This window comes from Anguilla rostrata, chromosome 5, assembly GCF_018555375.3.
Source record: "Anguilla rostrata isolate EN2019 chromosome 5, ASM1855537v3, whole genome shotgun sequence".
NCBI classification, from domain to species: Eukaryota; Metazoa; Chordata; class Actinopteri; order Anguilliformes; family Anguillidae; genus Anguilla; species Anguilla rostrata.
In genome coordinates, this window is record NC_057937.1 from 18,992,777 (window position 1) to 19,056,765 (window position 63,989).

The 63,989-nt window shown below is 42.4% G+C and overlaps 2 protein-coding genes across 3 annotated transcripts; one reads left to right on the top strand and one right to left on the bottom strand.

The window, feature by feature from the left end:
* Positions 1 to 15,626: 15,626 nt before the first annotated feature.
* Positions 15,627 to 32,967, top strand: wfdc1 (WAP four-disulfide core domain 1). 2 transcript variants are annotated; one of them, XM_064335496.1, is made up of 7 exons: positions 15,627 to 16,140; positions 28,070 to 28,259; positions 29,018 to 29,101; positions 29,668 to 29,808; positions 30,230 to 30,280; positions 30,445 to 30,516; positions 31,020 to 32,967. In XM_064335496.1, exons 1-6 carry the CDS (start codon positions 16,012 to 16,014, stop codon positions 30,501 to 30,503), a joined length of 654 nt encoding a protein of 217 aa, XP_064191566.1. In that variant the 5' UTR covers positions 15,627 to 16,011; the 3' UTR covers positions 30,504 to 30,516; positions 31,020 to 32,967. The 2 variants fall into 2 exon arrangements, with proteins under 2 accessions (XP_064191566.1, XP_064191567.1); XM_064335497.1 differs by having other exon boundaries at positions 15,628 to 16,122.
* Positions 32,968 to 33,435: 468 nt separating this feature from the next.
* tango6 (transport and golgi organization 6 homolog (Drosophila)) lies at positions 33,436 to 51,336 on the bottom strand. Its single transcript, XM_064335495.1, has 18 exons — positions 51,200 to 51,336; positions 49,094 to 49,743; positions 48,365 to 48,481; positions 46,222 to 46,378; positions 44,733 to 44,860; positions 43,500 to 43,662; positions 42,568 to 42,635; positions 42,081 to 42,193; positions 41,440 to 41,616; positions 41,195 to 41,321; positions 40,646 to 40,843; positions 40,223 to 40,357; positions 38,316 to 39,089; positions 37,876 to 37,933; positions 36,943 to 37,098; positions 36,458 to 36,609; positions 36,139 to 36,252; positions 33,436 to 34,396 (listed from the first exon to the last, which is right to left on the bottom strand). The coding sequence occupies exons 1-18, from the start codon at positions 51,249 to 51,251 to the stop codon at positions 34,220 to 34,222; spliced, it is 3,516 nt and encodes a 1,171-aa protein (XP_064191565.1). The 5' UTR covers positions 51,252 to 51,336; the 3' UTR covers positions 33,436 to 34,219.
* Positions 51,337 to 63,989: the final 12,653 nt, after the last annotated feature.

Here is a 63,989-nt window from a genome sequence, read left to right on the forward strand (position 1 = left end):
CAACACAGGGGTACAATAAAAGCAGCATAAAAGGGAAGAATAAACAGTAAATAAAAAAGCAATATAGAATATAGATGAAAAGGGCAATATTAAAACGCAAAAAATTAAACAAAGAAGAACTAAGCAAATAAAAGGAAATGGTAAAACAGTAGCTTTAAAAAAATTAGAAGGAAAAAGTTCTGCAGCTAGCTATCAGTCATTACAGAAGAAGGTTTTGTCAAAAAAAAAAAAAGAAGGTTTGAAGGTTTTTAGGCTAGTTTTAAATGCAGAGTCTGTGTCAGCAGAACTAATATTGTATGGAAGGCAGTTCCAGAGCCTAGGGGCCATAACGGCAAAGGCTCAATCAGCTCTTGACTAGACTGTGGAACAGCCAGAAGCCTAAGGCTGGCAGATCTGAGGGGCCTCTGGGGACAATAGGGAGTTCAAAATATAATGGGGTGCCAAACCATGTAAGGCCTTGTAAGTAATTAATAAAACTTTAAAACTGATTCTAAAACCAACAGGCAACCCGTGCAGAGAAGCCAGAACTGGGGTGGTATGGGAAAAACGCCACAACACAGCAGCAACATGGGGCTCCTGGGGCATCCCTTGCAGATGCTCCACCCTTACATTAGCATAATATAGTGTAGCATTGTCAAGGTGTTATTTAATGTTACTAGACTGTTATCCAAGCTGGATTGTGCGACATTGCTGCAACATTACCGAATGTGACTAGGCAGACAACCGAGATTTAAGGCAGGGCTGTCAACCCGAAGCCCTGGAGGGCCACAGCGTCTGTATGTTCTTCCTAATTTCCTTTTAATCGGTAGCCAGCTAATCAATTAATTATTGAAAAGAATCTCTGCTTCTCTTCTTAAACAGTTTGTAAAGGAACATCATTTGTGGGCCCCCAGGCCTGGAGTCTGACACCGCTGATTGAAGAGGTACGGGGGGGAGTGAGCGAGCCTATCCCAAATTAGGTTTTGTCAAACACTTAGCAAACCTCTCACTCCCAATATCCCTACTATTATAAGCATAGCAGTATTACTTTACATGCATGTACATTTCAATACCATGTGAACTCCATATGATGGCAACATCAGCAGTGTGCATTTTTCCATTGACGTCAAAGGGACAAAAAAGTCATCCAAACAGTGCATATGCGTGCTTCGAGAATTTTGGTTCTGCTGTCTGAGGGTCTTGTTCATGTAGTGGTGAACGTGGAGACAACCGCAAGGATGTATAAATGTTTATCCAAATGTAAGTGCATCCTATCTGCAGCCGAAGACCTCTCACAGAAACGCAGAGACGCCGAGCTATCCCAAAAATGCAAGTCACGAAAGGCCAGTTCATCATCACAACGAGCGGGCTTGTAAAAGAGCAGCGACAGCCTGCAAAACCTCAGCTCCTCTCGTTTGTAACACGAGATTCAGCTCGGCTTGTAAAAGCTTATGACTCAGGAGAACGTGAGCCCGTGACCTGCCAGAAAGGGGCCTCAGAAGAACACAAAGCCCTCTCTTTCTGGCACGGTCTTCCCAAAAAGGACATTGTGCTTTGCAGATTTTACGACCTTGTTTGTTCTTGTTTCACAATCAGAATGCGTCCGTGGTTCTTGTTTTGAGGATTGAAGAGAGCCTTCGAACTGTTAAATTACCTTTCGCGGTCTCAAGAAGACCCAGCATGCCCCTGGCAGACCGACCTCAAAGCTTGTGCGCGGTCCGCTAGCGGGAGGACCATTGACCAGCTATTTTGCATTCTTTTAACAGCTGAACCTCATCTAAGCTGTCATGCCTCAACTCTCCATTAGCAGTCCGCTGCAGTCTGGGAAAGTTGGCCTGAGCTAAAGAGTCATTAAGAAAATTATTGCTGAAACGTACTCAGATTCCACGATGTCATGGTAATTGGAACAGGTTGTTTTTCTGCTAATGTTCAAAGACCTAATGATATTACCACAGTATAAGTGATTTGGAAAAATATACTTTTTAACTGTATAGTCAAAAGATGATAATCCAGCAATTTATTAGAAACACGCAAAGAAAGGTCCTAGTGACTGTTATGATATTGGCTGGATTGGATACTAATGGTAATAAATTACTCAGTAAACTACTATTGCAAAATCACTACTTAATAAAACTGTGTTATTGAATTGGCAGCATATGAATCATAAGGGTTCAATTTTCAGCTGTTCTATATCTTGAAGGTCTATATCTTGAATACCTTGTGGAATAACAATGTTACGTTAGCCTAGTCCAGGTAAGTACTGTCTTCCTTTTTAAAGGGGAAAATCTTGCCCTCTTTTAGCTTTCTAAATAGTCTCCACATGTCTTAAATTGTATTCAAAGAGCATTTCACTTGATCACTTAAACTACAAAGAAAACCTATGAAAAGTCTCTCACTCTCTCTCTCTCTCTCCTCCCTTTCCCTGAAGTAAGTCATAACTGAATACACTAATTTGTGACTGGGTGCAGTTTTGTGGCGTTGAGAATCGTGACAGAACATTCCTATGATGGGGTAGCTGGTCAGTGAAATGTTATGATTTGTATTGTTTTTTGTTTTTGTTCTTTTTGATTTGTTTTGGTTTGATATGTTGTTTCATCTTTTGGTTTTTTATTTTCATTTTATTCCAGGGTAATGAATTGACTGTGATGTTCTAATTAAGGCAATCTCTCTCTCTCTCTCTCCACCTTCTGGCCATACACATGAAAATATAACAAAAGTTTTTTTCAGCCAGGAATGTCAACTAAAATCGTGCAAGGACCCCTGATAGTGAAAACCAAGAGGGTCTGCAAGGGACACGTGACATTGAACATCAGGGTATTTGCACATGGGTGTACCATTTGATTTTTTTTCAATCGAGAAAACCAAAAAAAAATAATAATAATAATAGGCGTAACAAATTGAAGTAAAAAAATTTGGCTTATCCACCGAGACCATTATTTCAGTGTGGTTTTGGTCAATTATACATTACCCCGTGGGATTGCTGGCCCTCTGCCAGAACCCCGCAAGGTCATTGGATTTTACTCGCCTGTGGAGACGACTGCCCCCTCAGTGACCGATCAACACGGGTTCCTGCAGCAGCTTGGTTTCCCCCGCATTCTCGTCCAAAAACAAATCAACTCCAGCTCTCTGTTTTGGCCCGACGAGAGAACCGTGTAAAATGTCTGCTGGCATCTGCAGTTCTCTGTCAGCCATTACACTCCAATTACGCCGTAATTAGGTTCAGGCTGGTTGACGCGGTTCATTTGTCGTCCGTTGCAATAAACCTCACGCTGCAGGTTGGGGGTCTCTCTGTCTAAAAGTCCCTCTTGTGTTACACAATCTTAGAACTGTGTTAGGTTCTGCAGAAACGGTCAACTTTATTATCCTGAGCTGGACCACACAGTATGTAAACAAAGGTTAGACAGTCTTTATTTCTCTTTTTCTTTGCTTCGTTTCACTTTTTATTTTACCATTATCTCTCTCTCGCTGTCTCTTTTTTCTTGCTCCTTTTTTGTCTTTACTCTCCCCCCTCTCTCTGGCTTGGATTCAAATTCAAATGAGCTTTATTGGCTCAGCAAACAAAATGTAATATATTGCCTGCCAAACCGGATAAATCACAAAAACCTCTGTCTCCTCAGAGATCTTCATAGACAATGTGAGTGGCTACAGGGCAAGCTTCTTGAAGTTCTGCCACTCATTTTCTCCTCTCATTTCCTGCTGTCACTGGCCCAGATGAACAGGAAGGAAGAGCCAACGCCCAAACTGGGAAAACCATTCCTGGGCTACAAGAAAGGGGGCAGAGGCCTCATAAAAGGGGTACAGAGAGCTGGGGAAGGTAAGGGCAGAAAAGAGGAATGGAGGCTGGACCAGGGAGGAAAGTGAAGACATGGAGGACGTGGGTGCTGTTGTACACAGGGGCTGTTGCTCTAGGGCAGGCCTGTCCAATTTTATCCGTAAAGGTCTGGTGTGGGTGCAGGTTTTAGTTTTAGACCAGCACTAAAACGCCATGATTCTACTTATCAAGTTAATGACTGGAGACCATGATTAGTTGTTTATTGGAATCATGTGTCATAATGCCCCCGCCCAGGCAATGCTCAGTGGCAGGCCCCCCTGTCAGTTTCCCTCATTTGGGCTCACATTAGCATCCCATTATGCCAGTCCCTCCAAAACTCCTCTAATCCTGAGAAGCACATACGGAAACTGCTCATACCAATAAACCTTAGATATGTGGCATTAAAAAGGTTTATTATTCACCCAGATTAGTTGCCCCCATGCTGTGCTGACGTATTCTGTCTCCCAATACGAGACAAAGCTAGGGGCTTGAATTTAAATTAAGCTTTCTATTTTTTCTGCATTGTAGATAGTGGCAAGTGATAAAATGAAATGTATTTCTGATGCAACTGAATATTCCTCCAGCTTCTGTCTTTTTGCTGGTCTGTGGTATGAAACACCAGATACTTTATTTGAAATATGTTAACTGTTTATACTGCTTATACGCCAGTAAAATTCCTGCAAATTTCTGACATTTGTAAGACAAAAATCTGTTTTCACCAATATTCAGAGTATTCTGAAAAATCCTTGTTTTATATGATTGTTTTTATTTGTAAGCTTCAGCTGAATATTCTTTGCAGGGGCACTAAAGAGTTAATTTGTTTCAAATAGGTATTTGACCCAGGTCTTTTAGGGATGGTCTACATCCCCTAATACTGATTTATGATAGAATTCCAAGGGCCTCGGTGTTGCTTTAGACAGACCTTAGCACTCATGGGAAGGTGTTGAAGCAAGTGAGGCGGAGAGAGACAGGGAGTGAGAGGAAGACAGAGGAGGAGGGGGAGAACAGAGGGAGTTGAGAGAGGAGGGAGAAGGAATGGTTGATCGCGGCAATAAATGTGCTGAAAGAAAATAGCTGTCTATTCTATGCACAAGCTATATTCGGTAAAACTTAAAATTGCAATGAAAATTTTGCCCAGAATGTGTAAATTAACCATCCTGTATGTTTGTATAACACTGTAACATAGGGCTTGCTTCCAATTCTGACTTCAAAAATTGATTCAGTAATCTTTCATTTGGAATTTTTCTGGCTAAGCAGATTGCTACAGCAGCATAGTCTGTTCGTTGTCATATCTATACAACTCCCTGTGAATATGAATTGAGAGGGAGAGAGAGGATGGCAGAAAGAGAAGGAGTGAGAGATCCTGCTAAAAACCCCTGTTTTGTTCATTAATCAGTTCATAGCAAATTGTTTTCAGCTGTGGAATCCATCGCACAATGCTGTTGGGTATCCCAGCCAAGTCATAAACAAAAACAAGCATGAACAATCCTACAAGAAAAAGGAAAATGCATGAAAGCACCACTCTTGAATATTTATCACCGATGATAAATGTCAGCTGAAGATAAATTGAGTTGGGCTGGGTTACAACTGAGCTGGGAAAACTTGGGCAAATGTAGTTGGGAACTTGTGTAAGTCAGACTGCTGGCAGTGGTATTTCTGGGCCAGGAGGGGGCACTCTTTCCACAGACCTTAGTAATTAATCAAACTCTCATTGCAGTGATGGGGGCACTGTGCTGTAGGAGGTGCCAGGTCCTTCAGGTGAGAGGTCAAACAAAGATCCTGGCCCATGGTGGTATTTAAAGATCTGATCGCACTTTGGTTGGTCACATGCCTGCTTTGGCCAAATCTAGTGCAACATAACTTATATTCATGTGTGCATGTTTAACATATAACAAATATAACATAAAAGGGGTGCTAGTACACCAGACAGAAAGGTATGGCTTGGATAAATAATGACTTCTGATTGGTTGACACAACATGCATCATATTATAGGGTTTTAATCAGTGATGCTAACTTAGCAATTTTGTTGCTAGATTTAGTATCGGGCGATATAGCTCAGGAGGTAAGACCGATTGTCTGGCAGTCGGAGGGTTGCCGGTTCAAACCCTGCCCTGGGCATGTCGAAGTGTCATTGAGCAAGACACCTAACCCCTAACCTCTAACTGCTCTGGCGAATGAGAGGCATCAATTGTAAAGCGCTTTGGATAAAAGCGCTATATAAATGCAGTCCATTTACCATTTAGTAACTTTTCAGACTATCCAGGCAACTTTTTTTTCAAAAAGCACCTAGCAACATATTTAGCTACTTTTAAAATTTATTTGAAACTTTTAGCAACTTTTGAAAAGTGACTCAAACGCTAAAATGCATGCATTTTCCCTCTAAATGACACAAAACAATTTTCTCTGTCACACACTCAGTCACAACACACGTTCTGTCTGCCTGGATGCAAAAATGCATTGTAAGTGCCGTCAACAGTAGTGACGGCTCAGCTCAATAGCCAGGCACAGGCAGCCGCAGCAATCATTACTGGCTGACTGCAGCAGCAGTTCCTCCATCTGTTTTGTGTTGAACTACAAAATCTCTTTGACTCTGTTTCTAAGATAATAACTACCAAGAAAGCTATTAAGACCTCTCAGATAATCTGAAAAATACTCTGTAAAAAAATATAAATGCGTTGTGTGTATAATCTATATTTCCCTTGTACAGTTTGATGTTGCCCTTATTGTTTTTTGTTTTCTTCTTTTGTTATGTCTGATATTGTTTCATGTATGAATATAAGATGTTATAATGATCTTTCAATGTGATCAACTGTAATATATATTTTTCTATACAATGTATTGTAGCATTGAAATAGAATCAATAAAAAAGTAGCATGCGTTCGACGAGACAAACTTAATTTTATTTTTGTTTATTACTTTTACGAATAAAAATATGTGATAATAAACAAACAAATCTAAACTAACAAATTTCAAATCATATTTTTCTCCGAGATGGCCAGTCAATTTGAGTAACGTCATTGTGTATTCTACGCAATGATGCCGTTTTACGTCATTACGTAATGACGTCATCACGCAATGACATCGTCATTTAGCAACTTTTAGCAACAAATCGACCTGTCTGTAGCAACTTCCCCTGAAAATTAGTTGGCAACACTGCTGTTAATGTCCCACCCACTATAAGAAAATGACTGGACCTAAGAAGTGGTATGAAAAGACTGGTTTCGCACAAACATTTTAAAAATCCTATGTTTCCTCTTTCCCCAAATGACGTGTCTCATGATCAAACTCTCCATGGCATTATCCATTTTATCTAGCAAGAGCTCAATAATGTTAATGTCTGTGTAGTATTAACAATATCATAAATCTGGGCATAAAATTGTAAAAATATTCCTCGGTCCAGTCACTTTTTTTTTTGGCGGGAAGGACTTTAACTCTATTGGCACGATAATCTGGGTATTTGTCACTTACATTTCTGAATCACAATGTGAAAATGTTCTAATTGTTGACTTAGAAATCCTGAAATAAAAGGAAACAACACCATAGCAACAGATTATAACAATTGATTTACAAAACTAATAGCTAAGGTTAAATATGCAGACAAAAAGGGTTTTAATCCAGCTACTATCTTAGTTGCAACAAATTACATCTTGCTAAGATGTCATTTTTGTGGTGAGAGGTGAAGTATTTATTAAATTGAAAATTTTAACGTAGCCTAACATAGTTATGTAGAGTAGGCTTAAGTGATCCAGCTGACAGTCTGCTCATGATACCGGTAAATGCATCACACCAGTAATTTATGCTACTTTGTTTTCCACTGATAATGTTTTTTCTCCTTTCTTAAGTTTTTGATTGCTGATTTTTTGAGCCAAGTGTTCAAGCATTTATTATCAACCAGTTTTGTGCGAAAACAGCAAACTGTAAACACATTTGCAGCCGTTAAATATAAAAATAAATTTTTAGCCTATAAAAATATTTGTCCTACATATTGGCCCTGTAGAAAAAAGTCTGTGTTATCTTCTGGAGGCTTTTTTTAGTAGGCTACTTTCACAATTTTTTCATGTGCTGGAAAATATGTCGGAATTCACCCAGCTGTAGGCTACCATTGGCCATTAAGGGTAAGGAGGTTGAATGTTCTGCCTGCAATGTAATCACAATGGATGTTCCACACACAAACATGGAAACAAAATTGGCATCTGGTCTCACTTTAACAGGTAATTAAATTTAATATACAAAACCTGAGTAGATAAAGCTATTAAATTGTTTCAAAAGTGCACTGACAGTTCAGCGATGTTACGTTTTTACTTTTATTTTGCTAATTTGACTGTTTACGAGCATTTGTGCCTGCACTTAACGCTTATTACACATGTTATCACAAGAAAAACTTACTGTGAAATGTTTTAGTTGTTAATTGGTTATTATTTCTTCATACGTTTGTATTTAGGTGTCGTAAAAATGTTTCAACTGCCAGCGTTCTGAGGGACTTCTACAGCGAAATGGCACCGGAAGTAAAATTGCTCACTATCCTATTCAACATAACTTGAGAAGGGATTTCGTATTGGTGAAGTGAAATTTTATTCAAATTGTAGCCAACCCCTGTCTTGACATCATCCTGATTGTTCAATTTCGATACATCGAAATTATGCTGGGAAATATATAGGCCCTATAAAATGTTTTCTGACTTTTCTAGACAGCTAAACCTAGATTGAACAATGATATGTTTACATGTATATCTTCACCAAGATCTTGTCTACATTGTGGTAGAAAGTATTTTAGTTTAACAAATGGGTGTTTTTTGTATTACGGTGAAAAATGGGACTTGAGCCTGGTCGATTTGAGTCCCCAACTGCAATGTAATTTTGAAGCTATGGAGTCGCTAGGTTAGAAATTGCATGTTTTGGCATGTGTAGCATTTCGAGAGTACATATTTCATTAAATATATTAGTTTTACTGTAGCCTATCACTAAATTGGTTCATGCAGTTGAAGAAAACAAGATAACCCCACCCTAAAAGTCACACAGGCAATGATGCATTTCTCTCAACAATAGTGATCACATGCTGAGGAAAGCAGTGATTTATATGTTGTTATTTGATTATACTGTAGTATTTATGACATTATACATTAAAAATAAACTGTCAAAATATATTTTCTGAAAGGTCGCCAAAAGACCTCCCTATTAAGGGGACGTGTATAGACCACCTGTCGGGATTAGTGCAGTGGTCTTTCTTTTTCTACAATTGTGAATCCACTTTAAACCATAATTGTAGCATTCATTCAACTCTGTGGTAGTTTAGCTTTCAAAAATTGGTCAATGATCCCATCGACTCATCAATTGATTTTCTTCGCCTGTGCCTTGTGGAACAACCTGAAGCTGACTATACATAGGACCTTTGCTTGACTAAATATTTCTGACAACACTCAACCCATTGTTTCTTCTCATCCACCTTAATGAAATGGGTTGAAAATGAATAGACATGTTAAAAATAGATATCCTTTAATCATTGCATTAATTGCATTTCAGCGTTATAATGAAGGTAGTATGATCATTATACCAGGACTTGTCTTTACTTGAGATAAATTTCTAGAAGTGCACATCACACATTACTGGCAGATGTGTACATAATGGTTTAAGTTTTGTACTTGAATAAAAGTTTTTAAAATACCATTTATATATATATATATATATATATATATATGTGTGTGTGTGTGTATATATATATATATATATATATATATATATATTTATATATTTGTGAATGGTGAATGTAGTCACACATGCACACAGCTAAGAGCTGTGGGAGAGTTCTGTTAGCCTTCCCATGGGAAGAGCCCGTTTGTTATCTGATCTGGTGAAATATGCGATTAAAGGCTGCAAATTACCACCGTGTCTCTATCGCACGGAACTTAAGCCCCCATCCTGTTCAAAGAGTTTCCGTCGAGAAACCACTATCCAATATCCTTTAAACTTTTCTACTCCCTTCCCCCCTCTCTCTCTCACTCAATCTATCTCTCTCTATTTCTCTTAGTATGATGCAAAAATTGCTACATCCTCTTATCCAGCAAGAACTGGTGCTGGAAGCGAGCAACAGCTTTATAGCTTTCCTTCTACCCCAGTGGGTTGTCACTTGTAGAACGTTCCGGAACATTTTGGCAGTCTCGTGTCATTCTAGGAGTTTTACCATGAGGAAATTGAATTGAATCTAATATCTTTATTTTAATTCCAAGATTATGTTGAGTATTCACATACAGAAGAAACAAACAACATTTAATATTTCAAATCTCACTATTGAGACATTTAACATTTACAAGCTAAATAGTTTTAAAAATGAAACAGTAAACCAGTAAAAAATAATTCCTCCCCATCTTTCTGTAAGCACAGGGATTCCATTACAACTCCAGTTCCACTGTCATTACACAGGCACAAGGCATGAGTTGCTCCCTTTGAAACCTAAATGTGTGTTTTTTCACTCTTCCATATTTCCTGTCAGATGTCTCTGTAGGTGGGCCGAGAGAGGGCATCACTGAGTGTCAGCTGTCTTGACTCAGTCTGGTGTCCAAAAAAACATTAAAACATGAGGAATTCTCTTTTCACTTTCACGTAATGAATCAACAATCAACCATAAAACAATTATGTAAAAATAATAAAAAACAAATAAAGGCCCCGACTGTTGGAAAAGTTATAATCCAAAGCCTAAGAAGGAACAAACCACATCAAATGACTGAATAGATGCTTCTTTATTTAACGACCGAAGAGTTAACAAGGTGGATGGAGGCTCTTTTGAAGCTTCTACGCAGAAACAGTTGATTGACTAAAGGGCCCATCTTCCCTCATCAGCCCCCCCGGCCCATCCCCCCCCAGCCCCCACCCTCCCCAATCCCCCAACAGCCCTAGCGCCGCCCCCCCTCCCCAGCTTGCCCTACTTTAACAGGGATCTTAACTGGTAGACTGTCGCTATAGTGAGAGAATGTTGAAATGTTTTCTGTTTGACCTTCCTACTTGAGGGGTCAAGCTCTGGAATTTCGCGCAACTACCTGAGTTCAAAGAATCCTGAGTTTGTGCCGGTTAGCAAGGAATGAGGGAGACACAAAAAGGTGGGGGAAGGAAAGAGTTTAGAGGATCAGGGAGAGGGAGGAGGAGGTGTAATCTTCTCTGGATCTTTCCCTGAAGGTGGCGGGTTGGCAGTGACAGGGGGAGGATCATGGGAAACGGACGCAAGTGAGCTGTGATTGGACCATGTACAGGAGGCAGAGGAGTTAACGAGCTGCTGGAGTCACAGACCGTAATAAATTACCTGTATGTGAGCAGGGTGATAAATGTGTGCATGTGTGTGCGTGCATGCCAGAGAGAAAGACATGGTGTGTGTTTGTGTGTGTGTGTGTGGGCGGCAGAGAGAGAGAGAGACAGAGAGAGACGGAGCAGTGGGATATTTGCACTTGTGAGCATGTGCGTAAGAGAGAAAGACGTGGTGTATGTGGGTCTACAGTTTTCTTTCTCCATCTTTGAGACAGGCATACAGACTAATGTACACACATGCAGACTCTCTCCCCTCTGATATGCACATGTTTCTAAAGCAATGAAAAGCACAGTAAAACATCTAGTCTACCCCTATGCCAACAGAATAAAGAGCATGTGTAAATGGAGAAAACTTTAGATGTCTTTGTGTGCAAGAGACAGAGAGACGCAGAGTTTACAGCTGATTACAGTGTTTCAGGACACAAACAGATGTGTTTAGTCTGTGGCAGAACACCCACACCCAGCCCACAGGCCTGTTCTATTGTCCCCACCCAGCTCTACCCACTCTCCATCTTGGGTAATCTACACTCTCCATCAAAACTACTCCTGACACCACCGCAAACTACGCATTCGCTCACATGCACACAAACAGTCTACATACGCACCCACATATCCACCTACGCACATACTCACTGATGCACGTACAGCCACTCACACACACGCACACACACGCACAACTACTCACACTAACATAGCGCTGAGAGAAGGGGCGATGCCATTCATTTGAACTTCGATCCATCCATCAATCCATCCATTATCCAACCCACTTATCCGGGTCAGAGTTGCAGGGGGTGCTGGACCCTATTCCATCATGTATTTGGTGAGAGGCAGGAATAGCCCCTGGACAGGTCGCCAGTTCGTCACGGTCACTTGTACATGCTTTTCATGATGTATTTTTACTGGTACATTTTCACCTTGTTTGCTCTATTTCTGTGATATTCCAATGTATATTCTCAGGGCGCCATTGTAAAATAGTGCTTTTCTCTCAATTTCTCTCTGTTTAAATAATGGTCTCTATCTGTCATTCCATTGCAAGCCACAGCCAGTTACATTGCTACGGTGACCATGGTTGCTGACTTGCTTATATTGCTGCTGACCACAGATTGAATCATCAAGCTAACTTTTGCTTTTCAGTGACCACTATTGTACGTCTTCAATGGGGCCTCTCACCCCCCCCCCCCCCCCCCCCCCAAAAAAAGAAACCACGTGGTCCTCTTTCAACCCTCTTTCATTCCCCTTCCCTCTCCCTCTCTTTCTGCTGTTTGCGCACCTTTTTGTTCTCCGTTGACAGGCTGTGCAAGACTCAAGAAGGCTCGCTGTGGGGTTCAGGTCTATGCTCAGAAGAAAGATGGGGCACTAGCTAAGGGTCAAAGGGGAGGGGCTCTCCAGAGTGACCCTCCTCACCACCAACTTCAATAGGGCAGCAGTATAGTGTAATAGCTGGGGAACTGCTCTCCTAACCTAGTGGAACTTCATTCCCAAGTGGAACAGCAGATGTACTATTCCGGAAATGTCCACCTGTATAAATACATTGCTTGTTATGTAAAAAAAAGACATGCAAGCTGTGCAAGTCACACTGGATAAAAATGTATGCTAAGTGTATAAATGTAAATTCACCACCAACACCTCACTCACAGACCAGGAGAGCCTCATTGCCCCAGTTGCTGCTTTCAAGGGAGGTGTGTGATGCGTATATGAAGTTTAGGAAAGAAATTCTAGTTGTGCATTTATTTTTTTAAAATGGCCTGAAAAAAAAGTATTTAACAAATATACAAAGAACACACACTTAAAGGCTGAATTCGGCAGGCAGAGCATAAAAGGAAGATGATGGGATTTGAAGTCCAAACATTGTGGTTGCAGAGTTGTTTGACTGTTACAGGACTTCACCACCCACAATGGTGAAGTGTAATAACGCAGTTTTTTCTGTAGTGTTTTCACATAGAAGGAAGGTAGAGCATCTGCGACCACACCTTTCTGCCGTGCTCATCATCATCCTCATCCTCAACCTCTCCTCCCTCCTGGTCTTTATCAGGCTGTTTTTCCATTCCGTCCTACCCATCCCATCTGCATGGAATTAGAGCAGGCGCAGATTAGAGAACGTCGGTCCCCCTCTGCTGCAGCCACAGCTCGGCTGAAAGAGACAGTCGGCTCAGATCAGAGGAACTCGCGTTTCTCTGAAGCCCACGTAAGCGCAGACACATGTTTGAGGGACCTGTTTGGGGAGTGCAAACAGTGCAAGCAGACCCCTGCGCAATCTGTGTAGGATTTCTATGGGCTCCAAAGCAGACTTGAGGTTCTCACATGCTCTCTCTCTCTGTCTCTCTCTCTCTCTCTTTCTCTCTATCTCTGTGTAGTCTGGAGAGATGAGAATTAATATTAATAATATTAATATTTAACAACATATTAAGATGATGATGTGGCAAATGGTTATGTTTATATCTCTAAAAGCCTGCGTTCTATTGCTTTGCTCGAATTCTTTTTCTCTTTTTCCTTTCTCCTCTTTTATTTGTTTGTTTTTCTTGTGTCTTGCTATTGTTCATTTTGATTTGGTGGTATATTTTTGCTGCTTTTGCGGTTGCAGAATGGCTCTATGTATTGTATAGTAAAGGTTTGTTAAAATGCGAGCTCTCCCTCCCTCTCTCACACAAGCAAACACGCACGCATACACTCTCACACACACATAAATTATCAGGGACAGGCAGGGACAAACACACAAACATTAACTCACATAAGTACAGCAGCAGAGCCTTGCAATGTAGAGCATTCATAACGCTGGCCATTTTGAAGCATCATCTTTATAGCTCAGAGTTACGGAGTTCATACAAAACATCGTAGCAAATACGCTTCACAGATAACAAAGTAACACTGAGGAAGTCAAAACACCGTGAGAAACGAAGAGCAATAACACACGCAATAGATGAAAAGAAGTATGAATAATAACTGAATGAAAATAAAATCCACAATAAAATGTACAGTGCTCTTTTACACTCTACTTTTAATTAGTTAAATTAGTTAATTAGTTTAAAAAAAACTATACGGATAAATAAAAAAGTATTTAAACTTTTACAAAAATGTTTTTCAAAAAATGTGTATGTTCATAATATGTTTAGAAAATTAAAGCAAGTTTTCCAAGTTTTGAGGTGGAGGTGGGGGTGGGGGGGTTTTGTAACACTTGAGCAGGGATCCAAGCTGCCGTGTCTCGGCACAGAAAGAAAGGGGTGTTGGGGAAGGGGGGAGCCGGGAGGGCTGGGTTTAACGGTCTCCTGCAGCTGTCATTCCTGCCTGCGCGAGAGGGTGGGGCGATGCCGCAGCTGTCATTCTGCAGTGGGAAAAAAAACGGGCATTTGTGGGGGGAAGGGGAAGGGTTACTCTGGGAACCCCGGTTGAGTGATGTCCACAAAGGTCTGCCCCCAATAGACAAAAACGCCCTCGGACCCAATTAGGAGCCCAGTCAGTCCAATTGATTGTTCAATCAGAACAGTGGACGTATTACATTCCACAACTAATTGAACACAACAACAAACACGACAACCATTTACATGTCCTGCTTTGTGCTCTTGGCATAATTAATTTATATCTAGTGCTTTAGAAGGTGTAAAAAACAGCACAAATTGCTGCCTTGAGAATGTTGTTAGCCAGGTCTGGTTCATTTAACTCTCAAAAGCCGGATACGATTAGGTTCTCTTATATTGTAAGTCGCTCCGTGAAAGAGTTACTGCTTCATGAATGTGATGTAATGCAATGGCGATAGCGGGGTGCAATTGATAGCAGAAGGGAGTGTAACGGTGGCTGTGGTTCAGACAGTCGGCTCTCCTGCTGAGTTTCCATAGTCTGAGAATCCCACAGTGATGTCCTCTTCCTCACTCAGAGAGCTTTTATGGGGGTGCTTTTTATTCTTTGGGCAGTAAAATTGGATAGAACACACAGCCACCAAATTCACAACATGCCCTTTCTTTACTTAGCACCTACACTGAACAAACACCATATATGCACACACACACACTCATACACACACAAACATGCATGTATGCACACACAAGAGCACACACACACACTCATACTCACACAAACATGCATGTATGCACACACAAGAGCACACACTCATACACACACAAACATGCATGTATGCGCACACAACAGCACATACACACACTCATACACACACAAATATGCATGTATGCGCACACAAGAGCACACACACACACTCATACACACACAAACATGCATGTATGCGCACACAAGAGCACACACACACACTCATACACACACAAACATGCATGTATGCGCACACAAGAGCACACACACACACACTCATACACACACAAACATGCATGTATGCGCACACAAGAGCACATACACACACAGACACACACACACACATATTCTCAGTGGTCATTTGGTCTCTGTGTTTTAAGTATAGTCAACAGGTCTAAAAATATATTTTATATTCGTCCTATTTTCTGCCTCTCTCTCTCTCCCCCCTCTCTCTCCTTCTCCCTCCCCTTCTCTTTGCCCCTTTCTCTCTCTCTCTCTCTCTCCCCCTCTCTCACTCACACTTTCTGCGAGAGGCAAGCACGTGCTTCCGCGGTAAGCACTCAGCAGACAGCGGTCTCATCTTGCCGCCCGGTATTCCATTCTGTTTTTTGCCCTCCTCTTCCCTCACCTTTTTTGGTTTTTCACTCCCTTCTTCTCATCTCTCTTTCCTGCCACCGCCCCCTCAGAGAGAGAGAGAGAGAGAGAGAGAGAGAGCGCAGTTCTGTTGGAGAACCGAGGCACTATCTGCACGCCCAGGAGAGAAGTGAGCATTTCTGTTGGACTAACATTACTGCAGACAGAGTAAGCAAGATAACCCTTTGAAGCAGGAGAGAAGGACACGCAGAAAAGGAGGGAAAAAAAGAGGAGAAAGGAGAGGGCTGGACGGCAGAGCCATGCAGGGCAGGACCACGAGGACCTCCGTGGCCCTGGCGCTTTGCGCGCTGGTTCTGATATCTGGATCAGGAAGTGCCCGTCGGCTCAGGAAGAGGGGGCTCAGCCAAAAGGTGGGGGACAGAGCGGATGTGAGTAGAGTACACCCACTGTTAAAGAGCCGGGATGGGTGTGCACGTGCCTGTGTGTTAAGAGGGGAAGACTGGATGTATGTTTGTAGGGTTCTGAAATGTTATAAAGTTAGGGCATGTGTTTTGGGGTATAGTGTAATAGATTTTGGTTGCATAGGAAGGCTGAGTGCTATATAGTTAGGGTACGTAAAAGCGTACAGTGTTACAGACTTACAGTGCATAAGGGTGCAGTGTTATAGAGTTAGGGTACATTAAAGCATATAGTGTTACAGACTTACAGTGCATAAGGGTACAGTGTTATAGAGTTAGGGTACATTAAAGCATACAGTGTTACAGCTTTATGGTGCATAAGGGTACAGTGTTATAGAGTTAGGGTATATTAAAGCATACAGTGTTACAGACTTACAGTGCATAAGGGTACAGTGTTATAGAGTTAGGGTACATTAAAGCATACAGTGTTACAGACTTACAGTGCATAAGGGTACAGTGTTATAGAGTTAGGGTACATTAAAGCATACAGTGTTACAGACTTACAGTGCATAAGGGTACAGTGTTATAGAGTTAGGGTACATTAAAGCATACAGTGTGACAGATTTATGGTGCATCCATAAGGGTACAGTGTTATAGAGTTAGGGTACATTAAATCATACAGTGTTACAGACTTACAGTGCATAAGGGTGCAGTGTTATAGAGTTAGGGTACATTAAAGCAGTATTACAGATTTACGGTTCATGAGAGGGTACAGTACTTTGGATTTAGGGTGCATGAGAAGGGTACAGTGTTGGAGTTAGGGTGCATGAGAGAAGTGTTATGCAGTGTTATAGACCTATTGCTAATAAAATAATGCAGCATTTGTAGAGTTTATAACAGGATGTAGTGTTACAGAGTTGCAGTGGATAATAGGGTAATGACAGCACACTGTTACAGATTTAGGGTTCAGAACAGGGTACAGTGTTACAGATTTAGGGTTCAGAACAGGGTACAGTGTTACAGATTTAGGATTCAGAACAGGGTGCAGTGTTACAGAGTTTGGGCTCAGAACAGGGTACTGTGTTGCAGAGTTTGGGCTCAGAACAGGGTACTGTGTTGCAGAGTTTGGGCTCAGAACAGGGTGCAGTGTTACAGATTTAGGGTTCAGAACAGGGTGCAGTATTACATATTTAGGGTTCAGAACAGGGTACAGTGTTACAGATTTAGGGTTCAGCACAGGGTGCAGTGTTACAGATTTAGGGTTCAGAACAGGGTACTGTGTTGCAGATTTAGGGTTCAGAACAGGGTACAGTGTTACAGATTTAGGGTTCAGAACAGGGTGCAGTGGTACAGAGTTTGGATTTAGAACAGGGTGCTGTCTTGCATCGTTAAAGTGTGTCTGGCGAGGTAGACTATCATGTAGAGCATGATATTGTGCAAGAGTGCTATTGAACTGATGACAGCAGCATCTTTACAGGGCTCTGCGATGAGGGAGGTTTCTTTAGTATAGCAGGGTACATAGCTGCAACAGATCGAGCTGGTAAAAATCTGACAAGCATTGCAGGTTGCATGTTTAAATGCCTGTGGACAGGAGGCGGGAGGGGGGGGGGTGTCCGAGAGGGTGGGAACTCCACTCTTTTCCGCCCTGACACCACCACCCCCCACCCCGCCCCAGCTCGTTAACTCCTCTCAGCGCTGAACTGATTGATCAAAGTTAGCGCGACTCAGTGTGGTGCCCTTCTTTGCCCGTCGGACTGCAGAACGGACATTCCTCCTGGACACGGCTTCAAAGCCACTGTAATTGGAACATGCTGGACATCCTCAACAGTTATAAAGCCACCCCCCCACCCACCTCTCTCCTCTCTCACTCAGTCTCTCTCTTGCTCTCTCTCTCTCTCTCTCTCTCTCTCTCACTCTCACTTTCACTCGGATTAAAACATCTTTAATTAGCATATTTTATTTTAGGTATCTGTCCCTTCCTCCTGTACCAACAGTTCTCATTCTCCCTCCATTTCCTTTAATTATCACATCCATCTCTTTTACTTCCACTTTTCCTTTACCCACTACCCAATTCAGAAATACCACTGGAAAATCGCAATCAAATAAAATCGACTTCTGATTTGGAATGAGATCACCGATCAGTGAGCAAAGGAGTTAACTGCGGTTCTGAGATAGTACAGAGATTTATTGGAGGGGACCTTTCGCTTTCTGGCCAACAGAACCCCTCCCTCCCTCAACCTAGTTCTGATGCAGCCTGGTCCAGGTCCTGGCCAGGATCTGATCCAGTTGGGTCTGATTGCAACCAGGATCTGGTCCAATTGGGTCTGATTACAGCCAGGATCTGGTCCAGTTGGGTCTAATTACAGCCATGATCTGGTCCAGTTGGGTCTGTCTCAGATCATCGTCTTAACTGGCTGAGCGTGCTCAGTTCTGCAGAGACTTGTGGGATGTTTTCCAGACCGAATTCTCCCTTTATCATAGCTGCTGTAGATTTAAAGTGGAATCACATCAGTATGCTACTGAGTGACAGAAACAGGTGGCACGCAGATACTGTAGTGGTCACCTGCTCTCAGTATGAAGAGCATTACTAACTGACAAATCAATCATCTCAGCATTCCCTTTACAGTTGAAATTTTACATGGCAGGTACAATTAATCAACACAAGCGACCCATGCTGAGAATTGACACCTGTGAGTTTAAGGCATGCCTTTCGCGCCAGCTTACCCACAATCCTCAGCATCTGAGCATGCTCAGACTCCACCCTCAGCACCTTGAATGAGAACACTTTGCCAAGACCTACCTTTCCAACTCAGAGGGGCATACTGCTGTGTGGAAGTAAAAGGTGACGTGCTCCTGTGCAGTATTGTCTGCATATTTGGGGTCTCTGTTAGTGCAGGGGTATACAAGACATATGGAGGTCTTTCTGTTAGTGCTATAGATTCAGGGATGTATAAGGGTCACAAGGGTCTCTGTTTATTTGCAGTGGTATTGAAGGTATACATGGGGTCTGTGGTTGTGCAGTAGTATTAAAGGTATACAGGGGTCTGTGTTACTACATTAATTAGTATCAAGGTTGTGTGGGAGTCTCTTTGTGCAAGTGTTGTGGTATAGCAAGCAGCCTATGTAAGGATCCCTGTGATGGGGAATTAGTTGATGGAGCAAGTTTTTCTGGCAGCAGAAAGTGGAATGTTATTTCGACATTTATACAACCTAAACTGCACACATGTGGATGCGTCTTAGTGAGGCCGTGCACAGAGAAATACCCTGCATTCCAATCATGGGTCTGCCTGTGTCTGTCCGTTAAATGCTTCTCCCTCCTCTCCATGAGGTCAAGCAGTCAGTTACATTACATTGCATTACATTTACAGGCATTTAGCAGATGCTCTTATCCAGAGCTACGTTCTACACAGCATTTACATCCATGTATACAGCTGGATATACAGTATACAGTGAAGCAACGCAGGTTTAATATCTTGCTCAAGGGTACAACGGCAGTGTCATACCTGGGAATAGAACTTGTGACCTCTGAGGCTATGTATCAAAACATTTACTCAGGACATTTGCTTACATTTACTGGTCATCTCATGGTTTCTTGAAGAAAATTCAGGCGGTCAACACTGTATTGTTACCGTATAAGGGAGTTAGGCGTCCTTCTGGTTGCCTAATATAACTTCTATATTTAATTATTATGAGACAGAACAGTCACCTGTTAGCACACAATCATGATATTGATATTCTTACTAAATTAACTTATGTACAACTTACAGTGAGCTCCATAATGTTTTGGAAAAAGGCATATTTTTTTTTTTTTGATTTGGCTATATACTTCACACTGTCAGAGTTGTAATCAGACAATGAACAATTTCTGCTTTTATTTAAGAATATGTTTATAAACATCTTTTTGTATGCAATGACTGCTTGACCCATAGACCTCACTAAGTGCTGAGTATCTTCTCTGGTGATGCTCTGCCAGGCCTGTAGTGCAGCCATCTTCAGTTCCTGTCTTTGTCCAGGGTGTCTTGCTTTCAGTCTTGTTTGTTTCGGAGGCTATTTGCCTTAAGTTTTCTCTTCAGCATATGAAACACATGTTTAATTGGATTCCGACCAGGTGAATGGCTTAGCCAGTCTAGAATTTTCCAGTTTTAGACTTTACAAAACTCCTTTGTTGCTTTAGTACAGGAGCGTCCAATATCATCCAAAAACTGCCAGTGTGGCAGTTTAGCCCAAAACTAAGGACCTAATTGTACTTACTGATGTCTTTATTGTAGACCATGATTAGATAATCTGTTGAATCAGGTGTCGAAGGGGTGTTAGGGGGTTGAGGGGGTGGTTTGGGGGGGGTGGTGACTCTTTTCATGCCTCGCACCCATATGTATGACAGGCTAGCTCCACCCCTTAGTCATAGTAATTGTAGAAGTAGTAATAGCAGGTGTAGCAATTGTAACAGTACAGTAGCAGCGGTAACGTTAGTTGTTGTAATAGCAGTAACAATGGTAGTAGTAGAAGTGGTGCAAGCAGCAGTACTAATAGTTGTAATGTATTAGTAATATTAGCAACAGTAGTAATAATAGTCAAGTAATAGTAATACTAGCAGCAGTCATAATAGTAGTAAAGTAGTAGTAATATTAGCAGCAATAGTAATAGTACTCACGCCACATATAAATGTATCAGTGGGGCATTCGCTCCGGTAGTGTTCCCTCAACGTTTAACATTGGACTGCAAACATTTTTTCAAACTGTTTTTTTTTATATTTAAAAAGGTCTGTCTGGGGACAGCCATTGGAAATTAGCAGAAACTACAAATGTTCTTACATTAGATAGCTGTTTTGCAGTTCTCTATGCAAATTGAATCTGTTCCTATTAAATAAATATTTTTAAAAATTAAATAAATAATGGTCATAGCAGTAGTAACAGCTGCAGTAGTAGTAATGGTAGTAGCAGCAGTTGTACTAGTAGTAATAGCTGCAGTACTCCCGTGGAGGAAAATACTTTTTTCATGCAAACTGAACTAGACAGAGTTAATACGACTAATCCCAGTCAGGCGGTGTGCAAATGTTTGAGAACATTAGAGTATTTCAGAGCACGAAGCCCCCTGATTTTCCTCTAAAGATCAAAAGACAGATTTCTTAATTAAGATGACTGAGTGTCAGACAAAAGTCTCCCGCTCTGTCCCCCCACCCCCCCAAACTCCCCCCATCTTCCTGTTCAGCAGAGCCTCTCCACTGCAGTAAATTACAACACTGCGCGTTCCCTCATGTGACATATCTACAGAAACAATTCTCAGGGTGAAGTTCCTGGCTCTAGGGGTGAAAGCGCAGTCAACCGGCTTTAACTCAAACCTACACACACTCTGACCTACTGATTCTGACCCTGACCTCCAATGAGGGGGTTGGGGTGTCTGGGATGGCTGAACCCAGATCAGTTGTCGGGGACAAAAAGTATGTGGACACTGCAGCTTTCAGTAGTTGGCTGAAGTTACTTTCTTACCTCCAGGATCAGTTTGTAGACTCCTCTCCTATATCAAGAACTTTTCTCTTTTTTTCTCGGCAAAATGCTATTACTAATACAGGAAACAGTATTTATCAGCAAAAAAAACAGCATATGTACAGTGCTTAGTCTAGACTTAGGATGTGCTTTTACAATAACTGAACCTGGGAGAGAGCACTTCTGAATGTGACTAGGAAGTTGTGTCTTTCTCTCTTTAGAGAGATAAACTGTATTGGAGTGGAAAGTACTGAGAAAGTAGTTCCCCCCTGGCCTCTTCCACACTGACTGACACGACAGCGGAAGGCTGTCTCTCTGTCCCCCTCCAGCGCTCTCTCAGCCTGGGGATACGGCTAGGCAGCCGGCAGGATTAAAGGCACCCCGCCCCCACGCACACCCACTTCTCGCCTCGCTGTTCACATGCGCACACATGAGCACGCACAGACATGCACACATGTACTAATGCACACATGCGCATGAATACACATGCAGACTCGCCTGCACATGCACACACATGAGCACACACAGACATACACACATGTACTAATGCACACATGCGCATGAATACACATGCAGACTCGCCTGCACATGCACACACATGAGCACACACAGACATACACACATGTACTAATGCACACATGCGCATGAATACACATGCAGACTCGCCTGCACATGCACACACATGAGCACACACAGACATACACACATGTACTAATGCACACATGCGCATGAATACACATGCAGACTCGCCTGCACATGCACACACACGCCCACATACGCAGTAAAATTTTCTGTGTTAAATCAACTCTTCCAGAGTATATTTGGTCTCTGTTGAACTCGTAAGTACTCTGTTAGAGTTGAATTTACACTGGACAGTTCACTGTGAAGGCACACATTTGTCGGTGCACACATGCACAGATACAGTGTATGCAGTACACACACATGCAAGTAGTGCACACATAGGCACACATAAACATGTACATGCACAGCACCTTCATACAGAAAAAGGCCACTGATACACACATACAAACTAATACACACAAACCCACACTTGCAAAGAAGCATACATATAGATACAAGCACACGCACACACACACAAACACACACATGCGGACATTAGTGCCACCAGTGCATATGCCAACCATTTGCTTTGAGTTTAATAGCAGCGGGGTTTGGATGTAGCGGTCAGTCAGCCTGCCAAAGAAACCACACAGTATAAAGCATGCACACCAAAGAGTAATGAAATTAGCTAAACCTCCCACATGCCATGCAACACCAAATGCAGGCTAAAACACACATACACACGCACACACAGTAACACACACAGTAGGACAATAGGAAGAAAACATTATAAAATAGAGTATCAATTTTTTCAACAAGAAAGGACAGAGATGGTTTGCACATGAAGCAGGGACCCTTAAGTGTGTGTGTGTGTGTGTGTGTGTGTGTGTGTGTACGTGTGCTCATGCGAGGCAATGCAACAGCTGCGACTGCCTGTCTGTCTTGATGCTCCCCCCATGGAATAGTGTACCTACTCCAACCTAACCCCCAATGACCTTTGACCCTTGACCCCTGAACTGAAGCAGAGCCGGCACATTGCTGCCAGTGGGGCGTGCAGTTCAGACAAAGGCTCCACGCTGGCTGCAATCGTCATAGAAACAGTAACCTTGTAACAGCTATGGCAGCAGTGTGAATAAATGGCTCTATTACAGATCTGATTAAGTTAACATTTTACAGAAGGCAGCAATCTCACACACCCATCCACACACACACATACACACACAAGCCCACACACACGCACACACACAGTAATTTAAAATACAACTTCACAAGAACCCTGGGATCTCAGTACCACAGAACAACCCACAATTACCTGGAGCAATAGCTTCCATACTGTAAAAGTAATCTTCACTCTTTTCACAGTAGTGTGCTGAAAATGGAGAAAACAAAAAACGTATTCTATTTGTGGAATGTATGTGCTTTCAAATTTTAGGGTTTTGGTGGCCCTGAACAAGAATGTTGTTGTGGCCTCGAAGTGCTTGAACATAAAGCGCATGGAGTGTTTATGCCTTTGGCTGGCTCTACTTTAAATATATAGTTACCTACTGGTGAAATAAGCATACTTTACTGGCAGTGATGGTTACTTTTTTTGATTTACTATATACAGAATTCCTAATCCTAGTAGTTTCAGGCCTGTGGCAATACAGAGTCACTGTAAAAACTCACATTTTTCCACCTGTTGGTCACAACTGGAATTACTTCATATCTTCTTGCATATGATATGAGATAAGGGAAAATTCTGCCATAAATTTTTCCTACCAAAAATATTTCATAAAAAAAATAAATAAACAAAAACAATAAAACAACATTTAATACTTTAAATGATTTTTTTTTTTTAAAGTCATTTAAAGAATTATGATTCTCTTTCTTTTGTCTCTGATTTGTTACACTCATTTCAAGTCATTCAAATTAATTTGCACTGATTACACCCGCTCCTGTGTCTTGGTATATTTTCCTTGGATACAAGTGGTTCCAAACAGTGGCCTCTGCCATAAATGCCAGCTTTGTCAAGCTCATGATTTTCAGTTATTGTTTAGACTGGGGGACAGAAGGTTTAATTCAATTCTGTGGTAACTTTTGAGAACCTAGTTGTGGAGTGTTTAGCACCTGTCATGTTGTGTCCTTCTGTCTTTATAGGTGAGCTTAACTTACATCCACTCGTCCTCTAACAGTGGATGCAGTGTGCTCCTGTTTTGCACGTGGTCATACGAGCTCTGTTGGAACTCTGTTAGTTGCCTCATATTGCTTTGGAAACTCACATGTAAAATTGCTGATTGCCAGACCTTTTAACAGATGGCATACTGCTAATTGACATTGACAATGACAATATGACTCACCTGCGTAGCTGCCTTTGTAATTGTGATTTAAAGTTTAAGTCCTTTTTAGATGTAGTGTTTCGGTTATTTTGTCCAGTCCCAGTAGATACACATCCACACTGTACATGGGGTTAAATTTGCATCATCACGCACAAATCAGCATAAGTTCCATTGTAGGCCTATCCATGGAGCTTAAGGGTTTTGGAGCTCCCTTTCAATCAGCAGTCACTTTATGTCTTGGAAGCAAGATGTGTGGAGTCTTTAGCTAATCGATCGCTTAAATTAAGCACCTAAGTGCTGAAACACACCAAAGAGACACTACGCCTGAGGGGTTTTAGTAAATGCAAATTAATCATTCAAATCATCTCTAATTGCAAGATTAGGGGTTCCGGCAATGCAAACTTTCCCCCACCACAAAGAAATCTGGAAACAATTGTCTTCATTGGCATTTTACACAGTAGACACAGATGTCTTAGCACTACAAGGAAGATTCACTTCAACATTCTGCTATAAACATAGTTAAGCAGTGCAAGTGCCAACCAGAGTATACTGTCACACAATTTGAGCCAGTCAGAGGGTCACCCAAGTTTACTTTATGTATTTTTTGCGCGTCCCAATAGGTGGTGTGGTTTTCGTTTTTTGTTAGTCCTTGTGAGATTCGATCCTGAAGCAGTTTATTATTAATGAGTGTACAGTATTTATGTGCTTTATTGCTTTATGTACAGCTTTGATTGAGGACTCAATTTTGAGCACAGCTCCAACAGCAGTGAGGTTTGCTGTATATGCGTGCATGCTAATGATTATATAGCAATTGCCCTGACCTAATTTTTAATACAAAGCATGGAGAGAATTGTGCTGTCCTCCCTACTTTTAAGGAAATAGGTGACAAACTAGATCTGCTGCCTAAATTTGCCTAGATTTGCTTATAAAAGAAAAGCATGGTACTGAAGACACACTTCTTTCACTTAACCACACAATAGTTGTGCTCCTAAACAAACAGAAGACTTACACATGCATTTTTATCTTCGACTTTCCTGTATAGACATGCAATACAGTAAACACCAGCCTCATGCACCAAAAGCATGATGACATGACTGTCGCCAGTAACTTAATATGGTGGATAGAGCCTTTAGTCAATCACCTCACCTAATCTGTCAAAGTCAACAAAGCATCCTCCTCCCCCATTATCATCAACATGCCCCTCCCACAGAATTGCATCAATTCTCTGGTCTTCTTCACCATCTACACAAATTACTTCAATTGTCCCTCATCAAATTGTCACATTGACAAATTCGTGAATGACATGGCTATTTATAGGACTCATGTCAAACACCCACACTGGGTACTATTACAGGAATATGATTAGCAAATTTTCAGATTGGAGCAAATCAAATAAATTCATCTTAAACACCTAGAAAACAAAAGGAATTATGATAGATTTCGGAGGCCACTAACAACAACTTGGCATTGGTTCATATAGATCACCAAATCATTGACACAGTTAAGGAATACAGATATCTTGGAACATTCACAAACAGAAACACAAAAAATATATATTCAGCAAAGGACAGCCCTAACTACATTTACTCACTAAACTAAGAAACTCTTATGTTAGCAATAAAACCCACAAGTTTTACCGAACGTTCATTGAAAGCACAATTACCTCACCATAAGAAATAAAGTATCGGAAATTGTGAACGCTTCAACTACAATCTGCGGAATAAAATGCCTGGACATTCAAACCATTTTCATTTGCAGAGCCATCATCATTTTTAATATTTCTAATTCATTTATTCATTCATTCATTCATTCTTGTGTTTTCCAAAATAAACATGCCTAATTAGAATTGCTGTGATTTGATTTTTGATTAATAATGACTGTTTGTTGGGCTCTGCTCTGCTTTGTAATGTAATTAACTTTTATGTAGATTCTGCCCCCAGGGCTTTAAATGGGCTTATGATTTGTAACTAATTTTGTTCTTTATTAGCAGGCATTTCACATCCATATAGAGCACCATTCAATTGTGCATCATAATGTTTTAAAATTACTTCATTGTTAATATTGAGGTGATAAAGCATCCTACTTTTCAGTTCTTTCACGATTAACCTGAAGCTTCCAGCTGAACAGATATGTCTGAGTACACATTTCCTTGCCAGGTGTCAAGTTCACTGACTTTCTGGAAGAACCATTTATGCTGAAAACCCTTCTCAGTGGGCAGCAGCAGATCCAGGTCATCTGTGCAGAGAATGAATGTTTTTGACACTAATAACTCTGTCTGTTACAGTTGACAACACACAGGCATTTGGTTAATTTTGTTAGTTATTCACCAGTGCACCGTATGGCGATTCAGTTTTTTTTCTTTTGTATGTAGCAGTAATTCAATGATGGCAGGAAATATTTCCGAGACATAGGGAAATATGGGACAAAAGTCTTTCAGGAGCGGCACGGTGGTGCAGTAGCCTTTGCATGTTCTCTCATAGGTTTGAATGTGTGTGTGAATGGTGTATGCCCTGAGATAGACTGGTGACCTGTCCAGGGTGTATTCTTGCTTCCTGCTTCAATGCATGCTGGGATAATCTCCAGCCCCCTGTGACCCAGGAATCATTGGGCTAGATAATAGATAGATGGAGTCTTTCTGTATCCTCCTGGATAAGGCCTGGCAATTCATTTTTAACCCCTGTAAGGGACATAAGTCTCTGGTATTAATTCAATAACAATAAAATAAATAATATATATTTTTTTATGTTTTGTATTATGTCAAAAATTTTACTTAAACTTTTTTCTGCCGGGTCTCAGGAGGGTATGAGACTGTATTGATTGAAATGTCTCAGTGAATATTACATTACAAATCCCTGAACACACATCCAGAGTAACTTACATCAGTGTTAGTCTCAGGAATACAAATGTGCAAGGCCTATTTAAAATCAAAAAGGGTAACATTAACATACACAAAAGTTTATGTTGTAACAAAAGAACATGCCACTGGAGAGATGACTTATCTTTACCCATATATACTACCTATAACATTAGCCTAAATAGAAATCCAATGAAAGAAAGAATGGATATCAGGGGAACGATGGTACAATGAAGAAGTTGGTCTTCAGTCTGTCGGAAGATGGGTTTCTGCTGCCTTGACAGTTGTGGGAATCTCATTCTGTAATTCTGCAGGACTGTAATTTGTTCTTCACAATTTGTTCTTGAATTGCCAGGGCACCAACCAGAGGATTGATGGTACAGTGAAGAGGTTGGTCTTCAGTCTGTCGGAAGATGGGCAGGGTTTCTGCTGTCTTGACAGTTGTGGGAATCTCATTCTGTAATTCTGCAGGACTGTAATTTGTTCTTCACAATTTGTTCTTGAATTGCCAGGGCACCAACCAGAGGATTCTCTTGCTTTCAAGGCTGTAATCTGTTCTACTCTTTCTGTAATGAGGGCTATAGTCTGTTCCCCTATAGCACCGACCAAGGGAATCTTGTTGCTTTTACAGCTACAGTATAATCTGTTCTACTCTCTCAGTACCTGGGTTGTAATCTGTTCTGCGCAGTCGGTTAGCACATGTGTAGCATACGGGTGGTTACCCAATACCCTCTCTCTACCCGCAGGATTACGAGTACCCCAGTCAGGTGGCTCAGCACCAGAAGAGCGACCGCTGCCCGCCTCCACCTCAGATGCTTCCGGAAAGGGCGTGCGAGGTGCCCAGCTGCCGCTCGGACTCGGAGTGCGAGCGCCACAAACGCTGCTGCTACAACGGCTGCATCTACGCCTGCCTGGAGTCTGTGCAGCCGCCGCCAGGTCAGAGACGCACCCAACGCCTATCCATCAACAACTGGCTAGCACTGGACAAATGTGACCCCGCACTGATCGTGGGTTGCTGGCTCATTAGTCTGGGGAACCCAGACAATCAGAACTCAAGGGGTCTCAGTTCGCTTACTGTCTGAGAACTAACCGAAGCCATAACTACACATAGATACATCAGGGATAGCAACAAATCGATACACCAGGGATATGCCACCTTAGACAATGGTCAGATATTCTGGTTCATGAAAGTGATGTAGCCTATTTGACTCCCTGCTTTCCCTATTTAGCAACTCCATTGCATTTTGTTTGAATAATTGTCTTCATCTGAGACCTATCTTCACTGAGTTTATGTGATTGGTTACATTCTGAAAGTGGCAGGCTGAACCACACTGCTTTCACCAGGTCTACACCAGGCGTGCATGACTAAAGATGTGCTCTTTACAATGCTAATGTGTGCTCATGATACTTTAAAACCAGGAGTGCACAACTCCTGGTGGGCTGTTTTGTGTTCTGGTTTTTGTTCTAACAAATCAACAGCTCTTTGCTATACACTACACTGGTTCACTCCTGTACTTGAGCACAGTTAAATCTTTAGGATACACTTGCAGTTTGTGGCTGTAGCTGGTGCTTATACAAATGTCAGATCAAAATATGATTGAGCTAATGAAATAATTAAGAACAGAAGTGGATCAGGCCCCGTCTTTAAACTGATTGCTCATTATATATTGTATATATTGTTGATTATGTTGCAGTTCTGGACTGGCTTGTACAGCCCAAGCCACGGTGGCTGGGAGGAAATGGCTGGCTTCTAGACGGGCCAGAGGAAGTCCTGCAGGGTAAGGAAGTGCCCCTGACATTAGGTGTAATCCACCATCTGCCCTACATTCACATTAGGCTTTCAAGTGAGGCTTTTATCCATTGCAGGTTTATACAACGTACTTCCCACTCCTTTTACAACTGCAATCCATTTGTGCAGCTCGATATTTTCTGAAGCAATTCAGGTTCAAGTACATTCAAGTACTTTGTTCAAATGCCTAAATCCAATTCAACAGCAAGTTTTATATTTTAAAAGATTTTTTTATTCATTTCCACATTCTTATCCATCTCCTTTTTCTGGCTTGATAGCCCAGTCCATAGCAATCAAAGTCTCCTACAAACTCCCGAATGCTTTTCCCAGTCTAAATGTTTTGGACAATGGAAGAACCTTTAAGGCTCAGGCTATAAACAAAAAAAATCATCCCTGAAGCTGCAGATGGCCTTGCGTTTGCATGTACGTATATTTCTGTGTATGTCTGTATCAATGTCTATTTCTGCACTTGTATAAGTTTCCATGTTTATTTGCATGTGTATCTATGTGCATATGTATGTGAGCACATCTTTATTTGCGTATGTCTCCCCCTAGCGGAGGCGTGCAGTACTACAGAGGATGGGGATGAGCCACTGCACTGTCCCACAGGGTACGAGTGCCACATCATCATCCCTGGGAACCCATCCACTGGTGTGCCCAACCGTGGCCAGTGCATAAAGCAGCGAGGATCATCCGGTTAGCATCCTGCAACCCACATATCAACCATAATCAACCATGTAATTAACCATATGGTCAAACACATATCAACCGCATACCAGCGCACCGCACCCACCAACCAATGCACGAAATACTCAATAATACACCAGAAACAAGCATCGAATTACTCACATAATGTTGTATCCACTTTTAAGAAGTGGTGGTGAGTATTTAGCAGCTGTGTAACCGGAAACAGCAAGTGACGTATTTAAGAATCTGTGTCACACCACACACAATCATCTTAGTAACAGCGCTCTTCAACTGGATGTTCAATACAGCAACGTCTTTCTCATTTTGAATGCAGCCCAGACTGTGCAATGTCACAGGTTAATTACATCATTGTAAAACACACCTATCAGCTAGCTTGCAGAAACATCCTTTGCGGTCTTGTATTCCCCAGACGGACGCAGTTTGAGACACAAGTACTTCAAAGACTATAAGGACTACGCGGGTAAGAGGACTGATACTACGGTAGAGAATTCCGGAATATTACTACCGTACCTTTAGAAATCCACATTCCTCCAAAAACAATAACATGCTAGCGCCCCAAGATATTTCTCCCTTCATCTCCCCTTCCCGTATCCTCTTAACCTTTGACCTTTCTTTTCACCACAGGAACAAACTCCAACAATGCTGTCGGGTATGAGAAGCATCATCACAAACATCTGGGATAATGAAAACACAGTGGTGAGTGGTGCTGGAAGAAGTGGAAAGGGGGGAAGGGGGGTAGAGAGGGGGGAGACGGAGAGGAGGGGGAGAGAGACAGAGAAAGAAAGAGAGCCCCACGAGCTGCTTTGTATGTGGCAACCTGCCATTGACACAGATGCGCAATGACCGTCAACATCTGCAGTAATTTATTACTTGCAAATTGTAGCTATATCATATGGCAAACATATGGTAGCATGTGTATGGTGTTGTTGTTTTGGTTGGATGTGCATAATATGTGTATATATATATTGTCAACAGATTGCAGAGTAGATTTTTTTTGTTGTTCTTACTGTTGTTGTTCTTTGCAACACTTGCTTTGGTAACACAATGCAAGCCGTGCCAATAAGAGAGAGGGAGATATATTCCCTATGAACGCACAATATTCAATATCTGTCTTTTTAACTCTATCTCTTGTTTAACCCCACCTATGACCAGCCAGACAGAGCAGGACCGTTAACATTCTATTCTGACTTTTTTCTAAGGTACTCTCTTCCATGAATTTATAGCCCCATCATCCTCAATTAACCTCACCACCAGTGGCCCATTAAAGCCTCTCCTTCCCAAAACTCAGCGCCAGTCTGGAAAACTTCTGCCCCTCGTCACACTCAAAACGAATCCCAATCGTCATCTGCAGAAGCCGTCTCGCACGATGCCACTCCCTAACTGTCAATCACCCTGAGACGTTCTTTCAGCCATCTTGGCTCTGAGGATTTCCACCAGTCAACAATAAAGTAAAAACCCAAAACTGGCACTGACTACAGAAATATAAAGCCTGGTACAATACAAGTACACACATTTGTCTGTCTGGGATACATAAAATCAAGAACATATACAAACCCAGTCCTACCTCTTCGAAAGAGCATTATATGGACAATGTTGCTGGACACAGACATTCAAGAGAATGCAGTCAATATACGGTACATGCATGCATGCATGCACCACAGGTCTTACAGGTTTACATCCTTTTTTTTTTTTTTTTTTTGAAAGATCCAAGAAATTGTAGCATAATCATAATTCATGTGTGCATTCATGGAAGCAACCTAGAATAAGACTGGACAAGTAGACAGAATTTTGTACCACAACACTATTTCACAAATCAATGTCAATGTGATCTCCTGTACAGAGTGGACTGCAGATTAGGGCTGCACTCCAGATGCAAAGCGTTTGCTTATGGTTTTACCTTGAATGCTCTACTTGCATTAATGGTTCGCAGGATTCACTGAGATATGTCTTCCTGTTTAATGGGGGTGCCAGTGGTGCTATGGTGTAATCCAGAGGTAGGCAACCCTGGTCCAGGAGTGCCAGTGATGTTTTTTTTTTTTTTTTCTTTTTAGTGTGACCTTATGAGCTTGATGGTTTGTTAAGAGTCAAAACAATCCAAGATTCACAGCACATGGTCACCGGTGTCCATTAAACCTGTTAATTAATACAATTATGTTGCTATGGGCTTGGATGGAGAAAAAGCCAGGAACATCTCTGGCACCCCAGAAGGTAGCCTACAACTGTGTACCCAGAACAAGTGGCATATTGTATTAAATACTCATGCAACGCTGTAAACTACCACCCTGACAGAAACCATAGTAACAGCACTCTGTGACTGGACGTTTAACACGGCACACACCAGTGGGAATGCAGTCCAGCTCTCCTCTCATCAGGACAAAAACGGGACCAAATTAAATTCCAACAGAGGCAGAGGGTGAAAAAAGCCACACCTAAAGATACTGGAGACGCCCACACGAGAGATGGGATAATGAGCTGTCAAATGCTTATCAGCGACTTGCAGATTTTACCTAATCGTTTTACACTGCAGAGCCAGAATCTCTTGATTGGCTCAACAAGTCAATAATTGGCAGCGATTAGCTTCCCATTAGCACCATGCTAGTCCAGACCATTACAACACATAGGCCTACCGCTGTCTGACTGAAGACACGTGCATGCATATGTGCAGAAACATACAGATACACCCCGCTTTTTCCTTTTGAGATGCTAGTCGATCATTGACGCACAAATGCCACCAATAAGCTTGGACACATGACATCATTATCCCAAGAACAACCCCACAAGTCAGGTACAGTGTCCATAAAGAGGCATAGGAAAGGTAGCCATAAGAACTCACCTTACACTCCACACGAACATGTTTACCATTTTACAGCTTTAGTCCTTGAACACCCAACCAATCTCCATGCAGCATTTGTTCCCGCCCTATCCCTCTTTGCTAAAACCATTCAAAGACATGTCTGAAACTATTCAGACAACAGGAGCCTACCTCTTTACAAGCTCTAGCCATCAGTAAGCTACAGGTATCACCACAACAAAGGACTCTGGGAAAACAAGCTATTCAAGTCCTTCAGCTCCAAAGGATTATACGAAAGACAGGTGCTGTAATATCCAATGTATTTCAAAATAAAAGCTGTACAGATACACACCCAACACTTTTGTTTCTGAAGCTTTTATCTTTGGTTCTTCCGAACACAGGATTCTCCAAACTGTATCCTGCCGAAGAGTTTTAACAAGAGACTGAATTCCAACATGCCACACATGATCACACACGCATGCGCATACACACGCACACATGCACACACACTGATCAAACATTCAGTGATGTGAAAAAGAATGCACACGGTACTTTTGTTTAATTCTACGGTTTTACATATTAGGACTGTTAGGACTTGGTTAGGACTAGAAGAGGGTCCATTATGTGCCAATATATCAATCCATACTATTGAGAGAGGGTTTACTTGCTTTTTCACATCACAGTATACACGACCTTTCAATGCTGCTGCAAACACTGCACACAACACCACAAAACTATGAGCACTTGTTATAACCAGACCATATCAGTCCCCACAACAGCGATCACAAGTCACACAAGTCCTCAAAAAAAAATCACAAGATGTGTGCAGAAATAAAAGATTTCATTTATTGCAACATCAGTTGTCTATATCTTTACCAGCATGATGGGCTTTTGACTTTTCGAATCCCCTTGGTCCTCATCTGGACAGTAGTAAAGTGGTAGTAAAGTCAAGGGCGGGGTTATTACAGGCAATCTGACTTCAAAAATATGCAAGTTAGTTGCCATTCTTCAAGGGGAGCATGGTGTTTACACTGGGGTTGTGTAATATGGCAGAGAATTGGAGTAACACTGGCACAGCTGAGGCCCGAGGATGGAGCCAACAGTCTTCGTCTTTGGCATGAGGCTTTGAGTATGAACTCCATTCACACATTTTCATTATATTTAAACACACACACACACACACACAACTCATAAATGACAGCTGCAGTTCCACAGCTTCTTCCATGGGTTTGAGTGATGCTGCAGTGACTCTTGAGGAGCAACGGGTAAATTTTAGAAAGTGGTGTGGTGGTGGGGTCATTCAGCCTTCTGTAAGATATGGTAAGATCTCACCATAAAATAATCATCATTCAGACTACTCCTACACATTTTGATGTCCAAGCACCTGTCTAATTTTGGTGGGTATCAAACTAGAAGTGCTTCCACTCCAGCCATATATGGTGTGTCGAACCAGAAGTCTCTCCTATTGGAGCAGATTTTGTGAGTCCATACACAGACGCTCTTACTATCTGCCCATATACGAGTATGCAGACGTCACTCCTTTCTGACCATATTTAGAGAGCCTGTGTGTAGAAAGTCCCTCCTCTCTGACTGTATTTGATTAGAGCATCAAGGCAGCACTACGATCTTCTTCTCCAGTTTCTGCGCGGGGAAGAGAAATTTCTTCATGACGTCATCCAGCTCTTCCAGGGCCAGCTGGGCGTGGAGCACGGTGACATCATCACGATCCATCCGCACCACCCACTTCAGTGCTCGGTAAAGATCCAGAAGAACATCGCCCAGGACCTACAGTCCATTAAGGAAAGAGAAAGAGACTGTATGATATATTCTAACCTGTTAAATTGTATTGTGCTTGTTATATGTATCATTAAAACCTGTGGTACAGGAAATAATGTGGAGGTGTACAGGTGTACACTAGTGGAGGAGAACAAGTCTATAGGGGGGCAGAGGTGTACAGGTGTATGTACTATACAGGAGTACAGGTGTATGTACTGTACAGGGGTAGATTTGAATAGATGCATTGTACATGTATAAATTAGCACAGGAGTACAGGTTTATGTACTGTATAAAGGTACTGGTGTACTTACTGTACAGGGCTACAGGTGTATGTATATTACAGGGGTGCGGTGTATGCGTTGTACAGGACTATAGGTGTATGTACTGCACAGATACACAGGTGTATGTACGTTACATGTATACAGATGTATGTTCTATATAGGAGTACAGGCTATGTATTGTACAGGTGTACAAGTGTATGTACTGTACAGATACATAGGTGTATGTACTGTACAGATACACAGGTGGATGTACTGTACAGATACATAGGTGGCTGTATTATACAGGTGCACAGGTGTATGTACTGTACAGGAGTACAGGTGTATGTACTTTACAGGTGCACAGCTATATGTACTGTACAGGAGTACAGGTGTATGTACTGTACAAGTGCGCAGATGTATTGTAAAAGAGTACAGGTGTATGTACTGTACAAGTGCGCAGATGTATGTATTGTAAAAGAGTACAGGTGTATGCACTTTACAGGTGTGCAGGTGTATGTACTGTACAGGAGCACAGGCTTTTCTACTAGACAGATACACAGGTATATGTACTGTACAGAAGTACATAGCTATATACTGTACAGAATTACAGGTGTATGTATGTCACAGGTATACAGATGTATGTTCTATATAGGAGTACAGGTGTATATACTGTACAGCTATACAGGTGTATGTATTATACAGGTGCGCAGGTGTACATACTGTACAGATACACAGGTGTATGTACTGTACAGACACACAGGTGTATGTATTATACAGGTGCGCAGGTGTATGTACTGTACAGATACACAGGTGTATGTATTATACAGGTGCGCAGGTGTATGTACTGTACAGATACACAGGTGTATGTATTATACAGGTGCACAGGTGTATGTATTATACAGGTGCGCAGGTGTATATACTGTACAGATACACAGGTATATGGATTATACAGGTGCGCAGATGTATGTACTGTACAGATACACAGGTGTATGTATTATACAGGTGCGCAGGTGTATATACTGTACAGATGCACAGGTGTATGTACTGTACAGACACACAGGTGTATGTATTATGCAGGTGCGAAGGTATATATACTGTACAGATACACAGGTGTATGTACTGTACAGATACACAGGTGTATGTATTATACAGGTGCGAAGGTGTATATACTGTACAGATACACAGGTGTATGTATTATACAGGTGTGCAGGTGTATATACTGTACAGACACACAGGTGTATGTAATGTACAGATACACAGGTGTATATACTGTACAGATACACAGGTGCATGTACTGTACAGATACACAGGTGTATGTATTATACAGGTGCGAAGGTGTATATACTGTACAGATACACAGGTGTATATACTGTACAGATACATAGGTGTATGTATTATACAGGTGCACATGTGTATATACTGTACAGATACACAAGTGTATGTACTGTACAGATACACAGGTGTATGTATTATACAGGTGCACAGTCTAACCTGTGTGGTTTTGTCGCTTAGGCCCCTCAGCAGGAGGGCGATGACGTGCACCGCAGCCCTGCGCACCTCAACCTCCCTCTCTGTCTTTACCAGAGCCGTCAGACACGAGTTCAGCTGAAACACAGAAACGCACACACACGCACACACACAGAGTTATATACCCTGCATAACAGCCACCATTCAATATTCTGAAACCGAGGAGCTATTCTCTTTCTGAGCCACTCTCTCTCAGATTAGACACAAACTGACTGACTGGCTGGCTGGCTGGCTGGCTGACTGATTAACTGGTTCACTGCCTGACTGGCTGACTGCTCCTCACCTCGTGTGTGAGGGGACCCAGGGAGAAGTTCAGTCTCTGGCAGAGTTCTCCCAGGTTAGACAGACTGCTAGCCCTGATAGTGGGGTCCACATCCCTCACACCCCGCAGGAACACACCAATCAGGGGCCGGCCATGGTGGGGAGCCAGGTCACCTGACACACACACACACAGAGGGAGCAGGGTTTAATGTAAAGTGACTGAGGGAGCTCAAATCTGCAACAGAGACAAAAAGGGTTTTTTAAATCGTATAAGGTTACTGAATAACAATTACACAGTTCCCATCATAAATGTCAATTAACAAACGATTGTTTCCATGTCAACGGGCTAATCGTTGGTTGAATGGTTCTGTCTCGTTTTTTCATGATTTGAATCAGTGATGACATGAGACTTCTGAAAATATCAAGTGTCCGAAATGGGTAGGGGGTGAGGTGGAGGAGGGGGTCATCTTTCCCCCTGGCGCAGACAGGAGGGGTGTGCGTTCTCACCCAGCGCCCTGCTCGCCCTCATTAGCACCTCGCCCGCTTTCAGACGCGTCTCAAGCAAACGCCCCCCGGGGGAGGGGCCTGTGGCTCCGCCCTGAAACTCCTCCAGCAGCCTCTGCAGGACCGTCTCGGGGGAGGAGTCTGCCAGCACTGCCAGACCTGGGGGACAGAGACAGTTTAACAGAGAGAAACACTGAGACAGTGGAATACTGAAAGAGTAACACTGAAACAGTGTAATACTGAAAGAGTAACACTGAGACAGTGTAATACTAAAAGAGTAACACTGAGACAGAAACACTGAGACAGAATATGGAAACTGAACAGTGTAAACTAAGAGTACATGAGAGTATAAAGAGTAACACTGAACGTGTAAACAAGAGACTGGACAGTGTAATACTGAAAGAGTAACACTGAGACAGTGTAATACTGAAAGAGTAACACTGAAACAGTGCAATACTGAAAGAGTAACACTGAAACAGTGCAATACTGAAAGAGTAACACTGAAATAGTGTAATACTGAAAGAGAAACACTGAGACAGTGTAATACTGCAAGAGTAACACTGAGACAGTGTAATACTGAAAGAGTAACACTGAAATAGTGTAATACTGAAAGAGTAACACAGACAGAGTGACAGAGAAAGCAACACTAAGAAACAGCCTAACAGAGAAAGTAACACTGAGAGTAACAGAGTAAATAACACTGAGAAGCTAGAGTAACACGAAGAGAGTAAAATAATTCATTGTAACAGACAGGAAGAATGGATTAACACTGTCCGAATGAGTTATGTGGCTCATTCAATAGAGAGAGAGAAAACACAGAGATTAACACTGAAAATGTATCACCTTAGAACACGAAGAGGAACACTAACAAGGAGTAATAATAATCTCTTTAACAACACACTAGCACTGTGGCTAAAATAAAAGAACCGTACTCACCCTGAATAGCTGAAAGATACACAAACGAGTCCTCATGGTTTAGATTCTCCAAAAACAGCTGCAAGGAACAAAGGTGCAGACACAACATTAATCAGTAATTTAATTGCACCTACCCATCCACACAGAAACAAGACACACAATCGCAAAGGCATACACGCACGCACACACGCGCACATGCACGCGCGCACACGCACAGACACATACACGCACGCACATGCATGAACGCGCACACACGTACAGACACACACGCGTGCACGCATGCACACACACACACACGCACATGCACGAACGCAAACGCACAGACACACACGCACGCACGCATATGCACATGCATGAATGCACACACACGTGCACACACGCACAGACACACGCGCGTACGCACGCACGCGCACACACACACACGCACGCGCGCACGCACACACACAGCGTGTAACACTCACAGTCAGCACTCTGTCCTGGGCCTGCAGGGCCTCTGCTCTCCTCTCCTGCAGGGCTCTGGTTAAGCTCCGCAGGGCCACGGCCCGCGTGGGGACGTCCGGATCGCAGGCTTCCAGGAGACACTCAGAGAACGCCCCGCTGGCGGGCGGGGCAGGGGGAGGGCCCTCGCTGACCCTGCCCCCTGCCCCTCCCGCCGCTCCGGTCACATGACATCCCGCACCGACGGGACTCCGCACCGTCCCGGACGGTGACAAACTTTCATTCTCTCCAGCAGACGCGCCCACCGTCCGGAGATCTGTGCCAGGTGCATTGTGGGAATTTTGGGGAGCTGATGTGTCGCGTGTGATTTGTGGAGTGACCGTGGTACGTGAAGTTTGGGGAGCTGACGTGTCGCGTGTGATTTGTGGAGTGACCGTGGTACGTGAAGTTTGGGGAGTAGGTGTGTCGCGTGTGATTCGCGGGGTGACCGTGGTACGTGAAGTTTGGGGAGTAGGCGTGTCGCGTGTGATTGGGGACATGGGCGTGTCTTGTGCGAGTTGCGGAGTGGCTGTGTCCTTGTTGCATGAGACCTGGGACGTGGCAGTGCTGCGGGTCTTCTGGGAGATACGGGCATGGGCTGCCTGGGCCACAGTGTCAGGGCAGAACGCCCCATGTGTAGCTATGGCCGCACGCAAATCGGAGGCCAGCTCCTGGATGACTATCTCTGGGTGCTTCTGGGAAATGAAGTCCAGAGGAGGCAGCAGCAGCGACATGGAGGCGTAGTCCTGTGCGTTTAGCTGTGGGAGAGGGATTACCAGCTCAAATAGGACAGCAATATCCCAATCTCACAAACCACAACCCCGCCCACCAACACAAACACATATTAATCAAAAATCATAGCAACGGCCCAGTCTTGCAATCATTGGCCCCAACTTCCAGCACAAGCATCTGTTCATCAAAAATCACCAATCAGAGACATGAGCTTCATCTACCAGCATTACACACATCAAGCAACCCTGATCTAAACCAGTGGGTTTGGACCTGCAGGCAATTAATTAAGGTGTTAATTATCCAGACAAAAGTTATGGTGAACAAACCGAAATGTATTTTTTGTTATTATTAATGGAAACCTGACGAGAGGAAAAAGGCCTGACAAAAATAGCCATCAGCCATTTTCTGTCCAAAAAGTTTTTTTAAACAATTTATAACCTTTATTGACTGAAAATATTATAAAATAATGACCCATCTGGGAATCACACCAGCAATGAGTTACAAGGCCAGTTCCAAAACCCTTATATTATACTGTTGAGATGCACACACACACACACAAATGTGTTCAGACAACATACAGTTGTTCACACAAACACATAGGTGTTCAGACAAACAAACACAGAGGTGTACAGACAGAACACACATAGGTGTTCAGGCAGACAAACTCAGAGGTGTTCAGAGAGACAAACACACAGCTGTTCAGAAAGACACTCATTGTTGTTTGGAGAGACAAACACATTGGTGTTCAGAGAGACACTGACACAGGTGTACAGACACACATATACACAGGTGTTCAGACAGACACACACACAGGTGTTCAGACACACACGCGCGCGCACACACACACAGACACAGGTGTTCAGACAGACACACACAGGTGTACAGACACAGACACACACACACAGTCACAGGTGTACAGACATAACACACATAGGTGTTCAGGCAGACAAACACAAAGATGTTCAGCCAGACAAACACACAGGTGTTCAGAGAGACAAACACACAGGTGTTCAGACAAACAAACACACAAGTGTACAGACACACACACACACACACACACAGACACAGGTGTACAGACACACACAGACACAGGTGTTCAGACACACACACACACACACGTCTTCAGGCAGACGCACAGACATACGGGGTGTGTGTGTACCTGCATGTCTCCCGTCAGCATGGTGGCCAGCAGGCCCATGGCCATGCTGAGAGTCTGAGATTCCACAGGGCTGTCAGAGCTTCGGGCCAGAGCCACACAGGCCCTCTCCAGCAGGGACACCACGAACCCCACCACCTGGGAGAGGGACACACACACACACACATTCTAACATATATGTAAGCACATACATAAACACTGTATTGTAAATACATAAACACTGTAAATTTTTCACACATACACACTCACTCCCATACATACATACATGCATGCACTCACACATGTATGCACACATACACACACACACAAATGTGCTCATACAAACACAGGTGTTCAGACAAGCACACAGGTGTTGAGACAGCTACAACACCACTAAGCACAGAAGTCACCACAGCCAATCGCCTGCTCTCCTCGGGGTCAGCTGACCTGGGTGGGCTTGCGCAGCAGCAGGGTGTGGGAAAGGCCCTCACACACTGCCGCCAGCACCTGCAGCAGGGCCAGCCTGCGGCTCCGCCCCTCCGCACACCGCAGCAGGTGCTCCTCCAGCTCCAGGAGCGTCATGGCCGACGTGTCCACTTCCTGTTCCTCCTCCACTTCCTCCTCTGCAGCCCAGCCAGTCAGCTCCTGCAGAGGACAGGATGGAGGGTCAGTACTCTCTCCAAGTTTCATAATGATTTTCAGTCTGCTACTGCAATCTTTCCAGTGGTTTCAATGCAGCCGTTTGTCCGAGTTCAGCGCACATAGCAATGGCTGCTAATGTAAGATCAGACAATTTCTGGTTCAGGAAGGAGCCTAGAGATAGGTCAATTGCTCTGAACTGTACTGCTTTTGTCAGACTTACAACAAAAAGCCTGCCACCTGATGTTAGCCCTATTCCAGCATGCACTCCACTCAATTGCAGCATTTATGAAACCTTGTTCTCCAATTATTAGCTACGCATTGTACACTTCCACTCCCTCTAGCAGGGGGCAGCACCTCAAGTAGCTCCAGGAAGAAGTCTCCAGGCAGGTCCTTGTCTTTCATCTCAGCTAGCAGTTGAACCAAACACTCCACCCTCCACTGCTCGCCTGACACCTTTTCATACAGAGCCTCATCTTCATCACTGTAGAGAACGAGAGAGAGAGAGAAAGAGAGGGAGAGAGAGAGTTACATGGCTCATTCAATATCCACAGAGGCCTACATTTTGCAGTCATGTAATGATGATGTAACCTCTGAGTAACCTGATTTGCTCTCTGGGTATGAGCCTGGCTCCTCCCTCACTGCCAGGAGCGAACTGGAATCCAGGTGTGACCCCACCCACGCGTGTTTGGAGATTGCACAGCTGCTTCAGTGCACTCAGGGCTTCCGGTGGCTCTGAGTGGGAGAAGTACCACTGCAGGATCTCCTCACAGGGGGCGCTGTGGAGCATGGGAACACGATAGTGTGGAGAGGCAGTCAGATTAGCAGTGTGGAGCAGTGATCAGAGCAGCAGCGTGGAGCAGTGATCAGAGCAGCAGTGTGGAGCAGTGGTCAGAGCAGCAGTGTGGAGCAGTGGTCAGAGCAGCAGTGTGGAGCAGTGGTCAGAGCAGCAGTGTGGAGCAGTGGTCAGAGCAGCAGTGTAGAGCAGTGGTCAGAGCAGCAGTGTAGAGCAATGGTCAGAGCAGCAGTGTACAGCAATGGTCAGAGCAGCAGCGTGGAGCAGTGGTCAGAGCAGCAGTGTGGAGCAGTGATCAGAGCAGCAGTGTGAAGCAGTGGTCAGAGCAGCAGTGTGGAGCAGTGGTCAGAGCAGCAGTGTGGAGCAGTGGTCAGAGCAGCAGTGTACAGCAGTGGTCAGAGCAGCAGTGTGGAGTAGCAGTAGATGAGGCATTAGAATCTAACTGACCGTAAATGACAGACACTCTGCTTTGTGAAACAGTACAGAGAGAAAAGGACAGGAACTGTCTCTCCCAGAGCCTTCAGCAGCGCAGGACAAGGACTGTTACCAACCACCCAAACCTGAGAGGGAGGAGGGAAAGAAGGAGATAGAGGAAGAATGGGGGAAGAAATGGCCAGAGGGAGGGGGGAATAAAAATGAGAGCAAGTGAGAGAAAGTGTCACAGAAAGACAGGAATTTAAAAAAAATTAAGTTAAAGGTAAATTTTCAAAGCAAACAGCAATGATTAATATATTACACATATGTAGCACTGAACTATTAAATCACATATGTAGCCTAATATTATGACGACAATTATGATTGGTGATTTTGAAAAATTATAGTGGAAAATTATTATGACAATGACCACCTTCAGACTAAACAAGGGTGTGATGACTTCATTGAGAGACAGAGACAGTCCTTGTGGGACAGAGACAGTGACCTGTGTGGCACTCACCTTGTACACATCTTCGATGCAGCGAGTAAGTTCCCACTCTGGCACAGACTCAGGGACCTGGAGACCCTCTGACAGGGACAGAAAGAGGAACAAACTCCCTAAATCACAACCAATCCCTCACACAGGAGAACCTGACCTAGGAGGTGGAAGCATAGTAAGCCACAGTGTTTGCAATAGTGAGGGGTGGCTCTATTTTTAATACAAAACAGTGTGTGACCCCCAGTCTGGCTCGCTATAAAAACCGACACTGATATACCTATGTATCCTATACTGAAGCTCACCAGCAACTGTGTTCATATACGATAGCTGTTATTGTCATACTGTCAATAACAGAATAGCATGTCTGATGGGCAAAATAATTCACTTTGCGTGCATGAGAACTGACTGAAAGCTTCTTAAAGACACAAAAACTTTATTATGGATATTAAATGCAACTGGCAGGTCTGCACTGTCCAGAGCTTAACGATGTTTCTTTTGGAATATGCGCTGGAAGAAAATAGGAATCCCTTGCTTCAAAAATTCATTATTGTTGGCTGGGGAATTCGGTTTGTTTTCAGTAACACTCAAACCATTAAGGTATGAGAGAAAAGCTGAGAAAGGGAATTGCCCCAGGCCTCATTCATATCAATGAGCTGATGCAGCAACATAGGCCCAGGGGTTCACAGCTCCTAATGAGTCAGTGTATATGCTGGCTTTTGATTCCACCAGCCATTTTGGGTTAATTCTCTAAAAGGTTGTACCCCAATACTGGTATAGCCCAAGGGCGAGTGCAGTCAGCAGCTGTAGTGCAAGACTTCACTGAGACTGTTAGATCAATTATTAAAAAGTTGTGCTGCTTTAATAATTAAGAACAGAATTTGGCATGATATCTCAGAACAAATGGGCCCCTTGTTATGCATACTTAAGCAAGCCCACCACACCCCTCCACTGACCTGTTGGGACCCCACAGTGGGCGAGGGGGGCCAGTAGGGGGGTCAGCAGGTACTGCCGGGCAAGCTCTGGGCGCTCCTGGAGCATGGTGAGTGCCGCCCTTGTGGCGACTCGCTGAAACTGCAGGGCTGTCAGCTTGTCTGGGAAGTGCAGCAGTTCCAACACCTGAACAAGAACAAAACGCATTCCTTTTTTTGTCATCAGTTACAATGTAGCGTCTTTTCCTCCCATCCCTATGTATAGTAAATCTCTATGGTGATAATCTAATTTCTTATGATTAGCTCTATGAATCTGAGCTATTGACGTTTCCATAGAGACAATGCCAAAGAGGCAGTTCACCCAACGAGACCAGGACAAGAAATACAATGGCTGCCGCCTCTGTGCAAGCATCCTATTACCAGCTGTAAGGCCGGCCAACCATAGACATTTCTGAGGTAGTGATACATCGAGCTTAGAATCATCATTCAAAATTAGCACTCTACGACAGCATGGAATGTCTCTGGTAACGATATTGAATAGTATTACGACCCTTTGGTTCCAAAAATATTTCGTAGTGGCGCAATCCCAAAACATACGCATGAAGGTGCCAAAGACCCCTGAGGACATAGCTCACAAATCGGAGAACGAACGAGTTTCATTTCTAGGTGTTACGTATGTCGTGTGAAGAAAATTAATGTACGTAAGCTGACGATCAGGATTTTTAGACACACATAAAAGATCATTCCAAATAGTATCCCAAGGGACTTCATCATGCCTAATGGATAGATCTTATCCCACACAATGTATAAAGAAATGTATAAAGAGCCTATATTAAACCATTTATTCAATTTCTCCATTGTTCACCATGAACAAAACCCATTTTTAAAGAGAAAACATTTTTGTTGCTGCTGGTTTTTTGAGATGCAGACTCAACGATACTGTGTTATACCTCCCAATTTTGATGGACTGTGTTTTCACAGTTTTCTATGCATTTAAAATGAAAAGGCAGGATGTATTGCATAGAAGAATGTTAAAGTCATAAACTTTTCACAAAACCTTCACCAAACTTTTTGCCATGTTTCATAACAATATACTTTTGTCCACCCAGGCATGAGTAAAATGTTTTTTTTTAAATACAATTTGCTTAGACTGTGAGCAAAATATTTCACTTGCAACAAAATTGTAAAAAAAAAATCAATTTCAAAAGGAAATACTACTGTATATCCCTTGCTTTTTTTAAATTTCAGGGCACATACCTGTGGGCACACCTGGCTGTAGTACTCCTCCACAGAGAGGGCCTGCTGGGGACAGGCCGCCAGGACCCTGGCCACCATGTCACACTTCCTCCAGTCCGACGAGGCCGGCCCCGAGCCAGCGCCCCCTCCTGGCCAGAGCAGAAACAGGCAGGAGAGACGGGTAAGCGGCGGAGACGGGGGAAAGAAGACCAAACGGGAGACCGAGACTTTGTGTCACCAAAAATGGACAGAGACACCACGTGCCACCTGTGACACACTGATTAGAACCAATCACTGCGGCTTGCTTTGGAGGGCAATGCTTTTTGATTGGTTCGAACAGGTCAGAGGTTGACAGCGGTTTTCAGGAAAGCTCTCTCTTCCTTCACTAGAGAAACTCCCAGCTGCTGTAGGGTTACCCCCCACTCTCCCACCCGACCGCTACTGCCAAGGGTAACCACCTGAACCCCTCGCTAACCCCCACCACTACGCGATCAGTCCCATGTATACAACCATGCACACAAATTAATGGAAACACACACACACAAACACACTTGTTTATGGCAGTCCATCGAAACAAAGGTGATGTTCTTTCCATTCGTGTGCATATGGTGAAACTTTGGCTGGTTTCTGGTTCATGTCTGTTTGAGCATGTAGCATACAGCATGTAGCTATGGAGACCACAGTGGAGATCACAGTAGAGTCACAGATCTCACCAAAGATGGAGCGGGTGGAGTCAACAGACATAGCATCAGGGTCCTGTGTCCATTGCCTCTGGGCTCCCCGTTGATTGGCCCAGAGAGTTTCAAGGTGTGCAACTTCAAATTGTGCAACTTTAGAAGAACAGACTCAGCTCCATACAGACTGGTCCATGGTGATCGTTGGGCTTCATGTCACATGTTTTTAGTGCGGTCCCTAGTAGGTCTTTGTAACAGAGTTTCTGCCCACCTGGCTTTCTAAGGGCAACAGACAGCTGCCCATATAGGACCTGTCTTGGAAGGCATCCTTCAGGCATCTGAATCACATGCCCTACTCAGCGTAGTTGGCGTTTTTCTAAGGCAGCTTCCATGCTCAAGGTGCTGGTTTGCAGGAGGATGTCATTGTGAGGGAAGTGGTCTTTCCAGCTGACTTTTGATTGGCTGAAGACAGCAAATGTGAAAGGCCTCCAGGCATCAGATGTGTGACTGGTACACAGTCCAGGTCTGAGTGCTGTATCGAAGTGCGGAGAGGCACTCTGAGTGGACTGCCAAAGGTGGTCATTCCCGAAGAGCACTAACAACCAAAGCCAGCTGAGACTCTGTTGATACGAATCTGGATGTCATCATCAATGAGGCAGGAGAGGATGGTGCTGCCGAGGCAGCAGAATTTCTGGCCGGTTTTTAGAGGCAAGCTGCTGACTCTGAACAGAGGAGCTTGAGATAACTGCTGGTCCTCTGGGTGTTCACAAGGAGACCCAAGGAGGAGTATAGACACACAGACAGACACACACACACACACACACACACAGGCTCACCTCCAGCTCCCTCCAGCACGGCTCTCACCACGGCCTGCACTCCGCTGGGCTGCATCAGCCTCTCAGACAGGAGCTGACCGCACAGCCGCCGCAGCCAGGGCGGGGCCTGGGCCAGGGGCTGACGGAGACCGCCTCCCCCACGGCCTGTGGGAGGGGCCTAGAGGAGGCAAGTGCACGGTGAGGCTAGGCTAATTTCACACTGCAGCAACAACAAAAATCAGCAGAGAACACATCCAGAGAAGCCACATTCATACTACAGTGATAAATGGGAACCACATTTACTCTGACACAGAAAACACATCCACACGGACACATATAAATACCATAGAAAACACAGAAGTCACATTCACACTGATTCAAATGCAGAAGGCACATTCGCACTGCAGCAAATACAGAACCTGCATTCACACTGAAACCAATGGAGAAACCACATCCACACTCATACATAAATCCCAGAGAAGACACAATTCAGAGCTGCACTACAGCACTACAGCAAACGTAGGAACTATATTACCACTGCGGCAAACAAAGAAACATCATTCACACTGATACATGCACAATAACCACTGCATCCATATTGAACACAGACTCCACATTCAAACCGCAGACAACACATGGACCACACTGACACTACAGTGAATTGAGGAACGTGATTTGTGGTTCAGCAAACACTGAAACTACACTCGCATTCAGAAACCTCATTTACGCAGCAGGAAACTCAGAAACCACATTGACACTAGGGCTGTCAAAAAAATATTCGAAGTTCGAAAACTATTCGAAAATCTTTTTTTTTTTTTAAGTTCGATCCTAAATTTGAGCATTCGAATATTAGTTTTGGATCCCGCATTTTGTAATTAACATGCAGGCTTTAATTTCATGCGGCGAATCATGTTCATGCACGCAAAGTTCATTTCCTGTGCTAACGTTACTTCCTCTGTCAACAAAAAACGTTCTGCCCTGGACCCAGGCCAAGTGGATCGTCTGGTTTTCCTTGCCAATAACCTCCGTGATACTTTCAGCTGACACCTAACGTTACTGGTCAGCTAGCCTTGGGAGCCAATCTCTTTTTTCACTTTGTTCAACAGATCTGGTCAGCTAACAATTTAGGCTAAATAATGTTCCAATGGCAGGCTATGTTTCCTTTCTGTTCTGAAGATTTTGATAAAATTGGACGATGAAAGAAGTTAAACTAAACAGAGTAAGTAATTTATGTTGTTTTAGGTTACAGGTATTAGCCGTTTGAATTTTTTGTGTTAAGAAATAAACAGGGATTTCCTGTAAACAACCATTTCCCTATTATTGTGATGCCAGGTTGTGGCAAATTACATCCACTAGAAAGTGCTTTATTCATTTGTCCATTAGCTATAGAAACTGCAGAGGGCTCATTTATAAAATGAACCTGCGTGCATACGCGAAGTGAAGACCTGACGTAGAGCCACAACCGTTTCCACGTTCAAATCGAGTCATGTTGAAATTTTATGAATCACTACTTTGACGTGATTTTCTACGTACGTGCGACAAAGTTGACGTTTTATAAATGAGGCCCCAGATGTAGTAACCTAGTATGAAAGTTCACCGATGTCCTCTATTCTACTGCCCGCTTGTGGAAAATAATGCGCAGGCCAGTTTAGAGGGAGCGTCACGTGCATATTGCGCCCGACAATAAGCAGCTTATTTTTGAATTTTTTAATAAACGATATTCGAATATATTCAAACTCTAACTAATTACAAAGCTAATATTTGAACTCAATTTCATGGCACTTTTGACAGCCTTAATTCACACTTCAGCAGACTTGGTAATCCCGTAGGACACAGGTGCCAAACTCCAGTCCTGGAAGGCCGCAATGTCGGCTGGTTTCTCAGCACCAGTGGTTCATTTAAGTCATTGATTGGCTAAAGAATCCACACACCTTGTTCTCAAGGTCTTAATTAGAAGCTAATTGAAAGAAAACCACAAGAACCCGCAGACCCTTGGGCTTCAGTTTCACACCCCTGCTCTAGGGCCTGCTTGTAAATCACCTCACTTTGCAGCTCAATGATCAGTGTAAACTCTGCTAAGGCCATCCATGCAAGAACAGTCGCATTAGCAAGTCATGTGACCCTTCACTTCCACATCCACCAATAAGATCAAGCCACAGCATACCTGCTTGGGACCCCCTTGGAGAATCAGGAGCTCCTTAATGACAATCGGCTGGTACACTTTTCCCAGAATGCCCTGCAGCGCTTTCCTGCAGTTCAGGCGCTCTTCCATGCTGATGCCCTTTGACACAACACAATATCCTCGGTGAAACGATTCACCCCACTACATAAGATGCATGCTAACTATATGCTAGTCAACATTTTGGACGACATGCAGCCACCCCTCTTCCCCAAGTCCCCATCTTCGTACTTATTCCCCAGTCGTTTTCAAAACAGTATTTGGCATCCCAATCCAGTTTTTGGAGCTATAAGCAATATATTACCATTGGAAAAAAAATCTGTGATATGTACTATATATGTGATTCAAAAGAGTACCAAGGAAGTACAGCCAGAAAATATTCACCAGTCACCATCGGTGTTGTTTTATTTGTTGCTACCAATGTGCCTTGTGTGGCGGAACTCTCCCCTGGTTTCTATTGTAACAACCAATGGTTCAACGGTGACTACACCCATGTCCCATGCCATATGTTATTATCACAGTGCACAGCCAGGAATTATAGTCAGAAAGTATCCACCAATCACAACTGGTGTTATTATACTGGTTGCTACTAAAATATTCTGTGATTGGTAGAACTGTTCTCTTTCTTTTTACACATACAGGGAGTCATGATCGTTGTATCCCCTATTTTAGTACCCCATACAGAGACCCAGGAAGATGAGACGTGTGTGGTACCTTGTCGCTCTCAGTGTTGGCCCCCTCTGGCCGGTGTGGACGGTACCCCAACTGGCAGAGGCCCGCCATGACATCTCCCAGATGTCGCGTGAAGATCAGCGTGGCGAGGGACGGCAACTCAGCCAGCTCCAGCAGCGAGCACGTGGTGGCCAGGAGCCTCCTGTCACGGTCAGAGGCCCCGCCCCCGAGCACCGCCCCCTCCACAGCCGCTCCAAACGCCAACCTACGCCCCAGAGCCAGACCCACCCCAGTGGCCAGGTAGGGGCAAAGGCCCAGGGTGACCACAAACTGCAGCACCGCCCCCACGGTCTTCTGCTGGCTCACACTGAGAACGTCCGGGGGGAGGGGCGGAGCCACCTCTGGGAGGCAGGGCCCGGGAGGGGCCACGGCAGGATGGAAAGCCTCCAGCAGGCGGGAGAGGTGGCGGGCCAGACCAAGCAGCAGGAGCAGACACTCCTGTGTGAACCTCCAGGTGAGCTCCTGTGTCTCCTGGTACCACGCCACCGCAAGCCGAACCTCATCCCGCAGAGCACGCGCCTCCACCAGCCCCGGGTCCGCCAGCAGGCGAGCTTCCAGCTGCTCCAGGTTTGACTGCAGTGCATGCAACAGTGCCCCCTGCTGGGATGACTGAGCACTGCTCACATGTGCATCTGGATGGGGATAATATTTGAAATGGTAAATGGTAAATGTTAAATGAAAATATGAACAATTTAAAATTATTTGTGTGCCGATTTTGCCAGTGAGTCAGTTCTTAGCTGAATTTATAATTGTTGATAAATTCCAGCTCAATTATTGAAAGTGGAATTGAAATTGAAGACAAGATAATGACCTACAATATTAATTCTACTGAATTAAATGGAACAGAATCCAAATCCATTTATTTTGTAGTTCAAAACTATTAAAATCCTTTATTTTAGAGTGCAGTGTTTTGTTAAAGCAAGGCTGTATTCAACGACAATTCATTTAATAGTCATTATGTTATTTAGACTAATTGAGAGTAACGCAGCGAAGAGGCGTGAAGGAGGGGGACTTTGGGTGTGAAATTCCAATCGGTGTATTAAATGCTGAATGCTCAAACTTATTTGTTTTTTTATCAATACTTCCAGTCACCACATTCCACCACACAGAAAGAAGCTTTTCAAGACTGAACAGAAGTGAGGGAAAGTTGCATCAGATAAAAGGACAGGTTCAATGGATTGTCTTTGCTACCTTAGCACTGGGAAATCGACATGACAGCTCAGGTACTGCTCGTTTGGTGAGCTAGCCAGGTAAGAAACAGTTGAATGTCTCATACGTAAACACGGATAGTTAAAGACTACTCGTGTGGGTCATTTCCGATTGAGCTGGTTTTCGCCAACGTTATGTGATTTTTGTGATTGTCCTAGATAAGTGCGCGGCTCGGAACGAAAAGTACATTGACTTGAAATGAAACTTTAAAAAGACATGATTACTGGTGATAGTACTGTATAACAGCTGTCATCCCCTAGGTTAGTAGCTGTTATCATTAGAGCAAAATATTTTAGAAGAACAACTGACGTCTGAAACATAGAACAAAACCAACTTCACCCCAGTCAGGAGCAGGACTCCTATCGGAAGAATCAACCGCCTTTCCAGACTGGTCCAGCAAACACAAATTACGCGCACCTCGTGCTTGCTAGCAGCATATCAAGATAATTTACGGTCTGGTCAGCTTGTCAAATTTGTTTAGCTTTTCCAGGCATTCCAGAAGTTTCATAACTGCATCTATAGGCTTGATAAACTGGGTTAATCAAATCAAATCAAATCTTTGCACTGGCTAATTTGCTCCAGGCTAAAACTATCCAGTTAGCCAGGCAAAGGGCATTCGTTGATTAGCTAGGCAGTTGTAAAATCACTGCCGTCTTAAAATCCTATAAACTAGTTTTCAGTTGCCTTACTCAGACACCGTAATTACACCATGAAGTTAGCTAGCTAGCTAGTTTTCTGGCGAACTAGCTTGACCGACACACGGACACCATCGACACGTCTCGTGCATGTAATTTGTTCGGCAGCAAGACCAAATATTGCAAATAAAAATACATATCGGTAGCTTACACCATAAATCTGCATGAACTGGACATTACTAACCTCCAGCAGGTTTCGTCAAGATACAGAGAGCTTCCACAATAGCCGCTGTCATTTTAAACACGAATTTCCTGTCCTATCCAGATAGCCTTCCCCAAAACCAAAATACAGCAAGCTCGTGGTGGCGCGTTCATTAGTACGTCATTCAATACAATGTTACTTTCTACTGCCTCCTAGCGGTGTATATTCCCCAAATACGGCGGTAGCAGCAACAGATGAACTCTAGCATAATTTCTGTCTAACTCGAAAATAAATCACAGAACAACTGAGGTTAATGTAACGCTAAAATAATCATATTTTGGATGCACATTGATAAATAAAAATGGTAAATACAATTTCAACAACTTGTGTGAATCAACTTTTTAATCACACACATCAGAAGACAACTACGATTGTTTAAAGTTTTACTTCAATGATTTCAACACATTTTTCACAAAATTTAATTTCTCCAGTCCCGTAATTATTTGTAGCCATTTTAATAAAAAAAATACTTCTTTGTTAAAAGGAGTTCAACAAAAAACATCTCAAAAACAAAAACATACTACTACTACTCCTACTACTACTACTAATAATAATAATAATAATAATACGTTACATTTCTTAAACCACTAATTCCTGGCCAGGCTCTTGGGAGGGCTGGAGCATGCAGTGGGGGAGAGGCAATCACCTCACTGCATGTAAGAGAGGAGAAAAAAATATATTAATACCTGGCAGAAACGTCACCGATCCCGGCCAGATTTGTTTCATGTATTCATAAAGTTGTTCCAGTTTATTTGGGGAAGAAAACATAAGAAAGTAAGTTGACAAATTATGTGCAGACCATTGGAGAAAGGGTGAAAGCTGTCCCAGATGTGAAATATAAACGTCAAGTAAGGTCTATTTATTTATTTTGTTATATTATTATTATTATTATTATTATTAAGGACCTTTTTTGCATGGTTTTGGATGAGGAATAAAGTTTTTTTTTCTGCGTGGGGGAATTCCTCAAAAAATCCCCTTGACAGACCCTTGTTCTGTCTTTTTGTCTGTTAGGGTTTTTTTTTTTTTTTTTACAATAATACAATTGCTTTATAATGAAAAAATTTTTTTAAATCAACAAAAGATTCCTGCAGATCCACATTTCAATATATCACTCCCAAATAAACACATAATAAAATGATCACATAAATAGATATAGCAGTATTATAACAGTCGACTATATTTCAGAACTTTCTCCTACATTGCAGCGATATGCTGCATTAGGCTATGATTCAACCACATGTAAAATAATGTTTTTTTCATTCGCTTTGTGCATAAAAAAACGACTATCATATAAAAATAAAGTTGGTGCATTTTAAAACAAACACAGCATAGTTTGAAAAGTCACTACAAGTTATTTCAGTATAGAATCTATGAGAGATTAGGGAAGCGCTTTGGTGACGCAAGTGCATGCAATAGGCAGAAGAACTGAGACTGCATACATTGTCTCGTTGTATAGACATACAACCTTTTTAAGGATGTAGGCCTACTTACTGTACATCGCCGGCACACACAGTTATGACCTGTTCCCTATTCCGTCAGTGATACCAGTAATACATCCTTCATGCAGGCATTTGGCTACAGGGATGTCCACAGGGTACCTTTCCTCATCATGGTTATTGCTGTGGAGCGAAACGGTAATGATGATGATGATGATGATGATGATGATGATGATGACTATTATTATTATTATTATTAGTAGTAGTAGTAGTAGTAGTTATAGCTAGCAGTAGTAGAAGCAGCAGCGGCAGCGGCAGCAGCATTGCGATGAACCGCCACGGAGTGCAAGCAAATGCGACATGCCTGATTCAGAAAATTTTCGCCCAGTCACAAAAGCAAACATCGCTGTGAGCCTTCGAAGTTATTTGAGCCTTCGAGCGGGTCCAGCCTACGTGACAAATGCATGCTTTTGTGTAAATGCCATTCAACATATTTGAAATATCAATGGCCTACAGGGGATTGCGTCTAAATTGGCGAGATGATTCATCTAACTACTTCAGGTGCCGAAAGCAAGCATGCTCTGCCTTGCCTGAGACGCCAGGGGGAGACCAAACGATTGCTGTCTTGCCCTGAGGAATTGTCAAGCTGTAACTTGAAACATTCAATTTCCGTGGGGAATTGAGTGTACTACGTTCAAAATAAATATTAATAAAATGTAATGAAACAGAAGGGGATGTGAGCTGAAGCCTTATTCTGACTTACTCGCACCATCAAGTCAAGACAACATTTCACGTTTTGAGGCATGCAACCGATAGGGCAGGTGTCTCGCTTCTTCTCGCTCATTCTGACTGATTTAAATATATAGTGGCTGCCGGCTGCACTTGGGGAAACATGGCAATGTAAAAGGAAATGGGAATAAATACAATTAGCTCCGTGCTTCCTTTTCCCAAAGTGCACAGGCACATTGGGATGGCAGGTTTTCCAACCAGCCAAGTTACAGCTTGGTGGGGAGGCATGCCCCATACCGTACAGTATACATCACAGAGAGTCTGGCACTTTTCAGGGTTCCCTACAGAAATAACCACAATGACACAGACTCTCAGCCCTTAGAAACATTAATTTCGGTACCTTCTGACCCCATTTTAACAGACAGAATTCAAAAATGACTTCACATGGCCACACATGAAAGCCCCAAACATGCTTTAGTGTTTTGGTTTTTTGCGTTTTTTCCTTCTCCTCCTTCTCCTTCTTCTTCTTCTTCTTCCAGCCTGATTACATGATCACAAATGTTCAAGGCCCACAAACAATACGTCTCCCCATTGGACATTTAGGTACATCAGCAAATAAAAACATCAGACACAGTATAAACATGTCCTTTTCAAAAGACCTCTTAATTGGTTTGATTTAGTTTCCACCAAGGATTACAGACAAAGCCTGGCATCAGCTACCCCATTATAACTGGCATCCCATTTCAAAAGCAGAAATGATCTTCTATGTGTCAGGGTTCTGTGTCTTCCCCCCTTGTCATTCCTGGTTGGGCCGCCAGATGGCGGCACCCCGGCTTTGTGTCCTGTTAATTGTTTTATTGTTTCCACTTATCTAATTATTAGTTGCGTTTTGTCTCGTGTTCCCCTCCCTCCCTGTGGCTTGATTGTTCATTGTGCCCTCCTGTGTCTCGTCTGCGTCGCTTCTATTTAAGTCTCCCTCTTCCCTCACTCAGGCGCTGGATTCTTTTGTTTCTGTGACCTGTTTGTTTCAGTTCCTGCCTGTTACCTGTTTGCGATTCCTGTTTACCTGTTGCTTGCTTGCTTGCCTGCCTGTTCCCTGCCTGCTCTGTTTCCCTCGTTTTTTGGGTTTTTGTATTTTTGTTTTCTTGTGATTTTTTGAGGATTTTCGTTGTTTGTAAAAACCGCCCTGCGAGGCCCTTTGTTCCGTTTTCCCTCATTAAAGTCTTGTTTTCCCCATTTTTGGAGTTTCTGCTTTTTGGCACTTTGCGCTTGGGTCCATTCCCGCCTCCCGCCTGACACTATGAGATTACCTCTGATGAAGGGAAATAATACAGAAAATATGTTTTCACAGATTTATAATTTATTATTGTCAGACATGCAATTCACCGTTTGACCATTCTCAGCCATAGGAAGCCAAAGTGCTCGGCCAGCATAGCCTGGAGATGGGACATAGCAGGAACTGGGGTGGTGGTCATTGGAGGTGTGAATGTGTGTGTTTGTGTGTGAGTGTGGTTCTGCATGTCAGTACCATTATATACTCTCAAAGGGCAAGGCAAAGATACATACTACAGACTGTGTGGATATAAATCATTTTACCATTCCACTTGCCACTTAGTTACTATAGGAGAACATCATTAATTGGACCCGCCCATGTCTGTGCACACATTGTCTCTTTGCATGAACCACTTTAAGTCTGATTATTCTCATTCTTATAACAGTAATAGAACAGGTTATTGGTGGTCCGGTTCACCATTGCTAAAGAAATATTTAATTTTTCCCAAGCATATCAACAAACATTCTGAGCCAGGTTATATTTACCAGAGAGAACCACATCACCTGGGCTGTCAAAATTAGCATCTTTGTGAATTAGAATTGTCAGACAGGATTTCATTATGTCAGAAATAAGATTACAAACGGCAAGCATCTGCCACTGCTGTTTTGTCTGTTGCCACAGCCTCAGACACTGCATCCAATGGGTGGGTGGGTAGTGATTTGGTATGGTAAATGGGCTGCATTTATATAGCGCTTTTATCCAAAGCGCTTTACAATTGATGTCTCTCATTCACCAGAGCAGTTAGGGGTTAGGTGTCTTGCTCAGGGACACTTCGACACGCCCAGGGTGGGGAGCGAACCGGCAACCCTCCGACTGCCAGACAACCGCACTGAACTATGTTGCCCCTATTCATGGTGATCTGAAATGGCTATCTTGACAGGTTCAACAGCAGCAAACACAATTACTTTGGCTATAAATTCTATCAACAGGGACTGGTCTGAAAATTTGCTGGCAGATGGAACGGTGTCGGTGAAGATGGGAGAGCTTCCTTCTAACCAGGCCACGTGCCAGTCCAGCTTCTGCTATACAGGATAGTGTAGAAGTTCTCTCTGTTAAACTCCAGCACTTATTAGACAGTGACCAATTGTTTCACAAAGCGCTTTAGGAGTACACTTTCACACGCAGGGAGGAGGTGTGTCATTGGTCTGGCATGCAGTTCAATGTGGCAAGAGGTGGCAGCCCCAATAGGAGACTTGGTTCGCTTCCCGAGTATCAGGCAGGGTGAGAACCGCAGTTATGGCTAGCCAGGAAACGGCACCTTGGGTGACGGCCAGGGAGGGGTCCCTGTCAGTAACAGGGTTTTGCCAGGAGGATAACATGATTAGCCAGGAGGATAACATTAAAGGGGGTGTCCTGGTTGCAGTGGGATCAATGCCTGTCCTGAGTGCACAACAAGTACATCGTCTTTCCTACTCATGCCATGTTTGGATCCTGCAGTTGCAGGATCCACAAATTTCAGTATATCATTGCCGATAGCCATAAGCAAGTATAAGCCTTCTCCTAGGCACAGTGTACACATTACATTACATTACATTACAGGCATTTAGCAGACACTCTTATCCAGAGCGACGTACAAGTGCATCAGTTCAAGGTGCAGAGGTGCAGAAAAACATACTAGAGTGAAGTAAAGATCGTAGTGCCAGAAGTGACCACATAGATCAGGACTCCAACCCTGTAGGGTAACCTGTTCAGCAAAAAAACAAAACAATCCTGCCAAGTACAAAACTAGCACTGAAATCACATTTGCCTAATCAGTAGGGGTGTGTGTGCTGTGCACCCCCACCCTCCCCCCAGCCAGGACAAGCCCAGTCATCATCACTGAGACCTGATGTGAAAAGTTCAAACATTATCAAAACTGAATAGAGCCACAGCAGTTTGGACAAACTCCACCACTTTGTGAGGGACAAGCCTTCTACACAGTACTATTTCACAGTACACAGTTCAGATGGTTAATTTGACTGTGACAAAGTGCATATGGTCTCTACTACTGGGCTCATATGTACTGTGTTAGAGTTGAATTAACACTTGACAATTTACTGTGTGCCTGCTAGGCAGCAATTTTGAATGACACCTAAAACGTTTAAATGCATTAAGCATTCAGGCTCCTCCCTTTTATACAGGATCTATCTTAGTTGCTCCTGATGTCACCATCAACACCAATGTGTGAAGCTCTATCCATTGAATAATAGATCAAGACAATTGATCAAGACAATAGGATGCACCTGAGCTCAAATTTGAGTGTCATAGCAAATATTCTGAATATTTATGTATATGTGATACTTCAGTTTTTTATTTTTAATAAATTAGCAAATATTTCTAAACCTGTTTTTGCTTTGTCATTATGGGGTATTGTGTGTAGATTGATGAGAATAAAAAAGAATTAAACCCATTTTAAATTAAGGCTGTAACGTAGAAAAAAAGTGAAGGGGTCTGAATATTTTTTCCGAAGGTACTGTATGTTGAGTGAAAGGCAGAAATACATCATGGACAGGTCATCAATCCATCACAGGGCCCACACACACCATTCACTCACGCAGCCCTTGCAGACATGGGGAGAACATGCTAACTCCATACAGAAAGGCCCCTGGATTCATTACCATCTTGTTATGATGTGACATGCTGCCCCCAGGTAGCTTTCCCCAATGCAAAATACTGAATCTCTCTACTGCCTTCTATTGCTTTATATTCCCCAATAACAGTGGTGGCAAAATCATAGGAACTCCAGCATCATTAAGTTGAAAATAAATCGCAAAATAAGTTAATGTAAAGATAAAATACATCTTAATAAAATGTTGATGCTGTTGCACAGAGATACATAAAAAAAAAAATTAAATACAATTTTAAACAAGGGACAGCTTGTTTAAATTAGCTTGCTAATAAGGTACCACAAAATATATGTTTTATTTTATTCAATTATTGCAACACATTTTTCTACAGAATGTAATCTCAACCATCAAATCATTATTTAGAATGACAATTATTAAAATTTCAAAAACAATCCTACATCAAATTTGTTCAGCAAACACATTTGAAATTTTTTTTTTAAATAAATAAATTAAAAAAATAAAACACACCGTTAAAAAAATAAATAAAGTCAACTGGAGATCTAGTCTTTGTTTCAGATCCACATTTTAAGATATTACGTCCAAGTCAATAAATAATAAAATTGTCACAATTAAAATCATTTCGGCCATGTCCGAATCAGCACCCTTGCCTACTACTCAGTATATTTGCCGTATACAACTTGCATGCAATATATATACTCAGTAGGTACGTACGCTGACAACGTTACACCACGTTAGGCAATTACGCCATCATTTCATCACATGTAAAACCACGTTTTACGTTTTTCGTTCGCTTATTGTATAAGCAAAACAGTGTTATATATTAAAATAACGTTGGTGCATTTTAAAACAAACACAACATAATGTGAGAAAAGTCTCTACAAGTTATTTCAGTATAGAAACATCTAAGAGAGGTTAGGGAAACTCTTTGGTAATACGCAAGTGCATGCAATAGGCACGGTCACAGTGTAGACTCTGAATGTGTACATCGTCTCGTTGTGTGGACATACGACCTTTTTCAAGACCCGCATCCTGGTATACACCGGCATAGAGTTGTACGACCTGTTCTCTATTCCGTTAATGATACATCCTTCACAGAGGCATTCGGCTACAGAAATGTTGACAGGGTACCTTTCCTCATCATGGTTATTACTGTGGGGGAAAGAACAGTAATTAATGATGATGATGATGATTATTATTATTTTATTATTATTATTATTATTATTATTATTATTATTATTATTATTGAGCAGAATAGGTTAATGCTTCAACTAAGCTGTCAACGTGATGAGAAGTGTGTGATGAAAGGATAAAAGACAGGAATGAAAGCTTTACAGGAAATTCAGAAATAATAATTATAATTATAATAATAATAATAATTATTATTATTATTATTATTATTATTATTATTATTATTAATATTATTATTATTGCAATGAACCAGAGTATACAAAATGTAACACTTGTGATTCAGAAATCCGTCCCCCATCATCAAGCCACGCAAGCAAACATCGCAATAATAGTTCCAAATTATTTGCACTATTAAATACATTTCAAATTGTAGTAGCATACAGGCGATTGCCTCAAAATTGCCGAGATGATTCATCTAACTACTTACCGGAGCCACCAGGGGGAGACCGAACGTTCGTTGTCTTTCCCTGAGGAATCGTTGGAACATTCAGGCTTTGGTCGCGATTCGTTCGGACTCAGAACTTGCTCTGCCACATTGCAAGGATGCAGGTGAGATTTCTTCAACAGACGCTTGGCGAGCTTCGTCAAGGCGACATCTTTATTGAAACACCTGTGCTCTTTATTGCGAGCTTCTGAGAATCCAGGAAAAGTCATGAAGTATAGATATATAACCGACAATATCAACCGTGGCAAGACCTGCAGTAAACAGATAAACAAAATTAATACTCTGGTCTCAAATTATATGGCTCGGATACGTTATAATTTATAGTACCGTTAATAAATTAATAAATACATTTCCACGTGGAATCGACTATGTTGTTTTCAACATAAAAAATAATTAAATGTAATGTGAACAGAAGTTTTATTCTGACTTACCCTCATCCTCTTGAACAAGTCAAGGAAACTTTTCACGTTTTGCTGTATACAACCGTTAAGGCAGGTGTGTCGCTCCTTCTGTGCCATATTCCGACTGACTTCAATATATAGCGGCTGCCGCCTGCGCTTGGGGAAACCCGACAATATAGAAGGAAATGGGAATGAACACAATTAGTTCCGCGCTTCCTTTTCCCAAAGTGCACAGCCAGATACCATAGTTACCCTCGTAGATGCAGGACATAGGTTCCCGCCTTAGGGCGGCTCTATCTTGAGGCGAGTTGAGTTGCATTAGTTATAGGCTACGCTTATACGTATCTGGCACATTTATTTATTTATTTAATCTCAGAATTTCAAACTAGTCTGTTAGATTTATTGTACTAGATTACACATTGGATTTAGTTATGTAAATATGTAAATGAAGGTTTATATTCTTTGAACTTTTATGAGTAAAACCAAGATTAAGCGACCTTTTGAAAAGACCACTGAATTGGTTCGATATTGTTTCCACCAAGGATTAGCCAGCAAAGACTGGCGCAACTACTCCGTTATAACTGGCATCCCATTTCAAATGATCTTCTATGAGATTACCTCTGATGAAGGGAAACAACACAGAAAATATGTTTTCAAAGATTAATAAGTAATCAATTGAATCAAATTACATAATGTATAATAGTGTAATTATTATAATTGTTGTAATAATAATAATAATAATAACAATTATTATTATTATTATTATTATTATTATTATGCATAATACTAAGGTTTAAATAAGCTCTAGTACATTTTACTATTTCTGAGTACATCTGAGCACTCTCTTGGACTCATAAAGTTAACAATCATCATATTTCTGTTCATAGAGAGGATTTTTACTAAATGAGGTTCAATAGTGCTTGGCTAAACAGCACGTACTACTCAGAAGACACATACTATTGCTGTAGGCAGGCAGTGGTGAACTTGAAAAAAAGTCCACTGTAGGAATTAAAAATTAGCACACCGGCGCTTGCTGAAAATGTGCTTTGGAAATTGTTGTTCAGATTGTTGAATTTGGCATTCAGAGACTTGATTTAGCGCTGAAGAACACAACAGAAAGTGACTTAATCCCTGAAGAAGAAATACAATTGTGATTAGCTGAAGACCTTGCCCAGCAGATCAACTTTACATCTACAAAAAAAAAAAAAAACTGCATAAATACTGCAAAGCCAGATGGCTGCTTCTGTTTTTAAATAAAATAGTCATGGTGTTCAACCAGGAAGACTTTTTACTTCATAGTTTACCTCATCCTATAAATTTTACCCAGAACACCCACAAGTAAAAAGAGAATTTAATCATACAACAGAGGCATATACATGTAAATTGTCAAGCAATTCATGCAGATAAAGTAGTTTATCTTCAGCCATCCAATGTGTTCTGGACATTGAGATTAGTACACAGTAAAATTGCCAGTGTTAATTCAACTATTAAGAAATAAAATATGGTCCCCATTGGAGCTGAATTAACACAGTTCGACACGCTGCATTTTTTGCAATACATTTTTACCACTCTGAAAATAACAGTCCCCCTGGGATTTTAACTTTAGGAACAGTTATTCCCAGGTATCAGACCCCAATCATGCTGCAAAGTTTTAAAGTTAACCACATTACTACAGCATGTAAGAAATGTTCTGTCTTTTGTTTTACTTGCTTTATTTATCTTTTCTGTTTTATCCCCTTTTATTTATGTATCCCTTTTTTGTAATATACCTCCATGATGGTACTGTGTAGCCTCCATTCACAAAAATGGATGTTTTTTTGGCAGGAGAGTGGTGCACTTGAAGGTGGTGCAGGTTCAAGTGCAGTTTAAAACATAGTCTGCATTTATATATCACGTGTATATATCGGTATTTAAATATAAGTGAAACAGTAGTGGCATTAATCTTTTAATCTGCACAGGGCATTCATTTTGTATTTCAGCTTGTCTGGTGGCAATGCCAAGTTGCTTGTGAGTCTCACCCAGTTCTTCCTCTTGGTATCCTCTACTCTACACTCTACTCTCTCTCTCTCTCAACAGAAACTCAAGCGGATGCTGATGATGCAGATAAAAAAGACTTGTGAACAAACATCATCCTGATTCTCTTTTTCTATCAGACTATCAATTTTCAGTTTTTTTTTTTTTTTTTTTTTTTTGCAGGTAGTGGGTGGTGTGTGGGATAGGGGTTTTGGGGGGCTCAAGTAAACAGTCATGCATCCATGACTGGAAAACATAAACACGCTGAACTCACACCTTCCGGCTTCCCTGTTCAACTCCCCACCCACGCCTATCCACCTCCACATGCACACGTCGGGTAGAGCGGCAAATAGATGTCACATCCGCATAAACACACAATGTCTTATTATTCAACACATCTCTGCATTTTCTAAGCTCTCTCAGAATAAAGGTGCAACCCTATCCTATATAGGTGGTACCTTATCCTAGCTGCAATACATAATTCATTTGTACTTCCCTGCTTGGAAAAGGTACTTACAGTTAAGGCCAAAAGTTTACATACACCTAGGCTAAAGATATTCAAACTCAGTTTTTCACAACTCTGCACATTTCATGTTACCATACATTTCTTTTGGAAAGCCAATTAGGGCATCTACTTTGTTAACATCAGCATCTGTACAAACAATAGTATGCAAATATAAAAATCTTGGGACCACACAGACACTGCATCGTTCTGGAAGGAGGCACAAATGAACCCCCAGGGCTGAACAAACTTTGGTCCGAAAGGTTCAACTGAACCCCAAGACAACTACATTACATTACATTACATTTATTTGGCAGACGCTTTTATCCAAAGCGACGTACAAAAAGTGCATTTCATGGTCATAGACAACTACCAAACACAGGTTCAGTAAGATACAATACTTATTTTGTACAGCTATAACAACACAGTTTAGTTCACACAGTGAACACTATTCTGACCTAACCTCTGCAAAGCCAACTTAGGCAGAAGAATAAGCTACAGTATTAGGACAAATACAAATTACCAAAAAGTGCTGGGATGGGGCTGTAATAAGTGTCATGAAAAAAAAAGGGGGGGGGGGGGTGGATTTAGAGTGAAATATACAGCGTGGTGGTACCAAAGTATCTACATCCACCATTAAGAGAATCCTACATCGTCATGGCCTGAAAGGCTGTCGCGCTAGAAAGAAGCCCCTACTCCAAAACTGGCATAAAAATCCAGAATGAAGTTTGCAGGTGATCACCAGAATGAAGACCTAGCCTTTTGGAGGAGTGTTCTCTGGTCAGATGAAACAAAAATTGAACTGTTTGGCTATAATGATCAGCGCTATGTATGGAGGAAAAAGGGTGAGGCGTTTAATCCAAAGAACACTATCCCAACTGTGAAACATGGGGGTGGCAGCATCATGATGTGGGGGTGTCTTGCTGGAAAAGGGACTGGTGCACTTCAGAAAATAGATAGCATCATGAGGAAGGAGGGTTATCTAGAAATACTGAAGCAACACCTCAAGACATCAACTAGAAAGGTTGCAGCAGGGTCTTCCAGCAGGACAATGATCCTAAGCATACCTCCGAAGCTGAAACAAAATGGCTTAAAGACAACAAAGTGAAAGTATTGGAGTGGCCATCACAAAGCCCTGACCTGAATCCCATAGAAAATGTGTGGAATAAACAGAAAAGGTGTCTGAGCAAGAAGGCCCACAAACCTGACTGAGTTAGACCAGTTCTGTCAGGAGGAATGGGAAAAAATTCCGACAAAGTATTGTGAGAAGCTTGTGGAAGGCTACCCCTAACGTTTGACTCAAGTTAAGCAATTAAAAGGCAATACCACCAAATACTAACAAAGTGTATGTAAACTTTTGACCCACTGAAACCCACTTTGGCCTCAACTGTATTAGCACCCAAATAGACCATTATTTTACTTCCAGAGTACATCTGGCAAAAAATTTGTTTTTTAGTGAACAAAAATGTACCTCCACTGTACCTATATTTCTGAGAGTGTGTTTGGCATTCAGATCTAAAAACATCAACCAAGAAGCTCAGTAATGATGGACAGGGTTAGCTGCATCTGAAAAAGCAGAATTTCCTGAAAAGCTTCCATTCCTGTCTTCTATCCTTTCACCACACACTTTTCATCACTTTCACAGCTTAGTTGAAGTATTAACCTATTCTGCTCAATAATAATAATAATAATAATAATAATAAAATAATTATTATAATCATCATCATCATTACAGCAACAATGCAATGCTTGTTTATTCAATGGTTTGTCAGAACAAAAAGATTCAACTTATTTGCACTGCAAAATCTGAGGTTTTTTGTGTGTGTTAGTGTTGTTTTTACATCGGTCTCATTCTTGTACAATATTCAGGTGTATTCTGTTAAGTACAAGTGCAACTGCAGTGCCTAGCATGGGGGCTGAATGTGTCACTCAAACCACAATGATACACTAATCCACTCAACTCATTCTGACATCAGTGGAATTGTACTGTCACTGAAGTTCAAATGTCAGTAAATCAAATACACACTGCTGAAAGTGCTGACAGCTTGTCACGGAAATGAACTCAACAAGCCAGAACCTGCATGCATGCAAGATACATTTAAGGAAAATCTTCTGAAAGAACGTCAACATTTGAAACAACATTAACTGGCTGTAACAA

What these genes read in the sequence shown, in the direction of transcription:
- wfdc1 (XM_064335496.1), top strand. Translation starts at nt 16,012, where the DNA reads ATGCAGGGCAGGACCACGAGGACCTCCGTGGCCCTGGCGCTTTGCGCG. An exon ending in GCCAGAGGAAGTCCTGCAGG is followed by an intron (nt 29,102 to 29,667) that starts GTAAGGAAGTGC and finishes GTCTCCCCCTAG; the next exon opens with CGGAGGCGTGCAGTACTACA. An exon ending in AGACTATAAGGACTACGCGG is followed by an intron (nt 30,281 to 30,444) that starts GTAAGAGGACTG and finishes TTTTCACCACAG; the next exon opens with GAACAAACTCCAACAATGCT.
- tango6 (XM_064335495.1), bottom strand. Translation starts at nt 51,251, where the DNA reads ATGACAGCGGCTATTGTGGAAGCTCTCTGTATCTTGACGAAACCTGCT. An exon ending in TCCAAGGGGGTCCCAAGCAG is followed by an intron (nt 46,379 to 48,364) that starts GTATGCTGTGGC and finishes TGCCTCCTCTAG; the next exon opens with GCCCCTCCCACAGGCCGTGG. An exon ending in GAGGGCGAGCAGGGCGCTGG is followed by an intron (nt 36,610 to 36,942) that starts GTGAGAACGCAC and finishes TGTGTGTGTCAG; the next exon opens with GTGACCTGGCTCCCCACCAT.